At 35.2% G+C, this 72,089-nt stretch overlaps 1 protein-coding gene across 3 annotated transcripts; it reads left to right on the top strand.

The window, feature by feature from the left end:
* Positions 1-41,879: 41,879 nt before the first annotated feature.
* On the top strand, positions 41,880-64,545 carry LOC114268235 (acetolactate synthase small subunit 2, chloroplastic). 3 transcript variants are annotated; one of them, XR_014330288.1, is made up of 13 exons: positions 41,885-42,315; positions 43,455-43,668; positions 46,728-46,811; positions 54,309-54,377; positions 56,914-56,997; positions 57,588-57,740; positions 58,244-58,258; positions 58,373-58,462; positions 58,938-59,042; positions 59,171-59,293; positions 60,825-60,977; positions 61,074-61,149; positions 63,269-63,284. XR_014330288.1 is itself a non-coding variant. In XM_082870023.1 (13 exons), the coding sequence occupies exons 1-13, from the start codon at positions 41,999-42,001 to the stop codon at positions 64,243-64,245; spliced, it is 1,560 nt and encodes a 519-aa protein (XP_082726149.1). In that variant the 5' UTR covers positions 41,885-41,998; the 3' UTR covers positions 64,246-64,545. The 3 variants fall into 3 exon arrangements, 2 of the variants coding, with proteins under 2 accessions (XP_082726154.1, XP_082726149.1); XM_082870023.1 differs by lacking the exon at positions 61,074-61,149 and adding an exon at positions 64,159-64,545 and having other exon boundaries at positions 63,269-63,334; XM_082870028.1 differs by lacking the exons at positions 58,244-58,258; positions 61,074-61,149 and adding an exon at positions 64,159-64,545 and having other exon boundaries at positions 41,880-42,315; positions 63,269-63,334.
* The last annotated feature ends 7,544 nt before the right edge of the window (positions 64,546-72,089 follow it).

Raw genomic sequence — 72,089 nt, 5'->3', positions numbered from 1 at the left:
AGGGTGTGTGCAAATAGAAGCTCCCAAGATCCACACTCTAAAATAAGGATAAACTCTTGCAAAATGACCAAATTACATATATATTTACCAACCAAATCTACCTTTCTCAAATGAAACCCCCCTTCTCTCTCCGATCTAAACGCTAAGGTTGCGCCATTTTTGCCACTGCCGTTAATGCCTCATCTCTGCCACTACCTCATTTCTGCCACCAACACCCCCACCGTCATCACCATTGTCGTCGACCTTAGCGATGAGAGCGCCTTCACCGTCATTCTCTTCTACGCCACGATCTGATTCAGATTCCATAACCATTGCCGCCCTGAGATACCTCCACATTCTGGCACTACCACTGCCTTTTTCTTGAAAAAGGCATCACCATCTTGTTCTCCAACATCTCCACCACCATCCTCTGATAGACTTAATGCTTCTCTCTCTCACTTCACCATATCTAATCTCTCTCTACATAGGGCTGCAAATGAACCGAGCTGTTCATGAACAAGCTCGGCTCGGCTCGGCTCCTTTAGTAAACGAGCCGAGCTCGAGCTCGAATATTAGGCTCGTTTAGTAAACGAGCCGAGCTCGGGCTCGCATGAGCTCGACTCATTTATCTTTATTTAAATTATATAATAAATATATTATTTATATATTAAATACATTATTTATATATTATTTAATATATAAATAATATTTTTATTTAAATATTTATGTTTAAATAATATAAATAATATTAAAAAAAATTATCGAGTCGAGCTGAGCCGAGTTTGAGCTTCATTAAAATTAACGAGCCGAGCCGAGCTCGAGCCTAGTTCCTTATCGAGTCGAGCTCGAGCTCAATAAACGAGCTCAATAAGTAAACGAGCTCGATAAGTAAATGAGCCAAGCTCGAGCTCAGCAAAGCTCGGCTCGGCTTGGTTCGTTTGCAGCCCTTTCTCTCTCTCTATATATATATATATATAAGTGTGTACATATATATCTTGTGCGATGAAGAAAGAATAAAAGCATTTATACTATTATTTTGTTTGTTTGTTGATGATGATGAAACAAATTACAACACATTAATTAATTTTTTTGTTTTTCTGCAATATGATGATGATGCGATGTTGATTCGTTTGTAACTAGACGGATCCATATGCATTCATCAGTTCCAAAACTAATTTTTTGGTTGCTAATGCTATCTGTAACATTTCTATGCTCATATATGTCTCTAAATTCCAAGTCACATATTCTCATTTTTGCAAAACTCCTATAACAAATGGATTTCAAGTTTTTCTCAATCTTTAAATGCAAAATCACGTATGAGAATGTCTTAATTTTTATGATTTTTTTCGAGTAATGTAAGGTCCCGGTGTCTGACATTAGAAATGAATGAGCAGTTCCTAGGCTATAAAAGTAAAAATCTGGACCTTTATATAGCATCGAGGCATTTTCCTAGGTGATGAAATCCCTAGCAGAACTCCCCAGTTAAGTGTGCTTAGGCTGGAGTAATTCTGGGATAGGTGACCCACTGGGAAGAACAAATTCTTATGGGCATGGCCCAAAGTAGACAATATCGATGATATGTGAAGGTTTGGAGCATTACAAATGGTATCAGAGGCGACTTTTCGAAGTACTGAGTGTGGGCCCCTAGCATTTCTCGGTGCATGTAGGCGAACTTGCGAGTTGGCATGCTACTATACGGGGACGTGCAACCCTAAGGGGAGGTAGATTATAAGGTCTCGATGTCTTACATTGGGAATGGAGGGGGAGTTCCTGGGCTATAAAAGTAAAAATCTGGACCCTTATATAGCATCGAGACATTTTCCCGTGTGGTGAAATCCCTAGCAGAACTCTCCAGTTAAGCGTGCTTAGGCTGGAGTAGTTCTGTGATGGGTGACCTACAGGGAAGAACAAATTCATGCAGGTATGGCCCAAAGTGGACAATATGGATGACATATGAAGGGTTGAGGCGTTACAATAAATATCACAAACGCTTTAGATGATTCTTGTATGTGTAGTGGATAATTCCAACTGATAGAAAACAAGTTTGGGAAATTTTAAACAGATAGATTAACTTTTTTTTTAAAAACAAATAAAGAACTCACTCAAAGATTTTAAACATACAGAGAGAAACGCACAGATAGATTTTAAACAGATAGAGAGAGAAACTCATAGATTTTGAACAAATAGGAAAACAAATTAAACAAATAGTCAAAAAAATTATCCACAAACTTATAGCTATTTGCATTTTTTAAATTTTATATATGTAATTTTATTTTTGTTAATTTACCACACAATATATACCTTAAATATAAGCTTTCGTTTAAAATTATAAATCAAAGTTGCCATTGATCACATGTTAACCTAACGTGACCAGCATATGATGCACTAACAAAATAAATACACTTTTAAATTTTTTTTTTAATATCCAAATACACATTAAATTTTAAATTTTTTTCCCCAACACCAAACCAACCACACTATGGGATTGTTTGTTACAGTTTTTAAGAGTGATTATAGCTTATTTTAATTTGAGAACCTATGTCAAACTGTTTGATGCAGTTTCTGCTTATAGCTTATTAGGAAAAAATAGTTTAAATAAATTGAAAAAAAAAAACTAATTATTTGAAAGTTGGGGTAAAGTTGCTTTTAGCTTCTCCTTTTTGATTATCAACTTTTAACTAAAAAAAAAAAAAACTCCAACAAACAGGGCCTATGCTTTACATGCGGGGACCTCTAACCTATAAAAGCATTTCCAATTCTTACTTTCTTTTTTCATTAAATTTAAATTTGATAAAATAGTTACACTTTTTTTGCTCTAATCATAACATCAAATCCATATCAAATGAGGAGAAATCCAAAACTTTTATTGAATTGAAGGAGATTTCAGCATTCATCAAATTTTTTAGATAACCGTTGAGGCTTCACTATATACCAGACAATTAGCCAGTTGTCCTTTCGGACAATCTTTTGCTTGCAAAGTTACCTATCACCAGTTGTCTTGCCTGTTGTCTTTCCGATCAACCGGTTGTTTGATGAAACTTGAAAAAATAATAAATAAGTAATGTTGATAATTTTACAAATTTTGAATATTTTACTGAAAAATTTTAAAGTGCAAATTAAATATTTTTAGAGGGTATTTTAATTTAAGTTTAAACTTTAAATAAATTTACGTTACAAGTCTATAATTAAGAAGTGAGGCTTTAATAATAATAAATAAATAAATATACTAACAATAAAATAAAATAAGAGAAACTTGTTATTTAAATACAACAATGATAGAGAGTTTTAATTTTGGAGCTCTAAAGAAAGCTCTAATGATGTGGCTAGAGAAAAAAAAAAAGCACATACATCACATCACATGTGAGCTCCACTCTTTACCACATCACTAGAGTTCTCTTTAGAGTTTCAAAATTAGAGCTCTCAATCTTTATTCAGAAAAATAACCCTAAACTTTCAGATAGCTATCACTTTGCAGCAACACACATAAAGTGAGAGAGAATCGTAGTCGCAGCAAGCGTTGCTGAGTCTTGTGTGTAGGTTTTGGGGTGTGGGCTAGAAGGGCCCCCGTTGGACTTTTTGCATTATGTTCGAGAATTATATTGTGCCGTTGTTAAGTGAGTATTTACATGTTATATATTTTTATAAATGCTTTATTGTTTTGAATTGTTAGAAAATTAAATTGTTGTTTTACGATTAAATTATTTTGATAAAATTATTATATTATCAATGGAATTAAATTATTTTTGAAATATGTGTAAATTTGGCATGCAACAAAATGTTTGAAATGATATCATGTTTGTGATAATGAACTATCATGTTTTACAAAACTGAATCGCATTGATTATTGGGACCATATTTATAAAAAAGTCCAAAGGATCTATTTCACTGTGCGTGGTGACTACGGCTACTAAGGAACAGATACAAATTAGGCTACGATGACTCTAGTGCTCAACGATTGTAAGGAACAAAGTTGGACTAAGCTAGGGGACCTTCAATCGGATTGTCTTAGAGAAAAGACTCAAGTTATCACACAGAGAATGACTCTTGGTTCGATATTGAATCCAACAGGTTTATTGCTGTGCGAACTTTGTGCCATGTTATTTGTTAATCATGGTACCCAAATTATAGTGATGATTATGTTTTTATATGTTTTAAGTGGAGAATTTCATTTGTTGTGTTCTCGAGGGACATTCAGTGTGTTTGGTTTCAGTTTTCTAGAAATTGAGTTTTTTATTTTTCATGTTTTTATTTTTATTTTTAGTGAATATTTTAAAAAATTTAAGCAATTTTTTTTACTTTTTCAGATGCACCTTACTTAGATGTATCTAAATAGTAAAATATTTGTGAAAAAATATTTAAAAAATTAATAAATACATAAAAATATGAAAAATGTACTGAATTTACATTTTTTTTGTTGTATTTTTGGTATTTAGTGAATTTTTTATAAATTTTTTTTACAAATATTATACTTTTTTAAGTTTATTATGCTAGGTGTGTCTAAAAATTTAAAAAATTACTTAAAACATTACAAAAATTCATTGAAAACAAAAAAATACAAAAAATAAAAATGTAGAATATTCTGAAAAGTGTTTTCTATAAACCAAAATCAAACAAGCTAATTGATATTTTTATCTAAATTGTGAAACTTTGTTTTTAATCAGATTATCTTTATTAAAATTGTATGTCAATCTAATTTATATATCTTATTTTGTAATGGAATCTTTGCACATTAGTTATTGCCGTGCAGTTAAATAAGTTTATTTTGGGATGTATTTTGATGATTCAAATCGTTCACCTTTTAGAATATATTAAGTAGAATATATCTGAAAAAAATTAAATTAATCAGATATCATTAACATTTCCATCAATTCACATTTGTATTACTTTAAATCACAATTGTCATTTATTTTTGTATATACAAATGTGAGTCGATGAAATGGTTAACGATATCTGATTAACTTGATTTTTTGCAGGTATATTCTACTCGATGTACTCTAAAATATGAACAGTTTGAATTATTAAAATGGACCCTGAAATAGGCCTATTTGACTACACAACAGTGACTGCTGTGCAAGGGGCACAACACCACCCCAAGTCTAAAAATTTGTAGTTATATAAAATAAATTATAAAAGGGATATAATATTATTTTTATAAATAAACAAAAACAAAAATTATATTAAATTATACTATTTTATCTTCTTTAATTGGCAAAAAAAATAATTAGCATGGTTTTCCTTTGGCAAAGACTTTTGGGTACATATATGGGGCAATCCATGCCATAGTGTTCTTGTAAAATGATACACACTAGCTAACAATTACCCGGTGCATCACAGGCACACTAGAAAAGTTGATAATTATAATGATATACATATGAAATTCCTCACTATAAATATATATAAAAAAATACATATGAAATTACTCTCAACAAGGCTTTTTGTAAAATAATTTTAAAAATATAAAATTTTAATAAATAAATTTCCAAAATGCAATATTCAGCAAAATCAGTTGAGAAATGCAGGGCATTTTTCCAAAATAAGCCAAATTAGCAACTTAATTCCTAAACTAGGCTAAATTGTGTGGTTCACAACCACGCTTTCAATGTTTTTGTGGCTGTTGCGCAGAAACTTCTTGAAATCGTAAAAGCGTGTTTTCAAACCACGCTTTTAATTAATTTTTTTTTTCTTCTGAAAGCGTGGTTCACAACCACGCTTTTAACTGATTTTTTTTTTTTTTTTTTTTGAAAACGTGGTTGTGAACCACGCTTTTAACTAAAAAAAAATTTCTTCTGAAAATGTGGTTGTGAACCACACTTTTAAGCAATTTTTTTTCCATTTTTAATTGAAAGCGTAGTTCGTAACCACGCTTTTAAAACTTATATAAAAACTCCCCCAGCCCTCATTTGCAACCACGCTTTTCACACTTACATTTTTTCGACAACTCACTGCTCTCTCTCACTCTCTGCTCTCACTCTTGGTCTCTCTCTGCTCTCACTCTCTCTTTGCTCTCGCTCCCTCTGCTCTCAGACTCTCTCTCTGCTCTCTTTCCGTCCGTGGGTTGCTCTCTCTCGCTGGTATAGCGTCTGTCTCTCTCTGTCTCATTTGAATTTTATGTGTTTATTGTGTTTGTGAAAATGCGAATGTGGGTATAATGTGGGTAGAATAGGGTTCATGAATGTGAAAATGTTGCAAATTGATGGAAATGTTGGTAGAATAGGGTTTGTGACTGTTAAAATGTTGTGAATTGAAATTGATATCAATGTGGGTAGAATATGTTTTATGAATTGAAATTGTGGTCTTGAATTTGTAAAATGTTGTAGTTTTGAATTGTGAAAATTTTCTAGGGTTTTCAATTGAATGTGAAATCATGAATTAGGGTTAGGGTTTTGAATTGTGAAATCAGAAATGAGGGTTATGGTTTCAGAAATTAGGGTTTTAGAAATTTATGATAAGCTAAATTTTTTTGATAATGTTATATGATTTTTTTTAGGAACAAATTATGTAAAAACGTAGTTCCAAATCGAGCCGAATTGTGTTTAAATGATTTGGGTCAAATTGGTTCAATAATTTTAATAATTTAATTTGATTACAATTTTTTTTAAACCATAGACAATTAAACTTAAAAAATGAAAGGCAATTTTGGGCAATTGGACATGATTTTGGCGTTTTGTGTTAGATTCATTATTTTGGCGTTTTGTGTGAAATTCAAGCAGCTTTCATTCTTTTATAGATGTTATAGAAATGATAAAATTGAAATAAATTAAAAAATTAAAGAAACAAAATAGAACAGATTTTAATGACACATAATTAAGGGTTAAAGTATATGATCTTGTATTACATTGGTATCCTCTCTAACTTTTTCATAGTAAATGATGCAAGCTCAAACCATCATTTAGGAGGAATTATCATATCTTTCAAAAAATTTAATTAAATTGTGTGTTTTTTTAATTTTGTTAATTGTTTTATATAATACATAGGAGAAAAAAATAAGAAATAATAAATATGTAACCAATTGAATTGCAACAATATATTATATAAGATATAGAACGGACCTATGTGATAATTTTTCCTCGTTTAAGTTGAACCTCTTTCCATTTTTCTTAAATTTAGGCTATAGTAATTTCTTCCCATTGCACCAAAATAATAATAATAATAAATAAAAAAAATAATTGTGAATTACAAATATATTTTATAGGGTTTTGAATTGTGAATCCTGTCTATATTTTTTGCATTGTGAATTGTGAATCCTGTCTATATTTTTTGAAATTAGAGTTTTGAATTTTGAATTGTGAATCTTGTCTATATTTTTTTTAATTGAAAATTTTATTTTTTGCTTGTTAATCCTGTCGATATGGTTAAATCTTATAGCGATCCCGGTTTTCCCTCCATTGAGTATTGTATTCCGGACTTGGTTCCGTAGATGTGGGTTGTTGTATTTAGCTTGTTTCCGTCCTTCAATACTTTGTATTTGAGTTATAGAATGTTTTGGGCAGGTTCGTTTCAGGTTGGTTGTGATTGAAAGCATATGGTTGCTATCCAGTTTTTAGCCTCTTCGCTCGAGCCAGGACCTTGTCGCTCGAGCGAGCCTTGTGTTGTTGCTTCTTCGCTCGAGCGAGGGTTTGTACGCTCGAGCAAGCTTTTTGTGTCTTCAGGTTTTGTTCAGACGCAGCCTGGGCTCGAGCGAGCTGTTCTTCGCTCGAGCGAGAGAGCTGTATGTTTTGGGCTTCTTCGCTCGAGCAAGCGTTTCTTCGCTCGAGCGTGCTTCTGGATTAAAGACTTGAAGCTTCGTGTTGTTCGCTCGAGTGAGGCTTTGTGCGCTCGAGCGAGGTTTCTTTGTGTCTGGTAGCTCGAGCGACCACTCATTCGCTCGAGCGAGGAACGTATATATCAGTTCGCAGCAGCAGCTTCTTCTTCACTTTTTGATTTCCCTTTTGTCTTAAAACCCTAGATTCGACTCTCTCTCTCTCTCTACACTCACCTTCTCTCTAGGGATTGATCTAGTTCTTGGGTATTCCTACCCTAATCTCTTTGTAAGAAAAATAGATGGTTGCGTGGGCTTTGTTTTGATTCGAAAAACTTTGGGATTGGAGCACTTCCGAGTTTGGCTCTTCTCCCCCTTGGGTTCTCCATTTGAGGTAGGGATTCTCCTTGTTCTTTTTCAATACTCCGTCTATGGATAGACATGTGGTAGTTTTGTATTGCATGAAAATCATATCATGTTGAATTTCTTTGAAAACCATGTAAGGGAACCTAGGGTTGGTTGTTTGAGAATGATTATTTTATCATTGATAGTTCTTTGGGCTAATTAGAGTGTAAATTAGCATGTTATTGTGGAAAGAAGAAAAAGCCCTAAATTATGTTTTGATTTGGTAAATTAAAATGGAGGGTAGTTGATTAATGTTTATAAGTCTCTATTGTTAATATGAGTTGGGTGAAGGTGTTAATGCCTAAGGGATTAACTATGGCTTTGGGGTTATTTTGAAATGAATGTATTGAATCGAGTCAGGTTATGGTTTTATAATGAATGGAATTGGTTTTGTGAAATGAAAAAGGGGTTTTGGAATTGGAAAATTCTGGAAGTTGATCTTGGAAATGGGAAATGTAATGTTAGCTCTATGTGAGTTTCAGAATGAGAATTGAATTATTGTATCATGAGTGTTAAATACACATATTTGGGGGTTTTACCCTTATCTATCGTACTAGTGTCGTTGTTGGGTTTAAGATCTCATGAGAGTTGAGTCTTTATAATAGGTGTATTAAAATCATGCATCTAGAGGTTTTGTCCTTGGTCATCGGTGGAGGGTGACATGGTTGTGTTGAATTGTCGTGTATGCATTACACCTGTGTTGATTGAACATTGTATGTAATGAAGTGCTATGATACATTATATATGTATAATTGTTAGGGGGGAGATAGGTGATGTACTCCAGTGTGTGGGAGGAGATAGGGGATGTACTCCACACACACCTATGTGTTCATATACTTTTACACATTGCTTATGTATCTTGAATAGTTTATGTGTATGTATTACACTTGTTGGTTCTGTTCTGTTGTATTGCGATTATTGGTGTTGTACACCGCGCTTATAATCAGAGGTACCGTTACCTTCCAGCTAGCGCCTGGAGAACTGACTGCGCTGAGAATCTAAGGTACCACACCTTTCCAGCTAGCGCCTGGTAAAATGGCATACCGTTGCGAGAGTTGTATCCTTGGCTTACTGTGCATATAGCCGGAAGAGCAAAGTTTTATTGTTTTTGTCTCAGTGTATCTGAGTATATCATGGATTGCGATGGTTACAGCTTTGGAGGGCTGAGTTGCCTCATTTGTTGATTATATACATGTTGATGATTTGTTATCTCTCTTTTATTAAATGCATGCATGTATAGATATGAATGTATTGGGAACAAACCAAAATGCCATTGTGAGATTTTGGGAAACTGTGAAGGAAAATTGGGTATTTGAAAGTATGTTTTGAGAAATGGAAAATCTGTTGTAAGTATGGAAAATGGGAGAAAGGTAGTGGGCCTAGTGAAATTGTTTTCTAAGATATTGTTATTGTTATAAAAGTTTGGGAACCAGGGATAATGAAAAGAAAAGAAAGATAAATCGCTTATAGCGTTGAATGAAATGGCTGTTTTTGAGAAAAGTTCATACTTATGTATATTTTTGTATAAACTGCCACATTAGTATTCTAGTATGAGATTGAGCATTCATGATCATAGCTATCTGTAAGTTGTTATTGTTGAGGGCCATATTGAGATCCCTACTGGACTATATGTTTATCCCACGTTGATGAATCTTTTTCAGGTAGTAAGCAGGATGTGCTATAAGATTTGGATCTTCTTATTTGTTGGCCACAGGGCCTCTTTCGTGTTAGCAGAATGCCATATATGTAAAAGGGTTACACCCTTCTTCTTGATTCTTTAGTATGTAAGCCTTCGGGCATTTTATTCAGTATGCTCATGTTGTATTTAATTTGCATTCAGATGAGAGAATGATTATTTATTTCTACTTATTGGACTAAAGAGTTTATTTCCGCATGTTGTCTCTGAACTTGAAGTGAATTAATGGATTTGGTAATGATTTCGAGTAATAAAAAGTGGGGCGTGACAAATCTTCTTATTCTTTCGCTTATCTCTTGAGCTTCATCATTAAGCCACTATAACTAGTACAAACAATTTTTTTGGGTTGTTTTAGGAAATATGTTAAAAGCTAATTTTTCGTATTTTTTTAAAAAAAACTTTTTTTGGAAAAACATGTAAAAAAAAGTAGAGAAATGATGTGATCGAAAAAAAATTAGAAGTCAAAAAATGACTTTTAACCTCTTTGCCAAAAGAGGCCTTTGAAGTCGTCCTGAAAAATGCTATTACCAAAACATTTTATATAAATAAAAAAAATTGTTTAAAAATTATGTTTGAAAAAATTAAAATTTTTGATTTATAAAATGATTCATTTTCGATAATTTTTTCCCACTTGAACTATCCAATTGACTTATTCCCTATGCGTCTGGATTATGTTTATTCAATTAAGTTTTATATTTTTATGATAGTCGGATGTCTGAATCAGTTTACGTATTTCTCAACTAATCTTAGAATCCACACCAAACGTCCCTTCCACGTAGATCGGACAAATCTCAAATAATACCTATAAACATGACACATACTGAGAGTTCAACTTGAGACCTGAAAGGAGCATACCTAATTTTTAACACATAATGAGAGCTCATTAATATTAATGAAACTCAAGTTTGACTCGGTTCGGCTCGATAATTTTTTTTAATGTTATTTATATTGTTTAAATAAAAATAAAAGAGTCGAGCTTGACGAATCGAGCCGAGCCCTTAACAAGCTCAGTCGAGCTTGTTCATGAAAAGTTCGGCTCATTTGCAGCCCTATTTGAAACGACTCATGATTGGGAATTTGGGAGAAGTATTTCAAATATCACCATACTTTACTAGAAATAATATAAAATTACAACTCATAATTATTAACTTTAAAATTTTTTATTTTTATCGTTTATAATTGAGTATCTAAGTCAATTTATACACATCTCGACTAAATTTAAAATTATAATATATGCATCAAAAGAGAGTTTTAAAACATTCTAATTAATAGTCCATAGAAATTTCCTAGGTACGAAGAAAAAAAAAATGGCACTTTGATGGCTAAGCCCGTGTTTCATAATTCCAAATAATTGCTACGGATGGCCCAATAGATTGACATGGATTAGTATCCAAAATTTACTACATAGATTTAATCACCAACATAAGCCCATAAGCCAAGGCACAAGCCTCTTTTGAGAACATGAAAAAAATTAATTGATTGGTTTATTTTGATTATATTATCTCTCTATTTTTTTTTGTATGTTTAAAAAAAAAAAAGAGTAAATAAATTAATTTTTTTTCTTACTTTTCAAAACAAGCCAAAATGAGCTTTTTGTTTGAATTTCATAACAAAGCCTGTATGACCTCTAAAAAGTGGACGAGGGTTACCATTTCACATATGAAATAACTTTGTCATTAAGGTCCCTAATGGCACAAGCTTGAGCAAATAAAAGTAACTTCTCTTTAATTGTCCATAAATCTCAAGAATTGGATCACCAGTTTTAAAAAATTAAGAACAATGTTTGAAATAAAAATTAAGAACAAGTCATACAAAATCAGTCAAGTTATTTCAACTCAATGAAAAAAAATAATAATTTCATACAAAACTTACACTATGATTTAAGATTTTTGTATGACTTGTCCAATTTTGTCCAATCTCACTGAATAAATACAATACTTGATACAAATTATACTATAAAATTATATGAAGAAAAAAATAAAAGAAGAATCTTCATAATGTCTTCAGATTCAAAATTAGTGATATATCTGTCTACTTTATCGAAATACTAAAAAAATAGATCAAGATTTATCAAATAAATGTTTTTTAAATTGCTACCACTTACATGCACACGATTAAATCATTGCCCAAATTAGGGGCTTTTCCCAAATTAAGGCAAAATAGTAACTTATTTCCCAAAGTAGGCCTAGTTTGGACAGCATTCCCAAACTAAGCTAAAACGCAGATACAAACCACGCTTTCACCGTTTTTGTGGCCTTCCCGCGGAAAATTTGTAAAATCTTAAAAGCGTGGTACAAACCACGCTTTTAATTAAGAAAACGTGGTTACAAACCACGCTTTTAAGGAAATTTGATTTATACATAAATTTTTAAGTAAATTTTTTTTAAAGTAAATTTGATTAAGGAAATTTGATTTATACATAACCACGCTTTTTTTAAGTAAATTTTTTTTTTCTTCAGAAAACGTGGTTGCAAACCACGCTTTTACTGTTGACCCGTGGATGATAACCACGCTTTTAACCAAAATGTAAAAATTCAACAAAAAAATCAAAACTAGCACTCACTCTTCTTTCTCATAGACACTCACACTCACTCTCTCTCTCTCTCTCTGACACACACACCCACAACACTCACACACTCATATCAAACATAATTTTTATATAATTTTTGTAAATATAAATCATTTTTATATAATTTTTATCTTTCGATTGGTTAGAAATAATTTTATACAAATTAAATTTAAACAATCATTCGTATCTATATAACTTGCCCAAAAGTTAAAATGATAATTATTTTTTACCGTTAAATGATAATTATTTTTTATTTTTTATTTCTTAACCAAATTAATTTTTAATTTTAAAAAAAATTCTAAAAATCAAACCATACATAACCTAAAAATCTTTTGATAAGTCATTTCTTACGTTGGTAACTTATTTAATTATTTGTTAATTTTATGACATTTTTACCATCTGAGGCATGTTTGGTAACCATTTCGTTTTCAGTTTTCAATTTATATTTACAAAATTTTAAAAACTATCATAAAAACTTGTTTGATAATTTTTTTGGTTTATAAATGGTTGTCTCAATTTGTAAATTTGAGGAAAAAACGTAAATTCAAAAAATGAGTTTACGTTGGTTTTTAAACAAAAATTTAAAAATTTTACTAACAAAAATATTTTTCAATTAATTTTTTTTTCAAATAACTTTTTTTTTTCAATTAATTTTTTTTTTCAAATAATTTTTTTTTCCAATTAATTTTATTTTTTTTTCAATGAATTTTTTTTTTCAAAGGTGAGGGGAGAACTATCATAAACATAAACCTAAGGGGGTGTCAATGTAATTTACCTAAATAAAAAAAATATATTTTAAGAATTAAAGTAAAAAAGTAATCATTTTATGTAGTTGATTATTATTTGCTATTATAAATTATTATTATATATATATATATATATTTAATATTCGTCTGAATTTTATAAAATAAATTTTATATATATTAAAAATTATATATGTTTGATGTGAGTGTGTGAGTGTTGTGGGTGTGTGTGTCAGAGAGAGAGAGAGAGTGAGTGAGTGTGTGTGAGAAAAAAGAGTGAGTGCTAGTTTTGATTTTTTGTTCAAAACGTGTTTTGAAAATATGTTTTTACATAATTTACTTAAAAGTGTGGTCACAAATATGTATAAATCAAATTTCTTTATGTATAAATCAAGTTTACCTACACTTTATAATTTATGTAAAGTCACAACCTACAATCATAATTTATGTAATGATTACAAATTTAGGTAAATTAGAAATCTTGTTACTTTGATGTAAAGTTAGGTTTACCTATACTCATAAGTTTACCTACCTCATAAGATTTCTAATTTACCTACACTCATAAGTTTACCTACACTCGAAGTAACAAGATTAACAACCTACACTCATAAGTTTATGTAAATTACCTAGATTTCTAATTTATCAATTACCTAAATCAACCTACATCAATTAAATTTATGTAATGATTAGAAATGTTGTTACTTTATAATTTATAATTTATAATCATTTTTATATAATTTACACATAATGAAATTCAAAATTTAAATTGATGAAATTAAAACTTTCGAGTTTGAATTAAAAAATACGTGAAAGTCTGGAGTTTTTTTTTGTAATTTGTCCAATATTTTAAACATGTTTGTGTTCATTTGTTGGCAAAAATCAAAATAAAAATATATTTAGTATACACTGTAATGTAAAAATTTCATGCCACTAATAAATGTAATTTTAAGAACCAACTAATTTATTTTTAAAATGGTATACCTTTTTAAAAATAAAATTTTGGTGTTGACAGGATAGTAATTCATTACCAAATGTCTAATTTCATCCTTAAATAGTAGAGACAATTGGTGAAAAGTTTATTTCAAAGGGGTATAAAGTATTACATTCAAGGTAAAATCTTGTTTGGTAATAAGGACAAAGTGAAAATTGTTGACGATGTTAAAAAAGTTGCCAGAAAAAATTATGTTTGTTTTTATCACATCATAGATTCGTCATTGTATTTGTATCATAGAATAGCATAATACATTTTTAATAATTCTAATTTTTATCATAAAAAATTAGAAATTTCTTGTAAAATTAATCCAAAATTAATTAAAGATCTTCAGAACAAAAACTTAGCTGAATTATGACATAATGTGATTAGTTATAACATATTGTGAGGTCAATTATGACATTATTTTGATTATGATGTAAGAGTTGTTTAGTTATTAAGTTTGTGAAAATATAATTTTCCCGTCCTCACCCTATTTTCTCGTTGAAGTGATATTGGGGAAAATTACAATCTCTATTGAAAACTCAATTAAGTTATGAGCTCTTACCATAAATATAGCGATCCCAGTTTTCCCTTATTTGTTTAAACTGTATTCTGGGCTCGGGTTCGTGGATGTTGGTTGTTGTCTTATTCTCATTCCCATCCTTTACTCTTGTATTTGAGTCTTGGGTTGTGTTTGGCAGGTTTGAAACAAGTTGGTTGTGTTTAGAAACCAAGAGTTGATGCCCAGATTTTGGCCTTCACGATCGAGCGGGGCTTTTGACGCTCAAGCGGGCCCTTTGCTTTTGTTTCTTCGCTCGAGCGGGCATTTTGATGCTCGAGTGTGATTATTCAACCCTCAGTATTTTTCCCTACAGGTCGTCGGACGCTCGAGCGTCCACTTTCACACTCGAGCGGGGACCTTCGTCTGCAGAACTTCTAGATGTGTGCATCCGGCGCTCGAGCGGCACTTTTGACGCTCGAGCATGAGTCTGTGTTTGACGCTCGAGCAGCGCGTTCCACGCTCGAGCGGACTGTGTGATATATCCGTCTGAGAAAAGACATTTTTGGATCACTTTTCGACCTCCTCCTCTCTCTCTAGCTTTTCAAAACTTCATTTGAAAGCTCCTCTCTCTAGAATACACCTTCTCTCTTCGAAATCATCTAGTTTTGGTGATCTTCTACCCTAGTCCCTTTGTAAAAAGTATGGAGCTTGGTGTGGGCTAAATTTTGATCCGAAAATCTTTGGGTTTGGAGCACCTTCGAGTTTTCTCCTTCATCTCCTTTGAGCTCCGAAATTTGAGGTAGGAATAGCTACTTGTATTTATGGTCTTTAACATAAACTTGTAGTCATTTTGATTAAATGTTGAAATTGGGAAATTTTGGGTGTTAGGGTGTCAAAATGTATAAAGAGGGGTTTTGTTCTTTTAACCCATACTTGTGTATTTTGGGTCTTAAAATGAGGTTATTGATGTTATTGATGATATTTGGACCTTTGGGTCAATGTTGAGAAAATGAGGAGAAAAGCCCTAATTATTTGTTATGAATTAATTGGTATAATTAATTTGTGAAAGTTATGAAAATATAAAATTGAGTTGGAAATAATGAAATTGGGTAATTAAGAGATTAAATGGTGGAGTTAGATTTATTAATCACTCACCTTTGAAATTGTGGATAGTTTATCTGTTGGGTAATTTATTATCTATTTAGAAATAAATGTTTTGGGCTATCGGTGGAGGATAGTCTTGATTGTTGTAGACACTGCATGATGATTAGGTGAATTAAAACTAATCATATGAGTATGTCATAGAATATGACGGATGAAATAACACATTGAATATGTGCTTTTCTTGATCATTGTATATGATAAGTGTTTAAATACATTGTATATGTATGTTGTTTGGGAGAAGATGGGGGATGTACTCCACGATTTGGGAGGAGATAGGGGATGTACTCCACGGTTTTGGAGGAGATAGGGGATGGACTCCTAAACCGGATTTTGGGAGGAGATAGGGGATGGACTCCAGTGATAACTAAGTTGGCTAGAGTGTCTAGGGTGAAAGTCCCGAAATCCTAATTGCGTTTGCGTAACGTAGATGACTTGAAGTATTGAAATGATCATAATATGAGTTGTAGTCTCATTTGAAATTAAATTGTTGAAGTGTTATTGATATGAGTTGGAGGCTCGTTATAAACTGTCTGGCGGAATTGAGAACCATATCTTTGAATTGGTTTGGGTAATGGAGTGGAAAGAGATATATATACATATATATGTTTGTTTGTATGAGTTAAACATTTATCAAATGCTAATGTTTTAGTTATTGCTCATATTATGTTTAGCATATCTCTACTGGGCGTTGGCTCACCCTATATGGGACATCATTTTCAGGTTCAGGTGTTATGCCACCTCCAAGGACGTAGCTTGGGAGGTCTTAGGAGTTGAAGACTCTTTTGATTATTTCTGTTGTCTTTTTGATATTACATGTAAATTCAAGCCATGGGCTTAATGTGTATTTGAGTTAGTACTCATTTTTTTTGCAACCAAGTGTTGGCTTGGAAAGTTGTAAGCCCGTAGGGCATTTACTTTTGTTGTCAACATGTAATATTTTTTGTAAAGAATACTCTGATGAATGGAAATATGTTTTATTCTCTTGTCTTTGTATATCATGAATGTTGGGTTTATATGTATTATTTTGAGGGTGTTACAATAAAAGTTCTTCAAGTGGACAAAAAAAGAATTCTTTTTTGGGTAGTATACCAATTTTCTAACAAATGTAAAATATACCTAATTCATGTAACTCATAAGTAGGTGTAAATGTTATGAATTTATAATTTTATATTTAAATTTTAATATAGTTCCTGATGAATCCTTAAGCAAATATTAAATGTGATAGTGATTGTATGCACGGCGCGTTCTTTTTTTTTTTTTTTTTTAATGTCATATCATTTATATAATAGAATACATTGCATGTCTATTTGTGTCAAAATTATAATATGAAATTTAAATTTTAGTACAAGTCTGAATTGTTTATTTTTATATTTATTTTTTGTATGACAAAACACAAGATTTAATATATTATACATCTAACAATAACTCATCTAATAAAATAAATTTGAGTACAAAATATAAAATAAATCCTAAATGGAGAAAAAAAAACCTTCATGCAGAAAAGATACGAGTCTCCACATAAGAAGTTAAAAAAACTCCACGTACAGATGAAACCTCAGCCGTTGTTTTATATGAATAAAAATAAGTGAACAAAAATGAAAAAATAAACAATAATAAAAACATAGAGACAAAAATAAAAATGCGAGAAAATATAAATTGAAGTAATGTTTGACCTCTACAGTTCGTTCTATCCTGGAAAATATAAATTGAAAAAAATGAGAGGGCTGTTTTTTATATGAAAATGTTACTTATGATATATATGTCACTTATAGGAAAATATAACTTGTCTTTTGACTCCCACAACTTCCTTTCACCAAGTATCTGCCTAAACAAATCTAAATAACCAACACAAAAATAAAGCAGGTGATTTTACAAAAATCAAATTAACACTGAAATATTACCAAAACAAAGAAGAAGAAACATAAAAAAAGAAAAATTTACATTTGCCGTGCACAAGAGTATGATGTTAATCGTAATAAATAATGGAAAAAGCAGAACACGAGCATGATGTTAATTTTGTATGTGTTGTAAGCTTTGTTTCTTAAAAAGCTAAAAAAATCTAAAACATAATCATTATTTTAACTCATATTTTAATTAAAAAATCAATAATAATTGTTGGATTACAATTGTTGATTACTTAAATAAAGTTCTTGCCTCATAAGTAATTGTAACTGAATGAGTTAAAATTTATATAATTCTTTTAGAAGTAAAATCCGATATAAGTATATTGTTGCTATGTTAATGCTTTTTGTTTCATTGAAGCAAGTATATGGAGACTGTTCCAATTATTTTCTACTGGGGGGAAACATAATTCGGGATCCCGATGAAGGCATCTCATATGATGCTGAGCCGAAAGGGATATATAGGGTGCAACTTGGCACCACGCTAAGCAATTTGGAGGAGATGTTCGTGGCCAAGGTGGCTAGGTACGGGGAAAGTGTCCGATTGACCTTCAAATGTAAATATCCTTTTCGCCAGTGGCAAGCACTCAGTAAATACAAGATATTACCGATCAATGACGATGAGGCGTCGAACACCGTATTAAGTATCGGTGCAAGTTTCCAACCACCAAATTATTTGGAAGTCTACATTGATAAAGAGGTTGTACACTATGTCTCAAATATGACACAGATGGATTCTCGTCCGTTCACTACATTGCTGACGCATGGGATTGACACGACAGCGTTTTAGTCTCCTATGTATGAATCAGATCAATGTTATGCAGTGGGCTACACACAACAGTCATTTGAGGGCCATAATGTAGAATCAAGTTCACATGGTGGATATGATTATGAATTTGACAATAACACAGAAGATGTGCCCACCTGCAGCCATCATATCGCTCCAGTTGAAGTTGCTGGTAATATGCCTGAAACAGTGAACTATGTACAATTTGCTGACAGTGACATGTACGTTCCTGATGTCGCCCTAGACGATGATGAGAATGAAATATGTGATGAAGAAAATTTGTTAGGCGGATCAGATGATGATGATGAAGAAGATGATGCCGACGCTCCCGTTGACCCTGAAAATGCCCCCATTCCACCTAGAGCTAAAATCCCTTTCTATGAGAACATTCACATGGGTGGTAATTTTGACATGAGTAGCCGTGATGTCCTTCCCTGTAACCGGATCTGGAACGCTGAAAATCCAGAGTTAGACAAAGGGATGGTTTTCATTGATAAGAAGCAACTTGTATATGCTGTGAAATTGTACCATGCAACAAATAATCGAGAGTATAAGGTCGTAACCTCCAAGAGAGACGTTTGGGTGTCTGCTTGCAAGCATGATTTCAGTTGGTGGTTGTGTGTATCTTTTAGTAGGAAACATGGTCTTTTTGAAATAAAGTAGTACAGGGGTCCTCACCATTGTTTATACCCACGAATGAACAGGGACCACACTAATATTAGTTCCAGTTACATTGCTTCTCATATTTTGAGACAAGTTGCGGTTAGTATAAAAAAGAAATGTTTACATATATATACATATTTGTTTGTTTATAGTGTTCACACCCAAATAATCCAACTCATATTTGATTGTTGGATGCAGAATGAACCTGATATGCCAATTAAGAATGTCATCGAAGATATCAAAAAAACCATGAACTATAGTATATCATACAAGAAGGCGTGACATGCAAGGGCAAAGGCAATTAGAATGGTATTCGGGGATTGGGATGAATCATATAGGCAGTTGCCTAAATTCATGCATGCATTACAGATATCTAATCCTGGCACCATCGTTCAATGGAAGCATAGATATACCGGGCATACAACCATTATGCCCGTCTTCCACTTTGTTTTCTGGTCTTTCAAATCCGTCATCGATGGCTTCAGATATTGTAGGCCTGTTATAACCATAAATGGTACGTTCTTATACGGTAAATACACTGGTGTGTTGCTTGTAGCAACGATTGTCACTGCCAATGGCAAAGTATTACCGCTTGCATTCGCTGTTGTCGACAAGGAGAGTTTGGAGTCTTGGTCGTTCTTCATTTCAAATATCAAGGAACATATTGTCATGGACCGACAGGGAGTGACTTTGATATCTGATCGAGCTGAGAGTATTTTAGCTGCTGTGAGGCGGCATTAGCTGAATCCCTCGCTCCAATTTGTTGGATATCATCGGTACTGCCTTTGACATGTTTGTAGTAACTTTAACACAAAGTTCAAAAATAAGGAGCTCAAACATCTTCTATTGAAAACAGGGAGTGCTGATCAACGACGAAAGTGTAATGCTTACTTAGAACAGATACAGGATATTAACCAAGATGCCATCGATTGGGTCCATAAGATGAATCCTGTGGAGTGGGCCCTTGCATATGACGGTGGATATCGGTGGGGGGAATTAACCAACAATGATGCAGAGTGCTTCAACAACGTCTTGAAAGGTGCAAGGAACTTACCTATCTCAGCTATGGTTGAATTTATATTTCAACGGCTCGTCAAATATTTTGAAGAGATGGGAGCCCAAGCTGAAACAGATGTACGAAATGAGTTCCAATACCTTAGAGAGATGCAAAAAGCTATCGAGGAAGGCATCGCAAGGGGAAATACTTTCCAGTTGATATCGTATGACAGGTTAGTTTGTAATGTGAACTAAATTGTTATTATTATGTTGTTAAGTTAATTACACCTAAAAACATGAACTTGATTAGTTTGTATCAATATTGTCTGATAGGCCCCGCCGCGTATTTGAGGTGCAAACATCTTTTCGCCATGGATGAGGTCGCAATAGACAGATTGTGCGGATGAATCAACTCACGTGTAGTTGTGGGAAATATGAGATAAGACACTATCCATGTTCCCATATGTTTGCTGTAATGTCTAAATGCGGTGACAATCCATTCGAGTACGTTGATCCAGTATATAGGCTTCCTGTATACATGAGGGTTTGGGAAACTAAATTCAATCCAATACTGCATCAAGATTATTGGGATGATCCGCAGTGGACCTTAATGCCTAATATACTTCGTTTGCGAGTAAAACGGGGTTGTACATCTATGTCTCGTATTCCGAACGAGATGGATATATCAGATAGGCGTTTGACCGCTCGTTGCAGTGAGTGCCAGCAGACAGGTCATGACAGGCGAACATGTCCGGCGCGACTTGGTCGATGAAGATAATGTAATACTTACATATTGTAATATATCATTTTGAAATTCTTTATTTGTAATAGATCATTTAATTCTTTATTTTTTAATTCTTTATTTGTAAACGGGGTCGTACATTTAAATAGATCATTTCTAATTTTTAAGTCTTTATATATTGTAGTTGTTTTACATTAAAAAAAAAATACAACTAACATACTAAGCAAATAAATTAAACTAAATATATATGCAAAAACATTTAACTGTACCACATAGCTCTAAGTTTTTACTGTGTACTTGATTCAAAATGTGTATTACAAAATACTATACTTAATCACGTAGTTCTTCTACCATTTGAAAATTTAATATTTATAAATAAATTTAATATTTTCGAATGCTGTAACCATTGTTCACATTTAGAATTTATGAATAAATTTATGTCACTTAAAAATTTTATAATTTATTCAAACTTCTAACATTACAAAATCAATATTTAAGTTTCGTCAAATATGCCACAAATGTAATCATTAACCTATTATTGGGAAAAAAAATTCTCATTCAATTTTTTGGCAAATATTTATGCAGGAAAATTATCCACATGTTACTGCACTATGTTCATGGTCATTATTAAGCTTATGTAACTGAGGCCCTAAAATTATTTTCGAAAAGATTTCTATATTAGTTATAGCATACATAACGGTAGGTTCTATTGAATTTTTATCATATTTAATGACGCATAATTTTAAATCTTAAAGTACAAATAGATATATATATATATATTTAAAAATCATAAATTATGGAATAATTAGAGTTTTTTTTTTTATGATTATAATTAGATTTTAGTGAATTGCTTCCATGTTAGTGGCACATAAATTTGTCTTTTGTCGAAGCCATAAGATTTGCTTCATTGTATTTTAAATCTTAAAGTACAAATGTATATATATATATTTAAAAATCATAAATTATGGAATAATTAGAGTTTTTTTTTAATGATTATAATTAGATTTTAGTGAATTGCTTCCATGTTAGTGGCGCAGAAATTTATAATTTTAAAATAACCAAGCACATTTTTTTTTAAGTCGTCATGTATGGAATTAATTAGAGTTTAATTGTTATAGTTAAATTACAGTTAACCAATAGAGGTTTTTCAAATAAAAATTAATTACATTTTAGTCAATTGCTTCCATATATAGTATCACACAAATTTAAATTTTGAAATAGCTGAGTATACTTTTTTTTACAAATCGTAATTTATGGAATAATTACAGTTTTTCTGTTATGATTAAATGAGATTTTTATTTTTATGATCTAGTATTTCACTTGTAAAGGCTGCATGGCACATGTACCTGAGGAAGTTTCACTGTTCAATCAGGCACATCGGGCTGACAGTATATGGGAGCGTCCGGTATGCAATAACGTTTGTTGGACTTTACGCTTATAATTAAAATACTCTACATTTTGTTTTATATTACGTGATAATGCTATTATTTAAACTAGTTATTATGTTATGCAGGACGAGGCACGCACTGTGCTGACCTGCCGCCGAGCAGATTTTGGATTGTGGGAGCATCCATTGGACCATAAAGTCTTGCAGTATATACTACGTGCGGGATTCTATGGTGTGTACCGTATCGGGCATATTCGACTGGACCACCCACTCATCACTGCTCCCGTCGAGAGGTGGCGCACAGAGACTTATATATTCTATTTCCCGATCGGGGAGGCCACCGTCATATTGCAGGACGTACTTGTCCTATATGGTCTATAGATTGATGGGCGAGCAGTTACTAGAGTTGACCCATCATTGACGAGGGAGCAGCGGATAGCCCTATGTGCGAGCTATTGGGAGTAGCATCTACACCTGCAGACTTACAGGCACATAGACTGAGGATGAGGTGGCTGGCCGAGCAGTTTGCTTATCTCCCAGATCATGCTCCAGATGAGTTGGTACAGCAGCATGCCCGAGCATATATTCTATGGCTTATTAGGGGGGTACTTCTCCCTGATAAGTCACAGAACCTGCTCAAGCTTATGTAATTGCCACTACTGAGAGACATTGACGAGATTGGGCAGTACAGCTGGGGTAGCGCGGCTCTGGCATGCTTGTATAGGATACTATGTCGAGCAGCTCAGGTGGGTGCGAGGGAGATTGGAGGTCCACTTATGCTGCTACATTTATTACATGTCAATTCATATTGTATGCCATATATCAGTATTGTAATTGTGTTCAAACTATTGCAGATTTGGGCGTGGGAGAGATTGATTCGCATTGCCCCGTCTAGGTGGCAAGTGGTTGGTCCTGGTGAGCTTCCCATGGGTGAGGGAGACATGCAGTTGCCCCCCGGACTGCGAGGTAGTCGGTGGAGGGTTGACATAGGCCACGAGGTCGTCTTGACGCACGTAGTTGTAGTTTATAGAGACCAGCTCGACCGGATGATCAAGGGCGATGTATGAAATTTTTCTCTTAATTTTAGTTGTCTTCGTCATTATGTATGTTTTGAGTTCATGAGCGAATTTTAATATACTTGTCGTCATTGTAGTTTATCTGGCAGCCTTACGCTGGGGTCCTCGGTATGCTCCCCGACTACTGTCGACTAGGTCAGGAGATATGGATGGCGAGAGTGCCACTTATTTGTTTTGACGTGGTTGAGTTGCATCTCCCCTATCGTGTCCTTCGACAGTTTGGTCGAGTCCAGTCCATGCCGGATCGGTTCGACACCGAGTGACGGTTGCACGTCACTGATAAGCATTGCCGAGCTGGCATTGACTGGAGTCTATTTTATATGCCATATATACAGTTGTGGGATACCTATTGGGACAGTATTGTACAGGCTGACTGCAGCGATGAGGTGCTCCCCTTTTCCGACCCTTACATGTTGTGGTATCGGCGACATACACACCTACTAGTCGGTAATCCGAGCCACCTGTCTAAGTCTGGATATCAGGGAGTTAGGCCTTACGTTCAGGCATTGGTGAGTATCATAGTATGTGTCAGATAATTATTAAGATCATAATGATTTACTTTGAGTCAACTGTAGCCTAATATGTCCGAATTTTTGTTCAGGTGGCTGGAGCTAGGAGGTCATATCACTTGGCTAAGAATGCCCTTTTTAGACGTGATGGACAGCATGCCTTGTAGGCCATTGCAGACATTTGAGAGTTATTGTACCAGGCGATCCAGCTTGCCCATCGGGGAGATCGTCTACATTTTGGCCACTACGGTGTACACAGTGCAGCAGCTGCTCCAGACACATCAGCGCCATCCACGTCAGCGCCTTCTACTTCAACGCCGACCACATCAGCTCCTTGGACATCAGTCACCCCACCACATACTACCCCATACATATCTCCAGATTCCCTCCACGTACTTCTTACCCAGCATACTGGCATACCTTATGTAGCTGACCCTGATTGGACACCGTCCCGATACATGCATGACGTTGTTACCCCACCCACCCAGTTACCACCACCAAACAGTTCAGGTGTTTGTAGTGTTGGGGTTGATACATGTACATCACATAGTCCCACACTACATACACCTACTTTTGTGGGGAGTAGTTCGACCGCGACCATTGTAGTTCTCACTGACATCTCCCACGTTGACGATCAAGCCCATATTGAGCCCCCCCAGAGCGCGAGGGAGAGGCCGAGGTTATGGTCGTGGCGGACGTCGCGTCCGAGGTCAGGGTGCGGGTAGAGGCATAGGTCGAGGTCGAGGTCGAGGTCTAGCTGCAGATCGTGATACAGTTGCACCAGATGACGGAGTTTCACAACTCACAGCAGTATCTGATCATCGGCCAGAGACAGAATCATGGGTAGCACATGCAGGAGAGGGGGGGTCACACTCACAGGTTTCACAGGCAATCAGTGGAGGGCCACATGCAGGGGAGGGAGTGCCATTGGATATGCATTTACGATTGGGGGAGCCATATATTCAGAGAGTCTACCGCAGGAGACTGAGGAGGGAGGTCCACGGTCGGGGTTGTGGGACTGGGGGCAGGTTAGGACATTAGCGGGTGTGATATGGAGTGTATAGTTTTTTTTTTTTATTTATAGTTTTTGTAAATCAAACTTGTACAGATGATGTAAATGTGTCATACTTATTTATTCAAAAATATAATGTTACAATTTTTTATTCTTACTTATTTTGATGATTTCCAAAATCTCTTTCACATCTCTATCTCTCTCTCCTTCTCCGTAGTCTCTACATTTTTTCAATTTCAAAAGCCCTAATATATATATATATATATACATACACAAAATATATAGAAAAAAGCGAGACTCAGAGAGAGAGAGAAAGGGTTTGCCCAGTGAGACCATGGCTCCTCATTCATCAGGTAATATTTCTACTTAAATTGTTAAGGTTCTGTGTATACTTTCTTTCATGGAGTTCTTTTTCGTCTAGCCTCATGTCCACTATTTGATTACTAAAGTTCTTATGTTCTCACATTCAGGCCATTTTATTGTATTAGCTTTTCTTATTGAATAAATGACATTGGAAGCGCTCATGTGCTAAACAAACAACAAGGCAGTGTTTGCTTAGATTTGATGAGCGAAATAAAAATGAAAAGGAAAATAGAAAGAAAAAGATAAGAATTGATAGGATTTTAAGTTATATTTAGGTTTCATTTGTTTGGAAAGAAACCAATGATAGAAAATAAAAATAATAGGAAGTGAATTGATAAAAAAAGAAAAATAAATGAATAGATGAACAGTTTTATACAAAAATTATTTGGGAAAAAAATATAAACATTGCATAATGGATAGTTGTGGGGAGAAATATGAGTAAAAAGGAAACAAAATAAATTTGTGAGAAAAAATAAAATTTCATATATATTTTGTAAAAAATTGTTAGTCTATCTAACAAACTAGTTCTATTATTTTATAGGACTCTATCTAAACAAACACATAATTTTTTTTTCCATTTTCTTTCACTTTTCTGTATGATTGCATTCACTTTCTTTTTTTATGTATTTTCTATTATAACCAAACAAAATGTAGAATTATATATTTGTTGTTCATCTAGCTTAAACGTGTATTTCAACTATTTGCTATATGAACCTGAAGTTTATGAAATCACTACATTTATAAGTACACATGTCAAGATTCGTTACGAATTTCTCTTCCTATTGATAACTCATGTATAAGCATTGCAAAGCCATTATACTGAATGAAAACGTTTGGTCATACATGCAACCAAGTTCATTCAGTATCATCATTATATTCCACATCAATAATGCATGAAATCATGAAAGTCTAGTTCAAGTAGTGTTCTTCAAAATAACAATAACGGCGAGAAAGCAACAGGTATTTGTTATTTGTAGAATTACAAGAACTATTCAAAAACAATTGAAATATCTCCCTTCATTAATAAGTCGTGGATAAGCATTACAAATCCATTACAACATAAATGGTTTGATCATTCATCTAAACAATTTCATTCATTATCATCATCATCTGACATCTCAATATCAGATTCATACATAACATCTATGCTCCAGGTGAAGTACTGGTGTGCATCATCCATTAACCCATCTTCGGTACGCTCATTTACGGTCCTCATTAGTCCAGACCTTTGAAAACGTTGGGTCATGCAATTAACTTCGTCGCGGATACGATGCAATGCCCTTTACAACAACTGTGGAGTGTCAGTTGGCATACGCATGGCTAACCGGCGAGGAAATTTAATATTAACTTCACGACATAGCTCAACGAGAACGTTTGCTCGAGTTATGTGAAATTCCCACTCAGCTCTCATGGTATTGACGGTGGCATGGCATGTGAGTAACGCAAATTTGGATTTAATGGGTATTGAAATTCATCTCCATCTGTAACCCAATAGCGACTCATTGCTGAATATAGATCAATCACCGTATATCTCATGATGATATCGCTCGAAATAGCTATAAAACTTTTGTTGTGGTATGATGCAATATTTATACTACATATACACATGGTAGCTGTCTATATTAAATTATTGTAAACAACTATCCATCAGAGTTGTCACGTCAACTTTTATGACCTGAACAACTATGCATTAACTTTATAGGAGTTGTCACTTCGACTTTTATTTACTACTCAGTGCATATTTGAAAGTTTTAAGCAAAGTTCAAATCTGCTTAGAAATTTAATTTAATTTTTCCGCTTACAAATATAATTCAATTTATTTTGCCATGACAATATATTTAATTTCACTTTTTACTTTACATATTTCATTTAATTTAATTGGAGAAATTTGACCAATTTAATTTGAAGTTAATTATGTGTTGATTTAAGTCGGTGTTGTTCTTGTCTACATACTAGGCTAGGTTTTATCTGTAACACTTTCAAGTTCTGTACATCGAAAAATCCATTCATTCTAACTCTACTACAAATTAATCTTTAATACATTCTAACTCTATAATATTTTATCTCCAGCGTTTATGAATCTATTTGGAGCTGCATAGGGTGGCTTTTTAAACACAAGGGTCTAATTGTTTTGTTATTTTGTTCTGACACCCCCTCATCTCATTATGAATTGCAGAATTCACATGGGCACAGTAGGTATGGTACGATAATAAATTGTAGCTCGGCGCAGTGATACGTCCAACATTTCTCAGTGATGCAGTGCAGTGACTTGAACAGACATAATAATTTGTATGCTTTGTTTTTTCCTCAGATGCTATGTGACTTTGTGCAATGATGTAGTGATGCATGTGACTTTGTGCAGTGATGCAGTGATGCATGTCACTTTCTGACTTTGTAAATTATATACTTTGTGACTTTTTTCCTCACATTACGTGATGCATGTGACTTTGTGCAGTGATGCATGTCACTTTATGCAGTGATGTAGTGATGCATGTCACTTTCTGACTTTGTAAATTATATACTTTGTGATTTTTTTCCTCACATTACGTGATGCATGTGACTTTGTGCAGTGCAACTTAGATGCTTTGTTTTTTCCTCACATTTCAGAATTCATCTAAGTCACATTAATACGACCGCATGGCAATAGTGTTGATAAACAATTATATAAAGGAGTGAAGTGTAATTTACTGAATACAAAAAGAAGCAGAAAATGCAAAGAAGAGAAAAGGGGATGACTGTAAAATTCATTAAGTGAAAATAAGATAAAATATAGGCTGCAGTGCCAATCTTGTTTACATATCAGGTGACCATTTTATTATTTTGTTTTCTTTTGTTATGAACATTGTTTTGGTGAAAAAATCAACGATAGTTTTGTAGGTCGAAGTGAGTTGGACGGTTGTGTATTTACTTGCACTCTGTTTCATAGTTGTTTATGAACAATATTACTTTAAAACAAAGAAAATTAAAGCTGTTGTTTCATTTTATGATTTAATTTATAATTTTTTTAAAACACCAATTTGTACTGAAATCGTCAATTCGAAATGACTACTTACTGTATTAAAAAAATAAGCATGAAAAAATAGTTTAATGTGGCGATGTGACAACTCACTGCATTACTGATTAATTTGACAACTTACTGCTTGAATATGAAGGGATTGCATTGTGAAAAGGATGGCATGAAATTATGATTTTATCTGACAACCACATCCGTGACTACATCATAGGTACACAAAGTCACGGGTACTCAGGATTGCATGAAATGAATAAGATAAAATAATATCACGGGAATCACTTCTTCCATAGTGCCCCAACTCAATTATCGTCACCAGATCATCTCTAGTTAAGCCCCATTATGATGTCTATAAATAGCGCTACCCCCAGTATAATGTTTGTTCAAGTCATAACAGTAGTAATATATCTACAATTACTATTATTATTAATTTTTTTATTTTATGAACAATGTCTTCAAGAGGTGCAGGAAGTTCACGCCGGCAAAGAAATCCGAAAGTATGGCTGTAACCTCCATTTACTTATAACTACAAGAGCGAAAAGTACTCGAGTCCAAATGACTATTATGCTGGTATCCGAGCAGAATGGGCGTTTAGGGTAACGGAGCAAGAAGGATTGTTTAGTGATCTACGTAACTTTGGGGCACCGGTACCTCATCATCGTTCATTGACCATGGCTAGACGAAATGTGAGTGACTATGAAAAAGCAGTTAGCAGAATTAAGAAGGAGAACAACAGAATGTTAATGCGAAGATGTCGACATTTCATGCTTCAGCTAGCCACCGAAATGAAAGAAGTAAGCAATAGAGATTTGACAGTGATTGAGCGAAATAATGTTTATATGTTTATCTCTCTGACTACTACATGTCAGATGAGGAATAAGAAATCAAACACCTTTATCTTTTATATATGTTTGTATGTTGTGTCGTATCTTCGTTACTAGAGTGTAAGACAATATTGTTGTTCATCTAACTTACGGATGTATTTCAACTATTTGTTATATGAACTCAAAGTTTATGAAATAACTACATTTATAAGTACACATTTATTAGTTCATGACTTTCTTTATTGAATTGCAATGAGTTAATGAATGTTCTGGATTAATAAATGGATTAATGTATGCTGAATTATGTGAATACTTAAGCTTTTTTTTTTTTTTTTTTTCAAACATGATATACAACTCCATTTTTTGTACCCACTTTGGCCCTATTTGGTAGAGCTGTGGGAAAGTGCTTATAGCTTATGCCTTAACAGCTTATAGCTTATAACTATGAACGTAAACTGATTTCTGACTTATAAATTAAGCATCTCTTGCCCCACTCAAAGAATAAGTTGATTTCTGACTTACAAAAAGTTATAAGCTGCATTGTTAAGCTAAATCAAACACATCAAAATAGCTTAAATTAAGCTGAAAGCTGAAATAAGCAGCTTTTAAGCTGCACCAAACAGGCACTTTATAGACTTAGTGATGTGTGAAGAAGATGATTGGTTGATAATCAGATAATATTTAATTATCAACCAATCCTCTTCTTGACAGATAAAACATAATTTGTTAGCTGGAGAAACAATCTCAAAGCCAAGTGGTTGGTCCAATTAGGGGACTAATAAAGTTACGACAGACGAACTGCCGCCTTCAACAACACAGAAAACAGAACAGGTAGCTCAGTCAAAAGCTTTCCTTAACTGGGGCTCCTCAAATAGTGATCTTCTACGTAAAGAATTTCAATCTCCATTAGGAAAGACGAAAGAGTCACCTTTCAATTTCTGGAAGTCTAGTCAAAATGATGACTCTGGTAAGGGATGGGGGGTTGACAAAAAACTAAACTTGGGGGCAGGACAAACAAGATCAAAGCCAAGTGATTGGTCCAGTTGGGGGACTAATAAAGTTTAGACAAACGAACTACCGCCTTCAACAACACATAAAACAGAACATGTAGCTCAGTGAAAAGCTTCGCTTAACTGGGGCTCGTGAAATAGTGATCCTCTACAAAAAGAATTTCAATCTCCATCAGGAAAGAAGAAAGAGTCGCCTTCCAATTCCTGGAAATCCAGTCAAAATGATGACTTTGGTAAGGAATGGGGGGTTAACAGAAAACTAAACTTGGGGGCTGGATAAACAAGCTCGAAGCCAAGTGGTTGGTCCAGTTGGGGGACTAAGTTTAAAACCCAATTGGTTTTACTTGATTTGCTTGTCAAAATAACTATTTACAATTAATTATACCCAAACAGATTGTTTTCTGCACCTCTTTAAAGAAATTGATGATTCTCTTAGTATAGAATAGCAATCAACGCAGGGCCAAAAATGTAAGAAACTAGACTTGTAACCTGTTCTAATGATGCTGATTTGATATTTTTTGGATTTATATCCAAAGAGAACAACACTTCCGAAATTACTGTTTAACACTAGTTTTCTGGACAGATTTGAATGCACCAGTTAATATAGATTTTGACTCCCAAACATTATGAGAAAATTCTGATATGTAATTCAATATGTAATTAATCAACTGTAAAAATTTCAGTTCAAAATTCATCCGTTTGATAAGGTTTCTTCATTTTTAAAGATTGTGGTTATGTGCAGAATTTCATACTCATAGATTGTACCCTCAACTTTATGTACCCATCTGATATTCCTCAAACTACATAAAATACACATGATATTCACAAACATTGGTGGCCAAGTACTCCTACCTAACCCACGTTTCACTCACAAGATCTACCATTACAAGCAAAAACACTCATGGAATATAACCCATGCCATATACTTGTTCTTCATACATCCACTATACCCATTACACTATTTCACACCAACCATTAACCTGATAGATATTCAAGCCACCTAATCAATTAAGCTTTCATTCCATCCTCTTCCAATGAATTCACAGAAACATAAATACAAAATAACTATATTCATAGAATATTGGTTTCAACCTTGGAGATAGAGTTATTAAAGCACCAAACTAGTTGTTCAATTTACATCAAAAGCTACTCCTATCTCCTCTTCATGGCTGCTAGTTGAATAATATGAGAGTTTAGGGTTACCCACACACTTTACAAAATCTGACTCCCTTATCCTTATCCTTTTGCTTTTATTTATTTTGTTATTATTAAAATCTTATCTCTAAATTAGAGATTTCCACCATAAATTTATTTTAGGTTTAAAAATTAATTAAAAAACCTTCAAAATATTTAATTTGCACTTTAAGATTGATCACAAAAATATTTGAGATTGTAATATTATTATTATTTAATTATTTACTTAATTTTTATATTCGGGCTCTCATAGAACAGGGAGCTCAATCAAAATTTTCCCTAAACAAGAGCTCCTCGAATAGTGACCTCTACGTAAAGAATTTCAATCTCCATCAAGAAAGAAGAAAGAGTCACCTTCCAATTCCTGAAATTCCAGTGAAAATGATGACTCTGGTAAGGAATGTGGGGTTGACAGAAAACTAAACTTGGGGGCAGGACAAACAAGCTCAAAGCCAAGTGGTTGGTCCAGTTGGGGGATTAATAAATTTCCAAAAACCTGTTTTTGGAAATTGAAAAACCAAGTAAGTGTTGGATTTAAAATTTATAACAATTATTTTAATATATACATTTTCATTCCAACAATATTTTCATACACTAGTCTTCCAATACTATTGGGTTAAGTGGTTGTTCGTGAGATTTGCAAATTTATTACGAGTGATTTCAAGAAAAAATCAAAATAACAATTAATCTTCCATACCTATGGGGTTAAGTGGGCGTGCGTGGGATTTACAAATTTGTTACGATTGATCTGCGGATGGGTACGTTACGACCAATGTTCAGTTGACGTTGTAAATGTTTCTCAAAATATTACAAATTGAATATTCAGAAGTTGATTTTAAAATAATTCCAAATGACAACAAAAATTCAAATAGACATACTTTTCAATGAAATACAAATAGTTGGTTGTAACAACGAATGATGCATAGCTAAGTGAAACACAACATTGCCTACATAAGCTTCCTTTTTTCACACATTGAGTAGTCAAATCTTGGAGAGACTTGTCGGTATATGCAGATGGATTGTCAAGTCATGTGACTTGGTGCACAGGCTTTGGTTTTCTCGATTTTTTTATTACAGTGACAACTCATCTCTTATTGATATATGTGGGATTCTCAATTTAGAAAGTCACATGGCAACAGTGAATTCACTGATTTACCTTACAGTGAGCATGCCCTTATTTTGTCGGTATATGCAGATGGATTGTCAAGTCATGTGACTTGGTGCACAGGCATTGCTTTTCTCTGTTTTCTGATTACTATGACAACTCATCTCTTATTGATATATGTGGGATTGTCAATTCAGAAAGTCACATGGCAACAGTGAATTCACTGATTTACCTTATAGTGAGCATGTCCTTATTTTGTCTTTATATGCAGATGGATTGTCAAGTCACGTGACTTGGTACACAGTATTTGCTTTTCTCTGTTTTTTCATTCTAGTGACAACTCATACCTTGTTCGTATATGTGGGATTGTCATGCAGAGGCATTTATTTTGTATGGTTTTTCCTTCAATGTCTTTCTAAAGCCGTTCATAACCAACTATATAAACGACTATTGGTGAAGACACAACCTTATAACTCATTTTGCCCTACGAAATTATCATTCATTTGTTTAAAAAAATTAGCATGGCTACACGATTCATGGGAGGGAGTGCGAATCGCAGAGGTGCAGAGGTAGTAGGAACTTGCAAAAGGGTGACAGTTCACGATGAGAAGGGGGAAATGGACGTGGCGATGCTGAAGACGAAACAACAATACCTATTTTACATTATGCTTATGGTTATCGTGATAAGTTTGGGAAGCGATTTTTTTTGATACCCAAGTATTATCGAGTTCAAAGAGGTTCATGTATGGAGCCACCTGACAATCGAATAGGATATGGTTTATCTGACGCTGCTCGTCTCAAGTGGCCCACACTATTTATAGAGCAGGTACAGCTGGAAACCTTAAGTCGGGAAAATCAACTTAAGGTGCCAAAAGCACGTTCTGTTGAGATCCAAACGGAAGATCCTGATAATATTGATCGACTATGTGAAAGACTACAACGTGAGATTTCTCAAAAGCGCTGTGGGTTAACCCGCAACATGTAACTATACATAGTTAAGAAAGATGCCCAGAAGAACAGAATAGAACCAAATGTTGCGGCTATCAAGGGTATCATGGAGGATCCTGAACTTGTCTCTGACCTTGAGCTTTCGGATTATTCAGACTCTGAGATTATCGATTTAAGAGCGAATTAGGTGTTTATGTCTATACTTCGGCAATATTAGGTCATGCATTAATATGTAATGTCTGTGTTAGACTAAGTGTTTCCGTAATGAGTTTGTCAGATTGTCTGCCTAATATTTGTCTATCTAACTGTTATGTTTATGTATTGTGTGTTCAGTTCAGAGTGTCCAGGATGTATGTATTGTGTGTTCAGTTCATGGTGTTCAGAATGTATTTTTGTGGGAGACTTATGTCTGTACTGCCTATGTAACTGAAAATTGTTACATTTGCAACTTCAGTTATGTTGTTTTCATGCCTGTATGAGTATTTAGTAAATTAGTGACTTCGTATATTATGTATTAAGTTTTATTACAAAAATGTTGACAATTTATTTTAGGAGAAATACACATTCTCTTAACTTGTTCATCTTGTCAATCGTGACAACCCAAAAATGTAACCATTATTCATTGAATATAACAAATAACGTTCTCATTCTTACAAAAAATACACTACCAATTGAATAAAACAAATAACCTTTCAAAACATTCATTCATTGCACAACATCAGTCTTATGAAATAAGCGAAACCAATTGAATCACAATAACATCAACTCCAACCCAATATTTACATTACATAAGTTCCTGTTTGTAATCAGAATTCAAATTACATACAAGTTACATTACATAGCAAAAATCGAAAAAAGTACCATTCGTATGTAAAAAATACATCATCAAAATTTGAGGTCTTTCTTTTCTTCCTTCTTGCTGCAACTCTCGCAGTGGCCTTCGTTTTCTTGGCCTCCTTCGCGGTGCTCTTCGCATCTCACCCTTAGTCGTTGTTCGTCGAACTGCACAATGTGTGGGTGTGCTTCGAACTGTAGAGCATGTATATCACCTTTTAACCCAAAATAAAGACGAAAAGAAAAAAAAATTAATGAAAACGGCTAGAAAACGATTTTACTAAACTGATTTTCTGAATTACATTATCACCTTCTAACCCAAAACAAAGACAAAAGAAAAAAAAAATATTTAAATGAAAACGGCTTTAGTAAAGCCAAAACAAATTTCTGAATAACACTGTAGACACCCCGTTTTTGATCGACCTTAAGACTTAGACGTCATCGATTGAGCACTTGGTGATTGCGCATGTTGTGCTTGTTTCGAGGTTTCGGAGTTTTCGGCCGAGTGCCTTACCTCCAGGCCTCTGAACTCTTTGTGTTTCGGCTCGATTTGCGGACCGAACCTTGTTTTCTCTTCCTTGGAGGAAGAAGGAGGTCTGTGGACCACCTTTTGTGGTCGTAGGCCACTTTTCATGGTCGTAGACCACTTTTCTCGTTTGGAGACCAGTTTCTGGTTTTTGGAGCCTTCGGCCGCGCGCCTTGTTTCGGGACCGCTTAACGTTCTCCGTTTGGCGTGGTTTTTGAACCACACCTTGTTGCCTCTGCCTAGAGGGACACTATGGTCTGGGAGACCACTTTTGTGGTCGTAGACCACTTTAGGTGCTCGTAGACCAGTTTTCGGGTCTCTCGGCTGCGTGCCTTGCTTCTCGGACTTTCGTCTTACATCCTTTTTGGTTTGTTTTTGGCACAAACCTTGTTTTCCTTGTTTGGAAGGTGGTACAAGGGTGGGAGACCAGTTCTTCCCCTTGGAGACCACTTTCCTTCCTGCCAGCCAGTTTTCTGGTCGGGAAACTGGTTTTCTTGGTCTTTGGGCCACCTTTTCTGGTCGGCCACCACACCACCACCTTGGTTTCATGTTGCAGACCACCTCTCCCCTGTGGCCGACCACTTTTTGCCCTGGCCGACCACTTCCACTGGTCGGTCGACCAATAGAAATAGCTGGGCGACCACTTCAGGTGGTTTGCAGCTTTCCAGCTCATTCCTGGAGATATTTTCTATCCAGCTGTCATAGCTAGAAGGCACTAAAACCATCCTTCATACATGTGTATAGAGAGATGGCCTTGGACCCTAAGCTTGTCCAACAAGCTTACACTTTTGTTCTCTATAAGAGAGAACCTCCCCCCTCCTCCTCCAGGTTCAGATTTTTGTGCTTGAGTGATACATACACATCTTTGTCTCTATATTGCTCTTGCTCTTCATTTTTGTGCTTAAAAGTGTAGTTTTGTCACACTTTAACACACAAACACACACTCAAACACCATACTCTTGGAGCTAAGGTCCCTTGAAGTTATTTTTGAAGTTTTTGGACTGGTTTTGGTCAGAAAAAGTTGCTGGAATTGTAGCTTCAAGGTGGTTCTACAAGTGTGAGCCTTTAACCCCTTAAACCTTGGTTTTTGCTTAAGCTTTTGGGCCTACTTGCATGCTTATTTAGGCTTAACTTTTAACTACAAAAATTTCTAATTTTGCACGTTTGTAATGTTTGTTTAAGGTCACTTTTGTGTTGGGGGTAGTCTACCCCCTCTTAGGCCTTGTTTGGCTTTGTTCTTGTGCCATCTTTTTAAGCTATTGGGATCACCTTGTTTTGGCCTTCTCACCACTAAAACTCAGAGGAATTTCAGTGGTGAAAATGGTGTTTTAAGGTCCCAAATAGGAGAGGGTTAGCCCCTCTCTTTGTGTCTTGCATGCTTGCTTTGAATGTCTCATGTGTGAGTATGTTTGTTAAGTTTATGTTGGCCATATCTTAGCATGTATTTGGGGTTATTTCAGTATGGCATACCTCTGTTTTGACTTGGTTTTGTCACCTCATGCATGCTTTATACACTTGTAGTGTAAATGTTACAAACTAGCTTTGTATGCTTCATGAAGTAGCATGTCCTTCTAGCTTGTTTTGAGTCCATCTCAGCATGTTCTTGGTGTTGTTTTGCCATGATATACTTCTGTTAAGGTTTGGTTTGATAGCTCCTTGCGTGCTCCATGCACTTGTAGTGCAATTCCATGAACTAGCCTAATGTGCATCATGCTTTTGATCATCATTCTAGCATGATTTTGGCTTAACTCTAATAATTTTTTGTCCATGTTTTACCATGCTCTAGCTCTGATTTGTGTTTTTTTGGTCATGCATGCCATGCTTTGTATAGCTATAATGCATTCTAGCTTGTTAGCTTTGTGTATCAAGTCCATTAGCATGCATTACTTGGCCTATTTGAATGATTTGGCATCATTTGTTATGAGATTTCAATGCATGTTTCATGATCATACACTTACATTTGTCACTCTTTCAATGCGTTGGAGGGTTTGCCCTTTATGCCTTAAACATGAATAATTGCGTATGCCTTCATGCCTAAGCTTGCGAGCTATCATTTCAATGTGTTTTTGGGGTTTTTTTTCTATGATATAACTCTGATTTTTGTTGGCAAAGCCATCCCATGCTTGGTCTTGGTAGGTGTAGTATAACCCTCCCTTTTGGCCTTGCATATTCCATGCCTTATGCCCTTCATGCTAGCTTATTTTGGCTTCCTTCCATACATGTTTTAGCATCATTTTGACATGTTCTAGGACTGTTTTGGGTGTCCTTGACCATATGCTTCACGTTTTGCATAGCTGTAGTGCAAATGCCTATGCTAGCTTCAAGCTTTGGGTACCATAGCATGCTTCATTTGTGTTGTGTACATGATTTGGCATCCTTTAACATGACATTTCAGAGCATATAGACTTGTCATGTTCCCACTTCATTCACTCTTTAAGTGCCTTTGAGTGTTATGCATTATTGCCTAGCTTATGGCCTAATGTGTATGCTTGCATGCTTAGGCATTTGAGCCCCCATCTCAGCATATTTTGGTCTTTTTTCAGACCTGCTTTAGCTCTATTTGTGGATGGTTCATGCATTTGTGTCATGTTTTGCATGCCTCCTATGTGTTGCTCTTTGCTAGCCTTATGCCTTAAGGACTCTAGCATGCCTTGTGCCTATTGTTTGAATGATTTGGCATCATTTCTTACTTAGTTTCAGAGCTTACAGTGTTGTTACACTTCCACTTTTGTCACTCTTTGAGCACTCTTGAGAGTTGTGCTCTTATGCCCGGTCAATAGGCCTTTGCATTGTGCATGCATTTACTTTGTACATCATGCCTTAGTTTCATCATTATGGCCACTGATTTGGGCATGACTGAGGTCTGTCCACTTTTTGTTTAAGTCCATTTAGCATTGTGTATGCCATGTTGTTTTCATGCTTATATCACATTGCATTGAGTATGCCATGTTGTTGTTTGCATTGTGTATGCTCATGTTACATTACATTACGTATGCCATGTTATTCTTTGCATTGTGTATGCCATGTAGTTGCATTGCATGTTTGCATGCTTGACTTGCATTGCATTTGTTTGGATTGGGTGTTAGTGAAAACACGAGGAATGAGGGACGTTTCATACTTGAAGTGATGAAACGTGCCTCAATTCTCGGTCACCGATACTCTTGATCATACATGATAGAGTTCTAGGCTTTATGTGTTTATGTGTGCATTCATTTTACATTAAATTGTGCAATTCGGATTTTTGGCCATCATGCATCGAGATGCGTGATTGGTGGCCCGAGGGTCGAGAACTACACTCCTTTGAGCTTATGAAATGATAGAGAGGGTGGTTGTGCACACATATCTTGCAAATACATTGCCATGCCCTTTCTTGCTCTCTGTTGCAGTAAATTGGAGAAGTGCAGCAAAAACTGGTCGGCTAACCAGAAAAACCAGCTGGCCGACCACTTTTTCTGGTTTGCAGCAATAGAAAGTGGTCGGCCAGTGGCTGGGAACACCCCTAAGTGGTCGGCAGCCCTTCCACAGGTCCCTAAGGTGAGTTAAAAGCTTTCTGGAGCTTGGTGCAATGTTCTGAGAATAATTGCAAACAAAGGCAAGTTAGGGCATCGCGACGAATTTCCGAACGAGGCGACCGAGCATGCATGCACTCCTCATCCCGAGGACCTTGCTTTACTGTTTTCCTTAGCTGGTTTATGCTTTGGTTCTGTGCCTAAGCAGTTAATGCATTTAACTACTTATTTGTATTTGATTAGCTAGTTAGTTAACTTGTTAATTAATTAGCTTGTTTTGTAATAATTAGTTGTAGCTAGTTATTCAAATTTTGAGATGTAATAATTAGTTTAATTAGCTTAGATTAGTTAGTTAGCTTCTTATTCGGACTCTCCGTCGAGAGGGCCAGCTGTTATAATAAGCGTGCGTGTGTGTGATGCATGTCTTCCAACCCCCATTTCTTTCTCTCTTTTACTTAACCGCTTACGATGGTTAGTTTTATGGCATATTTCGATTAGCATACCTTATGCTTGCATGCGTGTATCCATTCATCTGTCTTGTATGCATCGGGCTCGATGCATCATACTAACTGCATTGTATTTCAATTCCAAGTTGAATACATATATTGAATTGTCGCATTCATATGCCATTCTAGATAACCGAGCCTATCTTAGTTGCATTTCGCATGTGTTGCATTAGCCATCTTAACATGAATTCGGGTCATGCATGATTTCTAACTAGTTCTCTGTTTTGGCTCGGAGTACACTGTGAGTGTTTACGTTTTAGCATACTGCATGTGTTAATGTTACCGTGAAAGCATGCTTGCCATGAGGCTAACTGCTTATTTGATATAACTGTATGAATGCTTGTGGGTGAAGGTTGGATTGCTTGAATTGGAACAATTCATTGAAATCCGCAATTTATCCTACTTGCGAGTAGCAAACTTCAAACCATTTTCACAAACAAACATGAAATGTTTTGTTCCAACTTAGGCGATCTAGTCTATACTTGTATGCTGTGTGCATCACATAGTAATTCTAGGTTAATAACCGGAATAAGAACACATGTGTTTTCATAAACAAAATATCATGCCTAGTACAGGCCGATCTTTGATCGGGCGAGCGAGGGTGTTCATTGCATGACCTTCTCCTCTCGTACCCAAGTTCCCGAGCCGAGACAACTTTGGTGATGACGGACACGTGGCCTTAGGCACGAGTCAGAGTTTCCTAAATTTCCCCCAAAATAAAAAATTTAGGTGGCGGCTCTGTATCTGGCAAAGCAGTCCATGTTTGGCACTTCTTTATAAAATCAGTTTTCCAAAATGATTTGCCGGATTTTGGACTCTTTGGTGATTTATCGGTTTCACATTGCACTTTGTGAGACTAGATTAAAAACCGTGACATTGAGTCTGAGCTGTAGCAGCTCAGAACAAAACGAATTCGCGCCCTTCGCGGCGCGGAGTGCGGGAGTTCTCCGGGGCGGTCTACAAACACCTTCTAACCCAAAACAAAAACAAAGATTTTTTTTTTTTTTTACATGAAAACGGCTTTAGTAAAGCCAAAAGAAATTTCTGAATTACATTATCACCTTCTAATCCAAAATAAAGACAAAAGAAAAAACAAAAAAAATTTACATGAAAACGGCTTTAGTAAAGCCAAAAAAAATTTCTGAATTACACCTTCTAACCCAAAACAAAGACAAAGGAAATAATTTTTTTTTTAACATGAGAACGGCTTTAGTAAAGCCAAAAAAAAATTCTGAATTATATTATCACCAAAATAAAGACAACAGAAAAAAAAAAAATTACATGAACAGTAAAAGCGTGGTTATCATCCATGCTTTTTTCGGCGAACAGTATATGCGTGGTTCACAACAACGTTTTAAGAAGAAATTTTTTTTAGTTAAAAGCGTGGTTCACAACCATGTTTTCAGAAGAATTTTTTTTTAGTTAAAAGCGTGGTTCACAATCACGTTTTCAGAAGAAAAAAAAAAATTTCAGTTAAAAGCGTGGTTCACAAAAACGCTTTCATAAAAAAAAAAAAAAATTTAATTACAAGCGTGGTTTGTAACCACGCTTTCTTAATCAAAGCGTGGTTTGGAAACAGGCTTTTACGATTTCAGGAAATTTTCGCGCGACATCCACAAAAACGTTGAAAGCGTGGTTATGAACCATGTTTTAGCCTAGTTTGGGAATTCCGTCCAAACTAGGCTTAGTTTGGGAATTAAGTTGCTAATTTTGCTTAATTTGGGAAAAGCCCCAGAAATGCTCTACCATATGTAACTTACTACAAAAAAATGTATAATTTTATCACAAAAATTTGTAATATTAATTATAAAATGTGTAATTTCGTCACAAAAAATTATGACATTTTTGTAACGCTAATTTGTGATAAGATTATGTTTTTTTTAATTAATGTTACAAAATTTTGTGATAAAATTACAAATTTTAGTGGTAGGTTGCATAAAGGACACCAAAAAATTTTCCAATCAATTTGGCGCTAATTGTTGTAAATATATAAGGAGAAATTACAATTCATTTTATTTTTTAAAAAATAATTGCAGATACATGAAAATTTTTATATTTTTAATTATTAGTAATATTTATAAAATTTACTATCGATGTGTAATTATTATTTATAAGGGTTCAGACGGTTTCCAGTCCAGATTTGGAACAATTCGGTTCATTTCGGTTCATTGGGCCCACTTTCGGACCCATTTTCAATCATCAAAATTGTTCACATTTTTGAGTTTGTTGAGTATATTATTCCTATAAAAAATCACGTCGATCGGATAATAGGTACTATGCATTCAGATCACTTTTGTGTAGAAAAAATAGGCGGTCAGAAAATTAACGGTTTATAAAAAGGTGATCTGAATACATAGTATCTGTTATTCGATCGACGTGATTTTTTACGAATATAATATACTTAACAAATCTTAAAATGTGAATTATTTGAATTATCAAAAAAGTATCTAAAAGTGAGCCCAATTGGCCAAATTGGACCCTCTAGTCCAGATGGTGGACTGGAGGCAAGCCCCATCATATTTATAAAAAGAGTAATACTAGAGATCTTAAAAATTTATAAATAGAGTAAGGCTAGAGACCATAAAGTAAGGCTAGAGACCATAAAAATTTATATATGTGATCCTACATATATATTTAATAGAATTTTTGAAATTTTTAACATTTTTGTTATCAATATTAAATTTGACAGTTTGGTAAAAAGGTACAATTAAGAGTAATATTTCAAATCTTAAAATTTTGGAAAATGAGTGAGAGCACTAATTAGTACTATCACTAATGATGTGGCAGTGGGTTCCACCAGGAATGATTTGATGTTTTGGCCTTGATGTTGTATTTTTTTTTATTTTTTTATTGAGTGCCATGTCATTAGTGGTCTTTTTAGAGGTCCAAAATTAGTGGTCTCTATCATTGTTGTAAAATTTTTATCAAATATTTAACATAGGTGTGGACCCACGTATAGGTCTTACATCTATATAAAGGCTTGGTTTGACATCTTTAAAAAAAAAGTCAAAAAATTAAAAAATTATTTTCTTATTTAAGTCATATCATTTTATTTAAATCATATCACATCTCTATCACATCATTTTAAATTTAATTTATATTTCATAAAAAATAAAAAAATATACTTTATTTAAGATGTCCAAACAAACCCAAAATATTTGGTAAAAATGTGTGGGTCACACCCATATAAAAACATCTTTTTACTAGCATTTTTGTTACAGAAAAGAAGGCTATTTATTATAAGACCCGGTCTCGTTTATTCCTCCGCGTCACTATCGTCGCATCAGTGGTGGGGGTGCTTCTATTGAGTTGGAGAGCGAGGCAGTCATGGCAGCGGCGGCAGCTATGTCAGCGTACCAAAGGACGTCCATGAGTAATGCGGCGGCGGCAGTGAAAGCACTGGCATCATGTGGCGGCGGCGGCGGTAGTTGCAGGGTGGAATTGGGGGTTAGAGGGAAGAAGAGAGGGCTTCGGAGGAGAGTTTCACATTTTGCAGACTCAGTGGACCCGGAACCCAAAACAAAACTACCACAAATGCTGTTCTCTGCAACCGCATGTGCAAATGGAAGCACTGGAAACGCACCATCATCGCTGTCTTCTTCTTCTTCTGCTGCTACTCCCCTCCTCACTCGCTCCTCTAATATGTACTCCTTTCTCTATTTCTCTATCTATATCTAATTACATGCTTGTATTGTGAGACTTGTAACATTTGAAATGGGAGACGGGGGTTTCATTTTTTTAATTGAGTTTGAGCTGGGTCTTACAAACTAGCTATTATTATTATTATTAATTTTTTCCCCTGATTGGCGTCGTTTCGCAACTGGTTGATGTGTGGGAATGAGTTTATTTATTTATAATAATTTTATTTGTTCTTATTTTTATATCTAATAATTAATCTTCTTGTTATAATATTTTATTACAATTTGACTTGTATAGTTGTGTTCCGAGTAGAATTCCTATTATGATTATTATTATTATTATTATAGTCCTTTCCTTGTATTAATTTATATATGTTGTTACTCATTGGTTCAATCAAACCATTTTTATGGAAAGAGGGTTCTGGTGAATTCAAGAGGATATAAAAAAAATATGCTTATCAAAAACAATAGTGCAAATGGAACTTGGAGATTAGGGTGTTGAATTAAGAATATGACAGTGCAAGACTTTGTACGTGGCTTAGTTATTGTTGTTGGTTAATGCCCTGTTGTGATTATGCATTTTGCACCATTTTTATTTTGTTTAATGCCCTGTGTGATCATGTTTAAAAGTAGTAACTGCTTAGCCTTTTGTCGATTCTTTTATCAAAGTATCCATGAAATAATTGTAAGAGTCAAACTAATATATATATATATATATATATACACGATCCTTTGCTAAAAAGGAGGTGTGTTACACAAATCAATCAATTAGAAAGCATGAAAATAACCCCAAACCGATACTTTTGTATTGGATGTTATCAAAGTTGTTGCTGTATGGGATTTGCCAGGGTATTTCCTCTGTGTATGACCAGCTAAATCACTATTGCTCCCTGTGAAAAGCCTATTGTTTCCCCAGATGCTGAAAAGTTTTTTGTTTTTTAAGGGGCTGGGGGTGGCACCATGAATTTTAATGTTAGACTTGTAACGATTTGTGCCTATACATTTGAACTTTATTAGAACATATGGCTGTAGTTAACCCCAAGTTCTTAATTAATTGTACAAAGTCTAAAAATGTGTTTTGGTTTCAGGATACGTATGTCTGAAATGTCTAACGTGGTTGTAATGTAATGTTCATTTTATTTCAGGGTTAAACGCCACACGATCTCAGTGTTTGTTGGGGATGAAAGCGGGATAATAAATCGAATTGCAGGGGTGTTTGCTAGGAGGGGTTACAACATCGAGTCTCTTGCTGTTGGTTTGAACAAGGACAAGGCTCTTTTTACTATAGTTGTTTGTGGAACCGAAAAGGTTTTGCAACAAGTTGTAGAACAACTCAATAAGCTTGTGAATGTCATACAGGTTACAACTTGCCCATTTTCAAGTTGACTTTGTTTGCAAAAATATCCTAACGCTGTGTTTGGTTGGGGGATTTGGGAAGGAATTTGGAAAGGAAAAGGGAAAAAGTGTGTGAAATTAGGTGAAATATAAGCATGTTTTATTTATATTTCACCTACTTTTTCCATTTCCTTTTCCAAATCCCTCCTCAAATTTCTCAACCAAACACAGCATTAGTGTCCAGTTAATTTTCTTTCTCCTTTCTTTCTTTCCTTCTTTCTTCACCCCACTTCAACATTTTGCTTCGTCAGTAATTGTTTAGAAGATAGCTAAGGGTGCTTTAGAGCTTGACAACTAAGATAAGTTCTAAGCACATGTGCATGTGAGTGTTGTTTGAGTTTGTGTTTGTGTGTATGCTTTTATGTTAGTAATAGTGTCCACACACATCTCTGTTCACGTGCTTGCACACACATAAACACGTGCTTGCTTAGGCATGAAGAGTATTGCATTTTACCCTTTGTATGTCCCTTTTTTTCCAAATATATGAAAATATTCTCCCTTCGTTGGTCCATGCCTTGACAATTAATGTGGCTAAGAGTATTAGGATGTTTTTTAAGTTTTATTTTTCTACTTTTGCTAATAAGATATCTTCTTCTAGGATTTTGGGCATAGCAGGATCAGCTGCCCACATTCACCTAACTTCTTGCTAGAGGCATGGTAGCTTCAATGGAATGGCTCATTGGATTAATTTGATGACGGAAATGTAACTAAGGAAATAAGGAGACCTAATTATTATTTATATCCATAGGCCCCATTTGTTTTGGGGTGTAATGGATGGGAGGGGATTAGGATGGAGGTGGGGTTATTTAGTGTTGTTGTTGTTGCTTGTAGAGTTGAGGAAGAGATTAGGATGGAGGAGGGAATTAAGATGGAGGTTGGAAGGGGGATTGGGATGGTGGAGGTGGTATTAGAAAAATAATGAAGGGATTAGAAATTTTTTTATTATTTTTTATTATTTTTTACATATTGGGAATTTTTTTTAAACATTAATGTTTAATTTTTTTATTTGTTTTATTATTTTATATAAAAATAATTTAACAATTCCTAAACTAACAACTATCATCAAAACAAACATAATTTTACTTAATCCCCTTACTATTAATCTCTCACTATGAATCCCCTCCATTTTACCTCTGAAAACAAACGGGGCCAAAGTGGTGTGTTATGTTCAGGTGGGAGGAGGAGAGTTTTGATCATCTATTTTTGTATCGCCTCTTAGCTTTGGCTTTATGGTGGAAATTATTTGGATTGGTAGGGGTGGATTGGGTGATACCTATTACATGTCATGTGGCTTGAATAAAAAAAAAAAAAATTACATGTCATGTGGTCAAATGTTAGTGACTGGAGGATTTTTTTGGTTATAATAGGAAAGCTCGAGTTTTTTAGGAAAGTGTTATTTGTGTGTTGCTTTTGGTGATTTGGTTGGAAAAAAATGCAAGATTTTTTGGGATAAGTTTGATGGAATTAAGGGTATATGGGATACTATTTGTCAACCTAGGCTCCATCACAGTCTTTGGGGTTCTGGCCCTCCTTGAGCTTTGCTTGGTTGAACTGCCTCACAAGAGAGGCCTTGATGTGCTTGGCCAGCAACGGAGGATGGAATGTCCACCTGAAGATGGTGTGTTCTGTAGGAGTGATCATTGATAACGCTGTTATTAGGAATGATTTGCATCACCAATAGAGGGAGAGAGAGAAAGAGAGTGCCAGACTCACATTGGGAAAACTTTTGCCCAAAACTAAGAAAAGTTGGGTTGGGCTTGTGTTCTCAGGTTCAGCCCGCTTGAGTTGCAGTCCTACTTGCTATCCTCTGACTGCTTCATTGGTTCTCTTACGCCTCCCTTAACTAAACTCCATTCTACAAAGTCTTGCAGGAACTACTTGGGTTTGACTACAGAATTCCATGGGCATGTGTCCCCTCCCCCAATTGTCTAAAGCATGACTGTGTCTATTTTATTATTTTTTTTATAAAAAAAATTAAAAATAATAGGACATGTTTTGATGTGTATTCAACATGTATTGGGAAGTGTCTGAAGAGTGTCAATATCTGAAACAAACCAAACACGGACGTGCCATCTTCTTCTAAGTGTTTGTGCTTCTTATTCAATATCTAAATCTTCCAGTTTTTCTCCCTATTCTACATCCCATTCTTTGTCACACACACTTTTCTGAAGTTTGGTAGACATCCTTGGTGACTTTTGCGACAATCCTATGCTACAATGTCTGTGTTGAATTTATGGTGAGACCATCCATTGTTTTGCATGTTTCTTGGGCTTTTGATTCTCTGATCCTTTTCTGATTTTCTTTCAAACTAATCTGTGATTTCCTTTGTGGGAGTGTTTTCATTATTACTTTCTTCAATTTTTTATTGTCTTCACATATAGTTTGTCCTTATAGACTGTGGTTCTATTTTATGCGTGGTTGAAAGTGGTTGAATTTTGTTCTCTACTTTTTTGGTGGTAATGCTATGCTTGGTTTAGTAATAGTCACAAGGTTTTAATGAAACTCCTCAAAATTTTCTGGTACTAGTATTTCCAAAGAAAATAAAAACTAGAAGTGGTTTTATTAGATTTTAGGTGCTAAAATCATCACAATGGAAAAGCAGTAATCTAAGTAAATAAGAACGAGGAGAATAGATTTAGGATTTGTATCACATTGAAACTCAAACCAGTGGATCAGATTTTGTGAGTAAAAGGGCGTCAATCAGTAATGCTGGAGGAAAATATCAGAGAATGAGGGGTTTATTGCAATGCTGTCTACAAACACTGACCTGGTGAGTCAAAGAACAGATGAGGTTTGAATAATGTTTTTCTTGCTGTTTTGTGTCACAAACAAAGAACAGATGAGGTTTGATGGGTTTATGTGCTGTTGTGCTGGAAGCTAGTTATTATAAGTTTTGAAAAGCAGCAAAGAGGGGTAGTACATGAGGAGATAATTAATTTTCTTTTTCTGTCTATTTGATCAAAATTGTGTTCTTCCCTTGCAAATGATTATTTTGAGTAATTTGTTTGCATATGATGTATTAGGTGGAAGATCTTTCAAAGGAACCACATGTAGAGCGTGAACTAATGCTCATAAAACTGAATGCAGATCCAAGCACAAGAGCCGAGGTTACTACATAGCACTTATTTTCCATTTTTTATTTTAAAAAATAGTGCGAATTATTCTAACGGTCCCTGTAGTTTGGGACTCGTGTCACTTTAGTTCTTGACCTTTCAATTGTGATACATTTAACTCTGAATTTTGAATCTCATTCCAAAGAAAGACAATTGAAGACACCGTCGCTCCTTTTTAAGGGCAAAGTCGTCAATTTAATAAAATATAAATTAGTTTAACGAAAATAAATATCAAAAAATTATTTTTAAAATTTTAAAAATCATTTCTACCCACCAAAGATTAAATTATATCAAAATGATAAATCTTTTACATTTTATTTATTTATTTATTTTACCAAATTAATTTTTTAGTATGTTTTTGGATGATGATAATGTAATGGGTGATTGTTTTTGTTGATGTTTGTGGATGGTTATCATATAATAGATGGTTGCATTTGTTGTTAACATATATTTTTGGATGGTTATTATGTAATGGATGGTTATTAAGTTTTTAATGTGTAATCAATGTGTTTAATATATGAAATATTTCTAGTTTTGGAATTTTTGATATAATGGATTGGTTTAATAATGACATCAAAGTTATCGTCATGTTGACTTTTGAAAAATTAGAAACTAATTTAATAAAAATAAAGATAAAAAAATATTTTAAAAAATTATTTCTATCCTCCCAAAAGATAAAATTATATAAAAATGATATGTTTTCAATTTTTTTTACCAATTTAATTTTTTTTTGTTAGAAAAATTTTCTGAGAATAGATTCTGAAAACCACACCAAACAGAACTTTATAACAAAGAAAGTTTCAATATTATTCATTTAAAAAAAGGCCATTATATTTCAAACAACATACAAGTTAATCAACACAAAATAAGTTATATGATGACTTTGCCCTTGAAATGGAACGTTTGTAAAAGAAATATCTTTGATTGTCCTTATTTAGAACAAAATTCAAAATTTAGGGTCAAATGTATCACAATTGAAAAGTCAGGGACCAAAGTGACACAAATCCCAAACTATAGGGACTATTAGTGTAATTCGTCTTAAAAATATATATGGTGTAAGAAAAAGGTTGAATTACACCAACGGTCCCTATAGTTTGGGGTTTGTGTCACTTTGATTCCTGACTTTTCAATCGTGACACATTTAACCCTGAATTTTGAATCTTGTTCCAAATAAGGACAATTGAAGATACTATTAGATTTTTCAAGGGCAAATTCATCAATTTGATAAAATATAAATTAATTTGACAAAAATAAATGTCAAAAAATTATTTTTGAATTTTTTAAAATTATTTCTACCTACTAAAGATAAAATTATATAAAATTGATAAATTTTTTGGACATTTTTTTTATCAAATTAATTTTTATTATGTATTTGGATGATAATCATGTAAAATTAATTTTTAAAAATTAATCATGTAATTTTTATTAATTTTTATCAATTTTACATAATTTTATTTTTGGTGGGTAGAAATAATTTTTAAAAATTTTAAAATATTTTTTTGACATTTATTTTTGTCAAACCAGTTTATATTAAATTGACAATTTTGCCCTTGAAATTAAGCAATGGTATGTTCAATTGTCCTTATTTGAAACAAGATTCAAAATTCAGGGTCAAATGTGTCACAATTGAAAAGTCAGGACTAAAGTGACATGAGTCCCAAACTATAGGGACTATTAGTGTAATTTGCCCAAAGAAAAACTCAGGTCATCCACCTGGAGAACATAGAGCATCTCCTGGATGGCAACTTCAATGGGGGAAAACCAAAGCTATATTTTACTTTGCTAGAAATGTTGTAGAGAAGGGCTACTATGTGCATCCCTAAAAAGGGGCGGAAGTCACAATTTTTTGGTGAAAGTTATAATTTTATGTGGTTTGTTATGACACTTTGTGGTAAAAGTTACAAATGCCGAATTTATGATATGCACTCTAAAGTTACGAATGACGAAGTTATGCCACTTTGTGGTAAAAGTCACACTTTTCTGTAGTGAACAAAAAGTTATAGTTTTTGTGCTGAGAAAAAATTATGTTATTTTGTGGTAAAAGTTTAAATTTTTTGTGGTTTTTCATGAGGTGCATACCACAACTCTTTTAGGGGTGCAAATAGTAGCCTTTCCTGTTGTTGTAGAGTGCCGCAAGTAATAAATTTTATGTTTATGGACTTTGTTTAGGTATGTATGAGTAATTGACACAAATCTTTAAACTTGGGCTTAGTTATTTCTTTTCAAAGATTCCTCCGCATGGTTACTTTTATTTATTTATTTGTTGTTGGATATTATTCCTTCCCAAAAGAAGATGTATAGCCTTTTTAGTTATCTTTTGTTCTAATAACTTTCATTTCTTGAAATATGGAAAAATAGGAATAGGCGAAATATTTGACATCTTCTAATCCCCACCTTCCCCTAAAAACAGGTGTGTGGTTGTTAGCATTATGCTTGCTATAGATGAAATGCAACACTGTGAAGTAGTATTTGAATAGCACTACGATTGTTACAGTAAAGAGAGGTCGGAGAAGATTGAGATACACCCAAATCATATAAGAGACAATGAAGCCAAACAATCTCAGCAGTGGTATGAGCCATAGCACAGTATTCAGTCTCAACTCGATAGTGGAACATGTAACAAATGTTTGTTTCTTGATCTTCCAAGAAATCAAGGAATTACCAAGAAAGATGCAGAAGTCAGAAGTAGACTTGCGATCAGTAACATCACCAGCCTAATCAAAATCAGCATAGGCCGCCAAGTTCAAAGAGGAAGTGGAGGACAACAGTAAGCCTTGAAATATAATACTTCGAAGATAGCAAGAATGCTAACCAAAGCAGCTCAATGTGTAGAACGAAGTGTAGAAACAAATTGGCTAACCACATGAACAACATAGGTGATATCAGGGCGAGTGACAATCAGATAGACTAAGCAACCCACGAGCTTTCGATATAAAGTAGGATCATCCAAATGGACACCATTAGTAGTGTTAAGCTTCACATTAAGCTCAATGGCGGTAGTAGAAATTTTAGTGTCAGTAAGACCGACACGGTGAATAACCTCATTTGCATACTTAGCCTGAGATAAAAAGTAGCCTTTAGGAGAAGAAACTACCTCAATACTAAGAAAATACCGCAAGGGGCCTAGATCCTTCATTTTGAAGATGCAGAAAAGATGCTGCTTGACCTCATAGATAGCGGAAGAGTCTGAGCTAGTGATGATTATATCATTCATATAGAGCAACAGGGCAACAAAAACTAGTAGAGGTGTAAATGAGAAACAAAGCAGAATCTTGAGCTCAAGGATGAAACCCAAGCTGAGTGATAGTGAACTCAAAGCGATCATACCAAGCATGATGGGATTGTTTCAAACCACACAGAGCACGCCGAAAATGACAAACTTGTCCAGAGGAATGAGGAAGGCTAAGAGGAGGACGCATGTAAATTTCCTTAGTGAGATGGCCATTAAGAAAAACATTTTTAACATCTATCTGATAGAGAGGCCAATGACGAATAGCAGCAATAGAAATCAAAGTATGGACACGGGGTAAAGGTCTCCTCATAATTAATACCATACTCCTGTGAGAAACTTTTGGCAACCAGGCGAGCTTTGTAGCGCTCAAGAGAATTATTAGAGTGAGTCTTGACTTTATAGACCCATTTGCAACCAATCAAATTTTTGTCAACAGGCAACGGAACAAGCTCCCAAGTAGTAGTCTTCTACAGAGCAGACAACTTATCCTCCATAACTTGAATCTAATTAGGATCCTGGTAGGCCTCTTTGTAAGACTGGGGTTCTAAAAAAGAGTGAATAGCAGACAAAAATGCGCAGTATGAAGGAGAAAAATATGTTTTAGCAAAACCAAGTTTGATTACCTGTTTTTGGATGCGAAGGGGATACTTACAGTTGGCAAGATCAGAGTCATCAGAGGCAGGAGGATCGACAACAGGGGCAGAGACAACTGGTGGAGTAAAAGCCTTGTGATGAGAATAGATTAACAACGGAAGAGAAGACGAAGATGGAGCCAGAGGGGGGAGAAGGAGGAGGAGGAGAAGAGGGAACATACTCATGGGTGTCAGTGGAAAGGGAACAAGTTCATGGGAAACAATAGAGATGTACTCATCTGGAGGGACCTCAGAAGGAAACAGATCAATGTGAGCCAAATCTTCTTTGGAAACTGGAACAATGACAGAAGGAAATTGAAAGTAAGATAGACGTTTGAGAAAGGCGGGAGATATAAAGGTGACGAGAAATAAGGTCACAACAGCGATAGCTTTTCTGGGTAAGACTATAGCCTAAAAGACACACAGAACAGACCGGACACTAAGTTTGGTCTTATCTTTATGGAGAAAATGGACAAAACAAGAAGACCCAAAAACATGTAAGATGGAGTAGTTGGGAAGTTGGAAGAACAGAACCTCATAAGGAGAATGACCAGAGAGTAGGGGAGTAGGCATATGGTTTATAAGAAAAGCAACAGTAAGAATTGCTTCATCCCAAAAATGAGTCGGAACAGAGGCAGAGAAAATGAGAGACCTAGCTATCTCAAGGAGATAATGGTGTTTACGCTCAGCTTGACCATTTTGGGCAGATGTATCAGTACAAGAAGCTTGGTGAATGGTACCCAAATTGGGCAAATACTCACAGAACTTTGTTTAAAAATATTCACCACCTAAGTTAGACCGTAACAATTTAATAGTAGACCTAAACTGTGTAGTGACCATAGACTGAAAAGTATAATATATCTGATGAAACTCAGGCTTATGAGTCATAAAACAAACCCAAGTGTAACGGGTGTGGTCATTAACAAATGACACATAGCATGCAAAATCCCTTTTGGTGAGAACAAGAGAAGGACCCCAGCCCAGTCATCAGTATGAACTAAAGAAAATGGTGTATTCGATATAAAAGTACTTTTACGAAAAGGCAAAGTTGTCATTTTGGCAAATTTACACTTCCAACACTCGGTAATTTGACTAGGAGAAACTTTACCTAATATACTTGCCTGAGCCAAAGGATGTAAGCGTTCAGCAAAAAAATGCCCTAATCTAGAATGCCACAAATAGAAATGACTTGATAGAGAATCTAGCTGAAAAGACGAAAAGGCAATCAGAGAGATAGTCATAGGCAAATGCAAGCTTTGATAGATAATTGAGGAACATAAATGACAGATAGAATAGAGACAGTAGATATAGTAGACAATAGGACAGACCCAATAGATATAATAAACATACTGGACCCATTAGTAGCATTAACAGTAAGAGGAAAGGGACAGGGAGTACAATTCTGAAGTAAGGAGAGATGAAGAGTCATATGATGAGAGACACTAGAGTCAAAAAGCCAGACAGATGGAGAGATACTTGAAAAAGATCCAAGCAAAGCTGAATGAAGTGAGGAAACAACGGAGACAAACTGGGATAGCTGGGAGGTAGATAGTATATGCTGAAGCTGACAAATTTGAGCATTCAAGGAAGTCAAGTCAGGATCAGGAGATGAAACAAATGCAATATAAGCAGTAGGAGGAGCGCGAAACTGGTTTTGAGACTGTTGAAGAGACGAGGTAGGCAGACGTCCCTTTGTGGGACAGTGATACTTCCAATGGGCCTTTTGATGGCAGAAGGCACACTCATTCGAAGCCAGAGACATTATAATAACTAGAAAACTGAGGGGTTCAAATGTAATAAACCCAAAATAGAGTAAAATGGCCGAGCCAGGGGTTCAAGTGAAATAACCAAAAAAAAAAAAACCTGAGGGGTTAAGCTATATCACACCAGAACCAGATGACCACAGTGTAATAACTAGAAGAATGCTGGGTCCAAAATGTAATAATCCACAAATTAAACATAAATATCAAACCAATTGAGAAGGACCAGAAGTCGTGGACAGAGGCATAGATAGAGATCAACCTCAGGAACCGAAGTAAGAGAGAGAGAGAGAGATCCCTCGCACAACTCTTCGAACCAGAAAGGGCCCTTAAACTGTGTCTCACGCACCAATCGAAGGGTCGCAAGTAGGAGAGAGAACTAGAGATTGAGATGCGAAACAGAAGAGATGAGCCACGAACCAGATGGGTAACGGCTGGAGCTCAGATGGGTCGTGATGAACCAAAGGATGGGGCGACAACCAGAGGACCAGGCGAAGCAACTAGAAAACCAGAGAGAAGATAAGTTGAAGCACTGAGAAGATGACCAAGAAATCCGAAAGAGAGAGTACCGAATCAGAGAACAATGGTGAACTCTAGGGTTTCAAACCAGAGAACAATGGTGATTGAACTAGGGAGAGAACTCGACCGAAGGTCACGAAAGAGCCAAGAGAACTTCGATCGACCAGAGAGTTCCTAATTTCGTGAACATGAATCACGATTTTGGTGCTCTACGATTCTGGCGCTCTAGGGTTCCAGTGGTGGCTCCAATACCATGTAATTTTTCTGAACAATCTGTATATTCAAAAATGTCAATAATACAAATAGTATAACCAAGTTATATAGACCTAATCTAAAAAAGGAAATAAGAATAAACCTATATTCTTCAATCAATCTAATATTCACACAATTATTCTAATATATTTACGTAATATTTTCACAGTTAGAAGTGTTGTGCTTCTTAGGATGACATTTTCTTGTATAGTGCCCGCAGTCTTGGCTAAACCAGAATTGTCAAACAGTTGCAAGGAGTTCATTAGCCATGTCTTAGGAAGTGCCAAACTGACTTTGGCCCCGTTTGGTGTAGCTGTTGAAACAGCTTATAGATTATAGCTTAACAGATTATAGATTATGACTTTAATCAGAAGTTATTAATCTGTTTGGTGTAGCTGTTGGATTATAGATTTAAGTTGCTGAGTAGTGTTTGTTAAATAAATTGTGAAATAGCTTTTTCAATTAATTTTTATTTTTTGTTTGTCTACATTTCTCATAAAAAATAATAATAATAATCTACAGTCCATTTGGGCCTTTTTCTATTTTTAAAAAAATAAAAAATAAAAAAATTTAAGAGTATAACCATAAATTAACATGTCTACAGCAGAAGCTGATAATCAGAAGCAAGGGGCGAGCAACTTCTCAAAATCAGCTTTTTTGAGTTAAAATAAGCTGTTAGAATCAGAAGCTGTTTGAAATAAGTTTAACCAAACAGTCCAAAATAACTTTTTCAAAGCTAAAAGTCATAAGTTAACTCTAAAAAGCTGAAACAAACACCCCCTTTGTCTTGGATCTATGAGACTAGCTCAACTGACATGTTCAACAAACTATCATATGCTCTATATGAATGAATGTTACTAAAATAGCAGAAGAAGGCAAGTCCGTTAAGCACGCTCGGAAAAATTAGGAGTTTGTGGGTCCCTTTCTTTTGGACTTAAAAGCAGTAAATGAGTATGTCTAGTTGATATCTAAGCAAAAGCAGTTTATGAGGTGAGCATCCCCTCAAATTTAAGGTTAATTGATACCTGCTTCTCCAGTTGTTATTTTATTTGTGATTTCTCTGTTCAATTACTGATTATTTGGTTTCAATCTGCAGATCATGTGGTTAGTAGACATCTTCAGAGCAAAAATTGTGGATATTTCAGAACACTCACTGACTGTTGAGGTGACTTTATATCGTAAACTTGTGAACTGTATCTAACATGTGGCCTAATATCTGACTTTAGACACAGATGCTAGCGACATAATCACTCCAAGTGGCCAAAAATGCAGACATCCACGATCCACACTGGCATATATAAACTTTCTAGAACTTTGTTAAAGACTAAAACAAAAAGACGATAATTTGAAAGGTTTGGCAGTTTAAACTCTATGAATAATTTCTGCATGCAAATGATTTTGTCAGATTTTAAGAGAGCATAGCATTTCAATATTTTTTAAAAATGGGTTGACTTTTAGTAATAATTTAGTAAGTTGCATCAAAGGGGCTGTAGAAGGAGTCTGGATCCTTTGCCATGGTTCTTGTAGTGCCCCAACATGACGTCACGTTGGGGCAAAATTTACAAAAAGAAAAGAAAAGAAGGCGGCAAAGAGAGAGAGGAGAAGAAACTGAGGCACCACTCTCCGGCACACTGTAGGCAACTCACACCACCGCGACCCCACTCTTCAACGCCACTCTCTGAACCCCACAGCACCACTGTCGCAAACCCACTCATCCTCCTCCTTGTTCTTCTTTCTCTTCTGATTTAGGAGGTTGGTTGCGGCGGTGGTGGCTTGGAAGGAGTGCTTAAACACTATTTCTTTTCAAAATCTTAGAAAGCATGACTCTGTGTACAAATCCCACTTTGAAACCAAAACCCTCACTCTTTCCCACCCCATTTTCATAGATTTTAACCATTATTGACTCCATAAATCTTTTTCAAACTTCAAATCTTCAATAAACTTTTTTTTGTTAATTATAATTATATTCCAATACTTCAATCGTCAAATACACAGTGAATATAACCTTATTTGCTGGACTCTTTCTGAAATATTATCCATTCTAAGGGTTATCGGAAGTGTGCATATGCAGACTTAGGATTTGTGAATGTTTTTCAAATTGGATTTGTTGAAAAAATGATGGGTCTCAGTTTTTGGGTTTTGAATCTAGGTTTGGATTTGGTGGGTGGAGAGGTAGTGATGGGTTGGGTTCTTGTGATCTTAGTCTGTAGAGGTTGAATGATCTGAGACGATGGAGAATAAAAGAAAAGGAAAAAAGAAAGAAAGGAAGAGGAATGAGGGAAGGGCTGAGTTCGTGAAGGCGAACTGCGGGTACGGGTGGGCAGAGGTGGGTTGTGGGGGCAAGGTGGTGGTGTGCAAGGGGTGGAAAAGGGTTTGGGATGGCGAGATCGCCAGGTAAGGGGTGTTGATGAGATCATATGGCCTCTCAGTTTCTTCTTCTCTCTGTCTTCTTCTTTACTTTTTGTTTTTTTGATCTTTTTAATGTAAATTTTGCCCCAAATGACGTCATTGTTTTGGGGTACTGTAGGAACCATGGCAAAGGATCTGGACTCCTGGAGGAGACCCCTCTCCTAACCATGTTTAGAACTTGTGACGGGTTTACCATTTTTATATAATCCCAAACCTAAGACACTAATGCAAACCCTGCCTCAACCTCATCCCCACATCACCTGGTACAGAGAAGCAGTGGTTGATACTTGAGAATGAAAACCCTTAATTGATCAGAACTGGGAAATTTCGGCATTTAACATTACAAGTAGGGAAATTTCGGCATTTAACATTACAAGTAGGGAAATTTTAGTGATGGCAGTAGATAGTTGGGGAGGAATTATCCTAAACCCTTTCCCATCTCAAACCAAGTCAGGTTTAAGCTCCTCCCCATGAACCTGCCCTTACCTTGGTTAGGATGCCCCCAACCTCGTCCTAATAAGTGCGAGGTGGGTTACCTCCTTAAGCTTGTTAATTGCCATCCCTACCTGCACCCAGCTATGCAAAAAACTCAAAGATCTACTATTGATCATATAAAAATGCTCCTTTTCTCCATCAAATGAACATCAATTTCACCCCAAATCCACTATGTCAAACAGACTAATACAAAGGGGTTGTCCTCAATGCCTTTGTTCTATCTTGCTTCACTGCTCCAAGAATGCAAAAGATCAGCCACACTTTAACCAATTAACAAAAGTATGCTTACTGCTTTCATTCATAATAATATAGGGTGCTGCAGAAACTTTACAATTTTATTTATGTGGCTTGGAGAAATCATGAACTTACTTGCAAGATATGTTCTAATGCATCCTATTCAAACCAAACCAAACCAAACCAAGCCTTGTGTTCCAATTACCCGGGTCTTCTCTATAGGGGAAATAACATGCTCGACTCTTATTTCTAAAATCAACTGATGCTGATATGTTGATAAGAACAGTGAGTACAAAATAAGAAAAGGGGGAACACTTGAAAGAAGAGATAATAGAGAGTCACTAGAGAGCAGAAAATGTCACTGGTATTCATGCAAAACTCGTGGATCAGCTAAAATATTATACTGGTTGGGGACAACTTATTTATCTTGAAAGTACTTTTGAAAACAATAAATAAATTACATAGAACGTCTATAGAATTATTTAATTAGAATTTGTGATCTATGATGATTTTCAAGGCCGTGTATGCTATTAAAGGTAGTTTATTTCTTGTGGTTGACTCAGGTCACAGGAGACCCTGGGAAGATGGCTGCTGTGCAGAGAAATTTAAGCAAGTTTGGCATTAAGGAACTTGCAAGAACTGGAAAGGCTAGATATCACTTCTAAATGCTGGATGTATACATATAATATTATACCTATGCATAAAAATATGCAAATTTATATGTATATTTATTCCATGCTTTACATTTTGTATGTATTGTTCCACCGTCAAATGCGTCCCTGAAATTTTGGAGTCTTGAGTGTAGTTTTTGTAGCTCTAGTATCCTTCGCATGTACATGGGTTGCACCCGCTTCTCGTTTACTACACTTTTACTAATATTTATATATCAAAGGAAAAAAGGACCTGAGAAATAAGTTACATTATTCTTTGAATTAGTTTATCTTTTTCTGTTATATTGTCTGGAGGGGGTCAGTGAGTTGGTTAAGTAGGTAGAATTTTTAAGACAGAGAATCAGGTAGAAGCAAGAAGCGACAGTCTGTAAAGAACCTCAGACACTTCCATCAATGCTCAAACATCTAGGAGATGGTTATGTTGGTTGGTGATGATGACAATTCATACAAGGGATCCTCTTGATATAACTTTATAGATAAATTATGACTTGTGTTTGTTTTTTCCATCAGTATATGCATTCCTCTTTTTTGATGTATGAACCAACGTAACTCTCTGCAATTTATAGATTGCTTTGAAACGGGAAAAGATGGGTGAGACAGCTCCTTTTTGGAGATTTTCTGCTACTTCTTATCCAGATCTTGAAACAGCAGCTCCTGCTGGTGCTCTTTTAAGGAATCCTAGCAGGCCACTTAACGGCAACTCCAGCACCTCCTCGAGGGTAATTACTTTTCCTCTTCAACTAGTAGGCTTACATATTATTTTCCTCTTCATGCATGTCTAGTACAGTGTTTTCTCTTGTAGACGAATCGCCATGTAGGATCACTCGCAGATTCTGGACATGCTTATCAATTAACCGATCCCTGACACATTCCGTGATTGTTTTCTATTTGGATAAGGGAAATAGGGTTTGAGCTTTGAACTGCAGACAAATATTTGCTAATTTAAGTAAAGAAATTGAAAGCAGAAAATTGAGTTGGTGAAGAAGTAAACAAACTAAAACACACAGACTTTTGATTTGAATCTTGAATTAATTGAACTAAATTGGAGATTGATTCAAATAATCCAAAGAATTATCCTTAGTGATCATGGTATTGTGAATAATGCATAGAGTTGTTAAATTTTGGTTTTAAATGATAAAAGGAGAGGATGTTTGTTGACTAAAATAATATATATATATATATATATCGTTTTGATACTAATCCTTCTGTTGCATTTCCCCAGATCTGCAAAATTATGGTACAGTTTTGCTTCTCTGTTTCTGGATAATATGTTTGTTCATCCCAAATCTTTGATATTCTGGATAAATAATTCATGCTCTTGTGGTTGTTGTCGTTTGTTTTTTACATGAAGGGTGGTGATGTCTATCCTGTGGAGCCTGATGATGAAATCTCAATGAATCAAATTCTTGATGCTCATTGGGGTGTTCTCTATGATGAAGATGTAAGAGATCTATTTGCTTCTTGGGATCATTTTGTTTTATGTTTGTTTTTCAACTTCATAAAAGTTAAACCTCACCATCATTTGATTCAGTTCTTCAACATGAAGAAAAGAATAAGTTGTATTCATTTGATTTGAAAAATACAAGTTTCAAAGTGACCTCTTCCTTTGGTTGTTTTATTCTTAGTGGTCTTGTTAAGTTCTCTCTCTCTCTCTCTGGTCTAGGCCTCAGTAAGTTCTCATTACTCTTTTTTTTTTAATTTTTATCTGTTTTTCTAGTTTTAGTTTCTCAAGGACTTTGGGTGGTGATCATCATCTAATTCTGAATTCTAACTTATTAAGGTTACATTCTTGAGCATTAAATTGGTTTCCAAATACTGGCTCTAGTATCCACTTGTACTACTTCAATTAATTAAGGTAGTTAACTTTGAATCTTCACAGAAAGTGGCATTCTAATTGATTCATTTGAATATTACAGTCAAGTGGGCTTCAGTCACACACTTTATCCATGCTCGTCAATAACTCTCCTGGAGTTCTGAACATAATTACTGGGGTTATATCTCGAAGAGGTTATAACATTCAGGTCAGTTTGGTTCTGATGGTGCTCTTATTTATTTTTATTTTTATTTTTGTTAAAAAAAAAAAAAAAAAATTTCTTTCTGTTGTTTTTGACTTTCTGATTTGATGGGTGTATTGAATTCATGAACTCAGAGTTTAACTGTGGGTCCTGCTGAAAAGGAGGGGCTGTCACGTATTACTACTGTTGTTCCTGGAACAGATGAATCTATTGGAAAGTTGGTTCGGCAGTTTTACAAGTTAGTGGATCTTCATGAGGTGAGGGATATTTCATTTATTGCATACGGAAGTGTCCTCAGAAGTAAGAACTAAGAGACTAGTGTTTAAGTGCTTGATGGATTCCATATTATATGTTAGATAGCTTGATATACATTGTTGGACCCATTTTTTAATAGCTTAGGCTTTTGGGAAAATTGGTGATTTAACATGGTACTAAAGCTCTGGTTGAGAGAGGTCTTGGGTTCAAGTCTCTCGGTTAGCATTTGGTATTATATTCCCTTTTGGTTTATTCCTCTTTGTTTGGTTGTTTGCTTCTCATTCTGTTTGGTTATCTGTTTGTCTCTGTTGTACAAATTGTGTGAATTAAATAAAAAAAATAGATTCATGGTAAATTAAATTGGAAAAACCACAAAATAAGAATTCATGGAAAATTACATTTTGATGAACAAAGATACATATAATAAATTAAAATACTGAAATGAGAAAAGAAAGCAAACCGAGGCCTGTGTGATACAACGGTTTAGAATTAGTTAATGCAGAAGCACCTTCTACTTAGCTCCGGCGAACTGACATTGGCAGCACTCTTTCACACAAGAAGAATAGATTATAGGAGCAGACTAACTATAATATGAGAGCAAAAAATTTCTGTACTCCAACCAAAGAGGATGGTCTCCTTTTATACACAATGGGGAAAAGAGGAGGATAGAACTTAGCTTATTTTTTTTGTGATCATTTTCACAATGTTGAGCATGCCCTTATATAGGCATCGTTGGCAGGGCATATGGCAAGGCCATGTGTACGTCATGGCTTCCAAAATCATGTGTCTTTGGTTAGGCCATGTGTGTCTCATGGTCTAAGACACCATTAAGGCCATGTGTAAAATGCTTAACAACTCTCATTCATGAGGCCAATTTTATGAGACAATTTCTTATTTAATTCTCAATGGTTTTTGATTATTCTTTTTTATGGTATAAAGATCTTATTACAAAGAATTTAGAACCAAAGTCACCAAAAACCCATTTTTCTCCAACAGCCTCTCCACGTGCAAGACAGTGTTACACGTGAGGAAGAGTGTTAGATAGTTTGATATAGATTGTTGGGCCCATTTCCTTATAGCTTAGGCTTTTGGAAAACTTGGTGACTTAACATTATAACCATCCATAGAATGGTTAATAATACATGGTTCACTAGTTCTTTCTTGCTATTAATAACAATTTGCTATGGTTTTTCTAATTTTTTTGTCCACAATTTTCTTATTTGCATGCAACAAAATGAGTTTGCATGTTTTAATGGAGGATCAAGTTATACATTTGTCTTTTTTTTATTATTTATTCTTATTTATTTTTTTCGCTGTTTCAATATTTTTTTTACAAACTAATAAGTGCACCCCACCATAATCCATCACCATGAGCTCTTGTTTCATGGAACTATACAAAAGTTCCACTGACATGTAACTAAAGTTACTCTTTTGAGGGACTTGACTTAGGCCATATGACTAACTTTTATGTTTACAAATGTGTAACTTGAGAGGGCAAATTGCTGACAATGAGAATGCTGATGGTTTGTTCAGGTTTCAGATATTACCCACTTGCCATTTGCGGAGCGTGAGCTGATGTTGATTAAGGTTGCTGTGAATGCTGCTGCTAGGAGGGATGTTCTTGATACTGCCAGTATTTTCCGGGGCAAAGCTGTTGATGTGTCTGACCATACTATAACATTAGAGGTGAAATTATTTGCTAGACTATGCAATTATCTCTTGAAGCTAAAATACCCTCATGTCATTCTTTTTATTGATTTATTTTTTAATTCACTTGTCAAGTTCTAGGAGCAGTTCACAAGCTTTGGTTGCTCCTTGGAGCTTCAGCTTCTGGAAAAGTACATGCAGTCTTAACTTGGAAAGTGATATCAGCCTCACTCCACATGTGCTGCATTTGTTCTTCATTTCATTATCATTAAATTCATTTCCACCAAAATTACACCTTCTGCAAAAAAAAAAAAAATCTTTAAAATGGGCTTTTATTAAGGCCTTAGGATGTTGTCTTCTTCCTCTTTTCTTTTCTTTTTTTTTTTTTTTTTTGGATAAATTTTTCTTCTTCTTTTTTCTTTTTCCTATTTTCTATTCTTTTGGGGGTTGGAAGAAAGGGCAAGAGGGGGGGGGGGGGGGTGGAGTTTTTCTTGAAGAGCAATAAGAAAGAAGCAAAAAAGAGCAGATAAAATGCCTGCAAACCTTAATCTGAGCCGAAGCATTATCATGGTTGATCAATAGTTGACATGTTAAACAACAAAAAGTAGCACCTATCTGTTTATATTTTAAATAATGATATAATGTTATTTGAAGCACCAAAAATAGGGTTACACCAGCATACACAGGACATGTACAAACCAAAGCTAGACTGTTATCTTAGCATTTCATTTTGTCAAGAGTTTTCTTAGGGAAGGATTACTTCCAGTTACTTTGAGAGATTAATCAAATCCTGCACACCATTGTAAGACTGTCTATACATTCCCCCTCCCAATCCTCTCTCCCCGCCAAAAAACTAAAAAGAAAAAAAAAAAGGGACCATGCACCACATCAAACAAAGAAGAGCCACGAACCATGACTGACTTGTTCTATTCATAATCCTATTCCCTCTTTAATGATATAATAATTCCACCATTGACTTGGATAATGTTTACTCACCAATTTTCCTAAAAGTTTAAGCTACTATGAAATGGGCCCAATAATGTATGTCAAGCTATCCAACACTGTCCTTCACGTGCAATCCCGTCTTGCATGCGGAGAGACAAACAGAAAACCAAGCAGAAGGTGAAGTAAACAACCAAACAGAGAAGAAGAAACCAAACGGGGACAGAATACCAAATGCCAATGGAGAGACTTGAACCGAAGGCCTCTCTGAACTTGAGCTTTGATATACATTGTTAAGTCACCAATTTTTCCAAAAGCTTAAGATGTTAGGAAATGGGCTCAACAATATATATCAAGCTATCTAACAGAGAAACCCCAAGATTGACTAAATGCTAGGCACCATAAACAATAGGTTTCATATCTACTGCTCTACTCTGAAAATCAGAACCTCTTTTGCCAAGTGGTAGGGCTTTTAGTTAGCAAGTCTAGTGATCTGTTGAAACTCTGCATATAACTACGAGGCTAAATGTCAAAGCTCTGTTTCCAAATTGCTTCTTCATCCCTTGTCTATTAACTGTGAGCTAATTTCATTAATGATTGGCATCTATTGTTTTTAATTCAGCCATCTTGTGATGGATTTTTTTGTAGAGAAACTCAAACCCAGAATGTAGATGATGTTTTCTGAACAACTGACATCTTTTTATATAACTAATTTTTCTACTGTATTTTAAAACCAGCTCAAATTTATAGGGGTGGTTTGGGATGATCTAAATAAGTGCACTTTTTGACTTTTTACGAAAAGATGTGCAGAAAAGTAAAGAGGTGATGTGATGGAAAAAAGATAAAAAGTGTGTACTTATTAGTACACCCCAAACAAGGCCATAATTGACCTTGCAATGCTTATGCGAATTCTAGCTTCTCCACATAAGAACCTACGAATCATGAAATTGCTTTAAACATTAGATGAAAATTGTCTGGTATTATTTTATATAGGGATTGTTGATAAATGCTGCAGAATGTTCTGTTTAACACCAAAAAGTTTCAGGGATTTCCAATTTACAGATTTATGGTAGAGTATTGATATTCTTTTTCTTATCAGCAACATAATATTCTTGTGTGAAGATCTAAAAAAGAAGAAAAAAAATAAAATAAAACTAAGGTTTTAATTGGTAAAACATCTGGAGTAGAATTTAGAACTAGTTGAAGGTCCACTCATGCTGGTATGCCTGTCTTGGCTCATTGTCTTGACTAAAAAAAATTGGTTTGTTGTCTTTCTTTCTGTCTTTGTTCTTATTTTATTTTTTTTATCCTTCATTTATATATATATATATATATTTTTACATTTTTTTTCCCTGTTGGTAACATTTTACCATTCTTAATTGTTTCAGCTAACAGGAGATTTCAACAAGATGCTTGCATTGCAGAACTTATTGGAGCCCTATGGCATTTGTGAGGTTGGTCTCCCAATGTTCCTGTTTTGCCCAAATTGCGTCCAGATCTCATCACAAGCATAATACTTTGGGAACGCTCGTGTATTTTTGTTATCTTTTTTGCTTGTCGTAAATTTGAATATGGATGAGTGGATATTATTGTGGGGTTTGATTTTTTTTGATCCTTTTGGATATTTATGTTGTTGTGGTTTTGACAGTAACAATTCACAAAACCTGTAGGACTTGAGCAATTACACACACAAAAAACAAATCTAGAACGAAGTAGATCAAGGATACACACAAAACAAGTCCTGGCAAACCTCCAGGAGTTGTTTTGGTTCACCCCAAAACAAGGACAACATCCATGGAGTCACTATAGCTTCGCTATGATATATAGGGATGATCTATGTTGTGGCACTAGGAAGGATTTGGCAACCCTAGCCTCCTTATTATAGATAAATTAATGAAGAGCGTTTGCTCATGGTGGTTTTAGTATGTGGACCTAACTAACTGGGTTTTGTTTTGTAGTGGGTTTGGCAGCACTTATCTTACCTTAACTTGTGCCATGTGTCTAAATTCTAATAATGTATTGTCAAATACAATACGTGCTTGGGGTACAAGGCTCATATGCATGTCTTTTTGGGCAGCTGAGTTTGGTCAAGGTGCAATCATAATTTTCAGGAAAAATTGGTGAAATTATTTGGAGAGCAGTTGTAACATAAAATCATTTCATATAGAATGTCTTGCAGCAGGCAGAAGCATTATCTTTATCTTTTTATTTTTCTTTTTTATTTTATATTTTTTGTTCTAGTGCACTTCCTCTTACTTGGTTGTGATTTATTTTATAGGTAGCGAGAACTGGGAGAGTGGCGTTGGTGCGGGAATCTGGAGTAGATTCTACATACCTCCGGGGATACTCTCTTCCGTTACACTGATGATCAAGAAAGTTGAAGGAAATGCTTTCTCTAGCAGTTCCTTTTACCCTTCTTTTCATAATGTTGGCATACAGAAGGGGGCCAGAGGAGGGGGGTTAACAATATTTGAAGTCAACAATATCTTTATCTTTTGGACAATAAGGGGTGTCTGTGAAATACTTAAATTTTGACTCTCTAATTTTTTTTATTTGATTTTTTTTTTCCCTTTCAAATTTGTTGTCTGGCTAATGTAGTGTCTGCGTCCTGAGTTAATACATTGTTTACAGTTATGCAAAGCACCTGTCTGCTGAATGTTTCAAAGATTTTTCTTGGAATGAGTTAAAAATGCATGCTTCAATTGGATGAAGATATTTGGTGCCATTGATGGCTTTGTGACTAAAAATAAAACAAACATGTTTTGGTGAAGATGTATATATGTAAGAATATAATGTAATGGGTCGTTTTTTCTAGTTCTTCCTTCCTTGGTTCCTAACCTTTCTTTATGACTTTTCACCATCAACAGCCAACTCCTCTAATCCTCCTCACTCATACCATCCATCAACAATCATAAACAAGGTTATCAAACACGTAATTATTGGGTGGTGTGTGTGCAATATCATCCTTTAATAGATAGTGTAGATGCAAACTACACTGGAAATATTCAGTATGTTTGATTTTAATTTTTTAAATTCAATATTTTGAAAATTAAATTTTTTATTTTTTGTATTTTTTTTAATTTTTAGTGAATATTTTTAAAATTTTAAGTAATTTTTTTACTTTTTTATATGTACCTTATTTAGATATATTTAAATAGTAAAATATTTGTAAAAAAATATTTTAAAAATTTAATAAATATATAAAAAGATGAAAAATGTACTGAATTTTGTAATTTTTTTTTGTTGTATTTGTAGTATTTATTGAATTTTTTAAATATTTTTTTCACAAATATTATACTTTTTAAATGTATTTATGTTAGGTGTGGCTTTATTTAGGTTTTGTTTGAGAAGTGCACTATTTGGTTATTTTAATCTAACTAAAAAAATTATTTTTGAGAAGCTGGTTGGCTTTTTTTTTTTTTTTTTTTGTAATTGATTTGATGATTGTGATAGAAAATTGAAATGATTATGAGTTAGATGTAATATTTTATTTTATTGACTATTTTAGTATATTTTGTCTTTTAGTGAGCTATTTTAAAAGAAATTTTATTTCCATCTTTTCATTTCTATGCATATCATATCACAGTGCACACATTCTATTCGTATATTTTAATTATAACCTTAACTCAAATCTTATACACACTATCTAAATAGGTTTCCACTCACCTTGAAACACCCAACCACGGTAAGCACACCTACATACCCAAGCAAGCAAGAACAATGGAGTATTACCCAAGATGCTCAATTATTTTGATAAGTATTTTTTGTTGTCTTTTTTTGCTTTTTTTTGTTCGTATTAATTCTTGTGTGAACCTTCTTGTAATGGTGATATAGAAAGTGAGATAAGCGTAAACAAGAAGAGATTGTTGTGCAAAATGTTTAATTTAAATAAATATAAATAGATTCATATTTAATTAAATCTAAATTACAAAGCAAGAACTTGTAGAACTAGATTATACTGGAGATTACAACTTGATAAACAAAAATATATATTGAAATAAAATAGTATAGAAAGCAAACAGAAACTTATGTAATACTACAGCCTCCTTAAAACAGATTTGCCGTCTCATCGTGGTTGCTGGAGGTATGACAACGTCTATTTCTCAGGATACGATGGTTAGAACTTGCAAAGTCAGAAGCACATTTTGTACAGCTCTGGCGAATTGACAATGGCAGCACTCTCTCGCATAGGAAGAATTATATGTGTAGATTGACTATAAGATGAGAGCAAAAATTATGTACTCAAACCAAAGAGAATGACCTCAATTTATACACAAAAGGAGAGAGATGAGGAGTCTTCCAGCAACAAATGCAGAATTCATTTTTGCAAAACTGTTGAAACAAATACAGAAAATTGATGGACTATGTGTATGAGTTACACACTCTATATACATATGTGTGTATATCTGCAGCCATCAATTTGACCTAGTTAAAAAAAGATTAGGTTGATGGGCCACTAATCCAACCCAGCCCAAACCTAACCCATTCTAGTAAGCCCCAAGTCTCAAACCCTAAGCCCAAGTCCAAGGTCCTAAGATCCATGTACTCGGCCCGATCTTGTTCAAGCGGGCGGCGCACACGTGTGCGCCCGTGTGTCATTTTTTGCATAACTAACTTGGACCATAGTCTTGACCTAAGCCCATTCTTAAAGTATCTATAACTTCTTTTCTTCAGAAAATTTAGATGCCCCAAAGGGTTTATGCCCTTATAAAAAACTTGGGATTTAAATATCTATCAATACTTTTCTCTACAATCAATGTGGGATAAGTGGTTACATACCATTCCCAATACCTCATTCATGAGGCCAACTTTATGAGACAACTTTTCATTCAATACTTAATGGTTTTTGTCATTTTTTTGTGGTGTAAAGATCTTATTAAAAACAAAGAATCTAGACCCATTTAATCCCACCTCAACCGCTAGTTGGGACCAATTTTAACTTCACATTAAAGTCACCATAAAACCATTTTTTTCAACAATCTCCCACATATATAAAAATCAACCGAATAAAGAGAAATGGACAACGTTTAATAACAAAGACTCGGAGAGAGAGCACACAGACTAACCTTATATCACAAAAGGTAGTTGGTGGCCTTCAACCTTTCGTAATGAAAGACCATCGGATTTATTGGCTGACTAGTGAACGTGATATCTTGAACTGTTTTGTTGTTTGTGTAAACCGAGACAATAGATCTCACATAGGAGTTACTCCAACCATTGTTCTTGTTCTCACTGTTGTATTTGGTTTGGCTCTAGAGCACTAGCTTGGTTCAATGAGTGTTTTTAAAGAATTCGGCTTTGTCAATTCTTAAAGAAGCGACCCCACTTTGCACTCACATAGGTGACCTACATAAGGTACCTCACTATATCACGGTTGACTATTCACATCACTTAAGTCATTAAAAACATTAACTTAACCTCTCACCTCCACAAGGTATCACTGTATAAAGAAATAGGTAAGAGGATTTACCTCTCTAGTGACTTACCCGTTATACACAATTAGGTTGTCTCTTTGAACCTAGATTTTTGGATCTCTAGTAAACTAGGTTGGGTTTTTCATTCCGGTAACATTTAACCACATTCTTCTTGATGACGTTTCTACTAACTCTCGAGTTAACCCTTTGGTTCACGAATCCGTAATATTGTCCTTAGACTTTACATAGTCTAGAGAGACAACTCCATTAGAGAGTAGTTGTCGCAATCTTAATACCCAAAATCACATCTGTAAGGCTTATATCTTTCATGTCAAACTTAGAGTTTAACAATCTCTTGGTAGTTCTAATAGTCTCATCATTACTACCAACAATGAGTATGTCATCAACGTATAGACACAAAATGACATAACCTTTGTCAGTGTCTTTGACATATACACATTTGTCACACTCATTGATTCTAAACCCATTTAACAACATAGCGTCGTCAAATTTCTTATGCCATTGCTTAGGAGTTTGTTTCAAACAACACAATGATTTGACAAGCTTAAAGACTTTGTTACCTTACCCCTTGAGCTGAAAACCCCTCGGGTTGCTTCACATAGATTTCTTCATCTAAATCTCCATTTAAGAAAGCTGTCTTTACGTCTATTTGATGTATCTCTAGCCCACGTAAAGCTGCTATTGCAATGACCATGTGAATGGATGTTATCTTTGTTATAGGTGAATACGTATCAAAATAATCCAAGTCTTCTCGTTGTTGGTATCCTTTGATAACTAGCTGTAGACACCCCAATTTTGACCGGCCTTAAGAGTCAGACGTCATCGATTGAGCGCTCGGTGATAGTGCATGTCGTGCTCGTTTCGAGGTTTCGGAGTTTTGGCTGAGAGCTTTGCCTCCGGGCCTCTGAACTCTTTGTGTTTCGGCTCGGTTTGCGGACCAAGCCTTGTTTTCCTTGCTTGAGGGAGGGAGAGGTCTTGTAGACCAACTCTTTGTGGTCGTAGACCACTTTTCCCGTTTGGAGACTAGTTTCTAATTTTCGAAGCCTTCGGCCGCGTGCCTTGTCTCGGGACCGCTCAACGTTCTCCGTTTGGCCTGGTTTTTGAACCACACCTTGTTGCTTTGGCCTAGAGGGCCACTGTGGTTTGGGAGACCACTTTTGTGGTCGTAAACCAATTTTGGTGCTTGTCAGCTAGTTTTCGAGACTCCCGGTTACGCATTTTGCCTCCCGAACTTTCGTCTTGCATCCGTTTTGGTTTGTTTTTGGTACAAACCTTGTTTTCCTTGTTTGTAAGGTGGTACAAGGGTGGGAGACCAGTTTTTTCCTTAGAGACCATTTTTCTTCCCGTCAGCCAGTTTTCTAATCTGACAACTGGTCTCCTAGGTCTTTGAGCCATCTTTTCTGGTTGACCACCCCACCCCTGGCTTGTTTTCAATGTGCTGATCATCTCCCACCACGGCCGACCGCTTGTTGTCTTGGGAGACCACTTGTGGTGGTCGGCCGACCACTTGAAGTAGCTGGCCGACCACTGGTCGGCTGCTTTTTGCCATATTTTTGGAGATATTTTCCTCCAGCTCAGCTGGAGGGCACTGAAGCTATCCTCCATACACGTGTATGAAGGGATTGCCTTGAACCTTAGCTTCTCCAAGAAGCTTTGCTTTTGGTTCTCTATAAGAGAGAACCATCTCCTCCTTCCTCTAGGGTCAGAAAAAAAGTTCCCTGTGTGATACATATAATCTATATCTATACTTCTTCATTTTGCTCTTGTTTTGTGTTCACAAGTGTCATTTTGTCTTACTTTAACACACAAACACACACTCAAACACCATCCTTTTGCTACTGAGGTGCTTAGGAGCTGGTTTTGGTGTTCTTGGGTTGGTTTGAGTTTGAAAAACCTGCTAGAGTTGCAGCCTTCAAGAAGTTCATCAGAGGTGAGTCTTTAACCCTTAAAACCCCCATTTTTGCTTAAGCTTTTAAGCCCTTTTTCATGCTGTTTTGAGCTTTAGCTTCCTACTGAAAAAAGTTCTGTATTTTGGTGCTTAAGATCTTTGTTTAAGGTCACTTTTGTGTTTGGGGTTGTTTACCCCCTCTTAGGCCTTATTTGGCCTTGCTTTTGTGCCTTCTTTGTGAGCTTTGGGATTACCTTGTTTTGGCCTTCTCACCACTGAAATCCAGAGGGATTTCAGTGGTGGGGATGGTGTTTTGAGGTCCCAAATAGGAGAGGGTCATCTCCTCTCCTTGTATTTTGAATACTTGCCATATATGCCTCATGTTTGAGCATGTGTTTTAAGCTTGTGTTGGCTTGTTCTTAGCATGTATTTGTGGTTATTTTACTGAGGCTTATCACTGTTTTTGCTTGGTTTGGTCACTCCATGCATGCCTTATACACTTGTAGTGTAAATCACACACACTAGCTTTGTATGCTTCATGAAGTAGCATGTCATTCTAGCTTATGTTGAGTCCATTTCAGCATGTTTTAGGTGATGTTTTGCCATGTCATACCTTTGTTAGGGTTTAGTTTGGTCACCCTTTGCATACTCCATGCACTTGTAGTGTATTTCCATGAAATAGCCTAGTGTGTCTCATGCTTTAACATGTCATTCTAGCATGCTTTTGGCTTAACTTCATGAAGCTTTTGTCCATGTTTTAACATGCCTTAACTCTGATTTGGGTTGTTTTGACCATGCATGCCTTGCTTTGTATAGCTTTGGTTTATTCTAGCTTGTTAGCTTTGTGCATTAAGTTCACTAGCATGCATTACTTGGACTATTCGAATGATTTGGCATCATTTATTATGTGATTTCAGTCCATGTTTCATGGTCATGCACTTGTATTTATCACTCATTCAATGCGTTGGAGGGTTTCCCCCTTTATGTCTTAACATGAGTCATTGTGTATGCCTTCATGCCTTAGCTTGTGAGCCATCATTTCAATGTGTTTTGGGGGTTATTATGCCATGATATAGCTCTGATTTTTGTTGATTAAGTCACCTCATGCTTGGTCTTAATAGGTGTAGTGTAATCCACCTTATTTGCCTTGTATGCATCATGCCTTATGCCCTTCATGCTAGTTTATTTTGGCTTCCTTCCATGCATGTTTTAGACTTATTTTAACATGTTCTAGGATTGTTTTGGGTTGCCTTGATCACATGCTTCATGTTTTGCATACTTGTAGTACTAGTGCTCTTACTTGCTTCAAGCTTTGAGCACCATTGCATGCTTTATTTGTGTTGTGTACATGATTTGACATCATCTAACATGACATTTTAGAGCTTTTAGCATTGCCATGTTCCCACTTCATTCACTCTTTAAGTGTCTTTGAGTGTTGTGCATTGTTGCCTAGTTTATGGCTTAGCTTATATGCTTGCCTAGGTCCTTGAGTCCATATCTCAGCATGTTTAGGTCTTTGTTTTGACCTACTTGAGCTCTATCCATGCTTAGTTCATGCTTATTTGCCATGTATTGCATGCCTCCTTTGTAGTCTTCTTTATTAGCTTTCATGCTTTAGGACCCTAGCATATTTTACTTGCATTGTTTAAGTGATTTGGTATCATTTCTTGTCTAATTTCAGTGCACTTAGTGTTGTCACACTTGCACATTTGTCACTCTTCGAGCCTTCTTGAGGGTTGTGCTCTTGGGCCTAGTTGAATGGCCAATGCATTGTGCATACATACCTTGCCTTTTGTGCCTTAATTTCATCACCAATGGCCACTAATTTGGGCATAGTTGAGGCCCATCCATTTTGGTTTAAGTCCATTGTGCATTGTGTATTCCATGTAGTTCATAGCATTGAGTATGCCATGTTGTTCGCATGATTAATTTAGCATCGTGTATGCCATGTCCATTGCATTGTGTATGCTAGTTACCATTTGCATTGCGTATGCTAGTTGCCATGAGCATTGTGTATGCCATGTAGTTTATAGCATTGTGTATGCTAGTATGCTAATTGCATGTTTGCACATTTGTCCCTTGCATGTTTGCATGCTTAAGTTGCATTACATTGAGTTGCATGGTTGAGTCGCATTGTGCATGCCATGTATGTGTTGCATTGTTGTTTGGAATATGTGTTGGTCCAAACACAGGAAACGAGGGACGTTTCATACTTGAAGTGATGAAACGTGTCTCAATTCCCGATCGCCGACGCTCTTGATCATACATGATAGAGTTCTAGGCTTTATGTGTTTACTTGTGCATCCATTTTTACATTGAATTGTGCTACTTCGCCTCTCGGCCATCATACATTGAAATGTGCGATTGGTGGCCCGAGGGTCAAGAACTACACTCCCTTGAGCTCATGACATGATAGGGAGGGTAGTTGTGCACACATATCTTGCGAATATATTGCCATGCCCTTTCTTGCTCTCTGTTACAGCAAATTGGAATTCAGCAGCAACAACTGGTCAGCCAGCCAGAAAAACTAGCTGGCCGACCACTTTTTCTAGCTTTCTGCAAAGAAAGTTGTCGGCAAGTGGCTGGAGAGACCAAAAGTGGTCGGCCACTCTCCCACAGGACTCCCAAGGTGAAGTTTCAGCTTTCTGGAGCTTGGTGCAGTGTTCTGAGGACAATTGAAAACAGAGGCAAATCAGGGCATCACATTGGATTTCCAAACAAGGCGACCGTGCATGCATCCAGTCTTCTCCCTCTGAGAACCTCTTGATTTATTGCTTTCCTTAGCTGCCATGCTTAGATAGCTAACTTTTGCTTTGTTTTGTACTTTAATAGTTAATGCATTTAGCTATTTCAATTTGTTTTGTAATAATTAGTTAACTAGGATTA

The sequence above is a fragment of the Camellia sinensis genome, chromosome 1 (genome assembly GCF_055761805.1).
Source record: "Camellia sinensis isolate YWXY chromosome 1, ASM5576180v1, whole genome shotgun sequence".
Classification (NCBI taxonomy): domain Eukaryota; kingdom Viridiplantae; phylum Streptophyta; class Magnoliopsida; order Ericales; family Theaceae; genus Camellia; species Camellia sinensis.
This window is presented reverse-complemented; position numbering and strand designations above follow the sequence as displayed.

Bases quoted from the DNA above. Each gene is read 5' to 3' on its own strand.
- LOC114268235 (XM_082870023.1), top strand. From the start codon at position 41,999: ATGGCAGCGGCGGCAGCTATGTCAGCGTACCAAAGGACGTCCATGAGT. The intron at 42,316-43,454 runs GTACTCCTTTCT...ATTTTATTTCAG, and splicing joins CTCACTCGCTCCTCTAATAT to GGTTAAACGCCACACGATCT. The intron at 54,378-56,913 runs GTGACTTTATAT...TGGTTGACTCAG, and splicing joins AACACTCACTGACTGTTGAG to GTCACAGGAGACCCTGGGAA.